We start from the raw sequence: 60,948 nt of genomic DNA on the forward strand, positions 1-60,948 counted from the left end.
TATACATATATACATACATAGATTATACTATACATGTATATATTCTCTCTATGTGTTTATACACATATGCACTATATCCAAAGATTACACATATTCTCTCTATATATGTAAACACATATATAGTCTACAATATCACCATAGATACACTGCATATATAGATAGAGGATTATGTCTCTATCTACACACATACACACACATGCGCACACATACTAGTTAGTAGTAGTAGTAGTTTTATCCTAGGAAGAAAAGTGCTTAGTTTGGAAAATGGAATTAAATCTTGCCCCTGCTATTTAGGACTACTTGGATGATGTGGGCAAGTCATGTCACCTAGCATCTCTAGAGACACCTTCATTTCTCTCTGTTTAATGGAGAACATGGACATTAGATGAGTATTCTTTCTATTCTAAATTACATGATGCCCATTATACAGATGAATAAACCGAGGGTCTGAAAGAGGAAATGATTTATTCAGGTCAAATGGCTAGTTAGTAGCATGGCTGGAAACAATGTTGCCTCTAATGTAAGATTATGAGCAAAAGATTATAATACAAGATCAACAAGAGAAATAAGCTAACTATATTTATTAAACATGTGAATAGAAGTTACTTAATTGTTCAAAGAAAGGTTAATTAAAATGATGGTAATATTCCCATGATCCAATCTCACCTCCCAAGATATAACAATTGTGGTTGGGTGTGTCCCACACAGGGTAGATCTAGGGCCAGAGAAGACTTTTCAAGAATCTTCTAGAGACTAACTCTACTAACCATACCCATCTACCATTCTTCAGTAGTAACTCTGAAAAAGCCTATTCCTGTGGCAATGTTATATCTTCAGACTAGAAGAGACCTTCTGGGTCTAACTTCCTATACCGTGCAGATCATCTTGATGACCAGAATTGTTAAATTCATACAGAAATGGGGCTACTATATCTTTTATGAGGAACTCTTATGGCTAGAAAATAGCACGTTGAAATAGTTAATCTCTGTTCTATTGAATTTTTATTTATTTTGCTAAATATTTCCAAATCATATTTTAATCCAATTCCTGTTGGGACATCCTCAGGAATGTTGAAGCGGATGGCTATGAGTTTGACACCCTCTGTCATAAATGTCTCCTAAGATCATAGATACAGAATTGAAAGGAACCTTAGAGGATCAATAGTTGATTTGCTAGAACAGGGGCCCAAAGAGAGGAAATGTCATACAGACATTAAATGAAGGACCAACATCCTGCAATTCCAAATTCTAGCAGTGTTAGTTGACAGGTAGGTGGCATAATGGATAGAGTGTTGAACTTGAATTCAGGAAAACCAAAATTTGAATCCCACCTCAGATAGTGACTATTACCTATGTGCTTCTAGACCCTTACTCATCTGTAAAATGAGTGTTATAAAATAACATCTACCTGCAGGATAGTTGTGAAGATCAGACTATAAAATCTAAACAAGCTTGGGTTTTTTGTAAACTTTAGTGTTATATCAATTCTGATGATAATAATAGTGATAGTGAGGGTTACATTTCAACTGTAGCTCTTACCAAGGCAGAAACTAAGGTGCTGAGAAGCTTAGATGCCTTCTGCACACACTTCTATTCACTTATACACAGGTGAAGATAAATCAAACCAAGGGGAGGAAAATAAAAGATGAAAACTGACCTTCAGCAAATTTGTCATTAATATGGATTTAGAGTTAGGAGAGATCTTAGAAAGACATTTGGTCTAATCTCTCACTTAACAGATCAGGAAACCAAGGCAAAGAGAGACAACATGGCTGTTCCAGGTGACAAAAATATGAAATAGCAGGATCATTACTTGAGCCCAGTACCTGTTATGGTATTTTTTTCTACTACACTTACTGATTTCATGTCTCTAGACTCATATTCCTTGGGGTCTTCCTTTTTTCCTCAGTATCTTTGTTCTTGTCCTAATTTTGTGCACTAAGGACCTTCAACTAGATTTTCCCCACCTAGCTACACTTATTTCAGACTTCTTTGACTTTTTCCTTATGCCTCCCTCCACAACTGGCTTTTCAACTCTTATGTGTTGTCTTCCCATTAGACTGTAAACTCCTTGAGGGCAGGGACTACCTATCTTTTTAATATTTGTATCCCTAGCACAGTGCCTGTCTCAGAATCAGTGCTTAATAAATGTTTATTGACTACTGACTTACTATCCCATCCCCCATCAAGTAGGAAAGATCTGAGATCATTTGCACTTCAGTTGAAACTCATTCATAGTAATGTGTTTTTCCTCTGTTTATACATTTCATGTCCACATAGCAGACAATCTTAAACAAATTCATAAACTAATTTCAAACAAAGCATATTCCCTGGAAATATTGCATGCATGCATGCATGCGTGTGTGTGTGTGTGTGTGTGTGTGTGTGTGTGTGTGAGAGAGAGAGAGAGAGAGAGAGAGAGAGAGAGAGAGAGAGAGAGAGAGAGAGAACAGATTCTCTGGCCCTCTCAGGGCTATTCTTACTAGTCTTAGGAGAACTCCCACAGGGCAAGCCCTCACAAGGGGGTCAGAAGAAATATGAGGAGGGCAGAACTGAAGCAGTTCAAAGGAAATAGGACATACATAAGTTTAGCATACTCACCCCAGGTGTTCACATGGACTATTTGTGCCCAATCTATGGTAGAGCATTCTGAGCTCATATTAGCCTGATCAGTCACAGTCAAGAACACTGTAATTTGTTTCAAACATAGTGATGTCATTTTGGTCTTCTTTGATAATGAAGGACAAGAACCAACCAACCAAACAAGCCGTAAGAATGATTCTCTAAACTCCGAAGGTCCCTATCCCTAACTAGGCCTGACCTTTGAAAACTCCTTGACAAACCTATATGTCTGTGATAGGACAGTCTCCTGTCTCCTTTCTTTTGGTTCAGGACTTTGTAAGATCTCAAAGGGCAGCTAAAGTCTTCCATACTTCCTGATCAAGAAATGGGGTGTCTAGCACTTAAGCAGTTGCAGTACTAACAGTGGAATGGGAGGCACAGCTAGATGACTGGAGATTCACTAGAGAAGAAAATGGCAAACCACTCAATTATCTTTACCAAGAAAACCCCATGGACACTATGATCCACAGGATCATGAAGAGTCAGACACAATTGAACAACAAAACATGTTAGCATGTAAATACATACACTTATATATGAGTGTATGGGGTGTTCAGGAAGGACTGTCACCTTTAGTGTGAGGGCTTCCTGAGTACATTTCAAGGCTGCTCATCTGCTTTTGGTATCCTCCTCTTATCAGCAGCTCCAGGAGTAGTTAGCATGTGCAGCAGTCACAACCCTATAAAACCTATTCAGCAGATGGGCTAAACTAGGTTTAGAGTAACTAACAGTCCTCTAACCTGTCAGTGAGTAAGGGGAGTGTCCATCTAAGCATGTGAATGCTTCCCCGGCAGAATGGAGGGATGAGAACTATCTGTTCTAATGGCCATGAAGGCAGCTAAAACAGGTTCTCTGGACACTTAGAATTTGGTTAATCAATAAAGAATGCAAAGTCATGTCCAGCATCCAAGGTCATAAGAAAACTCATCTTGACTTTTGTCTTGCAACTGGACATCAATGACTGGAAGAGAGAGTGAGACTAATAACTTTTTACAACTCTGCCTCATTTAAATTCAATTTAATCACCCCAATATTTCATTGATCCTTTGAAAATGAAGGATAGGGGCAGCTAGATGGCACAGTGATTAGAGTACCAGCCCTGGAGTAAGGAGGACCTGAGTTCAAATCTAGACTCAGACATTTAATAATTACCTAGCTGTGTGACCTTGGGCAGGTCACTTAACTCCATTGCCTTGCAAAAAAAGGGAAAAAAAGAAAATGAAGGATAACAACAACATACACAAACATATGTATATATTATGTATATATAGGGGACAGAGAATCTACACACACATATACCTGTGTGTGTGTGTATACTATGTTTAGTATATATACTCTATAGATACTATATACTATGAATACTAAAGAAATAAATATTATACATATATATATATATATGTATGTATCCTTTGTAATAGCTAGCCTTAGAGTTTTCCTGGGTCACTAAGAGGTTAAGCAAAATGTCAGAAGTAAGTCTTGATATTATATCTTCTTGATTCAGAAGAATAATAAATCTTTTAAACTAAGATCTAGCTAGTATCAATGATGTCCATTGTATGTTACTTGAGTTTTCATTTATGTAGCATGAACATTATTCTTTTCAGTATTGTTTTCTTCTCTCCTCATCACTTCATATAAGACTTCCACATTTAATTAGACTCTGCATATTCATCACTCCTTATGGTGCAGTAATAGTCCATTATGTTCCTACACTACAATTTATACAGCCATTCTCCAATTGTTCATTGTTTTGTTTACTTCCAGCTTTTTGCAATTATAAATAGAGTTTCTATGAATATCTCTTAGCAGATGAGTCTTTTCCTGCTGTCAGTCTCCCTGGGATGTAAACTGAGGAGTGGGTTCAACTGAATCAAAAGATATGAACAATTTTGTAACATTTATTGTGTAATTCTACATTGTTTCCCCAAACTATCAAACTGCTTCAGTTTCTCCAGCTGTGAGTTGCATGGCCATTATCCTAAAGTCTTTCCAACGCTAAATTTTTCTTTCTATTACTACCATCTACTACTATGTTGAAATAATGGAAAGAAAGAGCATTGACTCAAAGGACATAGGCTCAAATCCAGCTTACTCCCTTTGTGATCTTAAATAAGGCACTTAATTTCTCTAGGCCTCAGTTTCTTCATCTTTAAAATGAAGAAATTTGATTAGTATGATCTCTAAAGCTCTGTCTAATTCTAGGTCTGTAGTCCCATGACTTTGATGGTAATGACAGTACTTTCAACTTGTCATAGATAATCTAATACTTCATTTAGTCTGTTTGCATTTTTAAAATTGTTTCTATAATTATGGAGTGAGAAAGGGTTTATTTCTAGTCAAAGAAATTTCATGAAACTGGAAGCAAGTGTAAAAATATTAGGGATTGGGAAAGAAGGCTTACTCTTAGGGCAGCTAGGTGGTACAATGGATAGAGCACCGGTCTTGGAGTCAGGAGGCCTTGAGTTCAAATCTAATCTCAGACACTTAATTACCTAACTGTGTGACCTTGGCCAAGTCACTTAACCCCATTGCCTTGAAAAAAGCAGGAAAAAAGGCTTAATCTTAACCTAAGACCAGACTAAGCTTCAAAATCAATCTGACTGACCTCAAATGTTATATTTTTGCCTAGGTACACTGCAGAGAAAGTAAAGGTGTTAAAAATGAAGAATTGCTCCAGAGGGCTATGATTATGGGGACAGTGCCAAGGAAGCAAGTGTAGCATGTTTGTAGAAGTATCTGAAAGAGAAACCCTATTCTTCCAGTTCAGAGCAGCCACAAAGTGTCTCATCTGCTATGAGAACACTTATTTGGTTGCTAATCTGGAAAGTCAAGGATACTCTAAAGGTACAATTCTAAAGGTACCTGACTTCTCAGGTCTATTCTTCCTTGTGGTATTGAGATGTAAGAATGATTCTTTGAACTCTTAGTGTTAGGCATAGGGTGACTTCCTCTAACCAGGTCTGACCCTGTGACAACTTCAGTCTCCTAGGCAATTCTATTGTCTGTCCTGTCCAGATCTTCTTTCCTTGTAAGATCCCAAAAAGGCAACCAGAGTCTTCTCCCCTTTCCAGACAACCAAGAAGTGTAATATTAGGCCCTGAAGCAGTTGCAGTAGTAATGATGGCAATAGCAAACAACTCGAGAGAAAAGAAGTAGAAATCACCAGAAAGAAAAAAGCCCACTTAGTGTTCATTGGGCTGTTCTCAGTAAGTGTGAAGTAGTTAATAAGCTAAAATTGCTCATGTTGCAAATGTCCCAACATGGAGTAAATATTAGCTTCTTAACTGATTATCATCCTTCTATGACTCTTTATTACATAGCATTCCTTTTCTGTATGGGAATAAAATTTCCAATTTTATACATGATTCAAATTCATATTCTATATGATCCATTTTACTTCTTCCTCCCTTCTTGCAAGGTCCCTTCTGCAACTTAGAACATGTGTTTTCTGGTATATGAGTTTGTGAATATTTATGCCTGTTTGTATATGGGGGAGGAACTGAAAATGATTACCTTGTTTAATTTTTCCTTATTATCTTATTTGCTATCCCATTCTAGTTAGCCATTTTGATAGTTGAGGAATAATTTCTGCATTGTCTATTGGTTAAGGATTGCCTGAATGAGACACATGCTACCTTCCTGTTGAATACAAATAATAATAATAAAGCTCAATTATAACTCAGATCTTCCTAACTCCAGGTGAAGGACTCTGTTCAGTATGCCATCTAGCTAAGTCATTAGCTAGGTCATTAAGTCACCTATTACTGTTTCAGGAGCCAATCTAAATGACCACATCCTAAACTGACATCTAGGTTCTTTTACCTGGAGACCATCAGCTAGAAAAACTCCCCCAAGGGAGAGGTTCTTGATTTGGGACCCTAAACTTATTTTTTAATATATATTTATTACCTGGATTTTAATATAATTTGTTCCTTTTGCAATTTGATGGATTTTAAATTATGCATTTGAAAAAATTATTCTGAGAAGTCCATAGACTTCACCAGTCTAAGGAAGTTGTCCATGACAAATACAAAACGCATTCAGAGCCCGTGCCCTAAGGCAATCCCTTCCATGTGGGGATAAGTTCTAATTGATTTCCTTGAGAACAGAGACTGAATTCATCTCCCCTTTGTCTGAATACCCCATGTTTAGGAGGTATTTAATAGTAGCAGGCATTTTATAGATGTTTATTGACTAAATGGGTAATTCTTTCGATACTCTAATTTCAACCCACTGTTTCTAGCTCTAATTGCAGGGAACAAGCAAAGCAAACTCTCCCATTCCATATATCCCTTCAAATATTTGAATGTAACTATCATGCCCTAATTAGGTCTTTTCTCCTCTAGGTTAAACACTTCCAGTTCCTGATTCAATCAAACTTTAGATGACAGTTTGAAGTTCCTTTACCACCATGGTCACCCTCTTTAAGACACTTTCCAGATAGTCAAGTTTCTTGCTAAAAATTCAATAGCCAAAGGAAAATGTATCACTTCCAATGTGGTCTGACTAGGTTAGAATACAGATGGACAAGCCCCTCTTTCAATGGTCTAAATATTATGCTTCTCTTAATGTAGACTCAGTTTATATTAATACCTTTACTGGCTGCCATGTCATACTGTTGACTTATATTCATGTTGAAGTCCATTGAAAGCTGTAGGTCTTTTAAATAATGAACAGATATTTGGCTACATAATTTCTAATATTTTAATTGTGCCAGCATTTTTTTATTTTATTTATTTTTTGGCAAGGCAATGGGGTTAAGTGGCTTTGCCCAAGGCCACACAGCTAGGTAATTATTAAATGTCTGAGGCCATATTTGAACTCAGGTACTCCTGACTCCAGGGCCAGTGTTCTATCCTATGCCACCTAGCCACCCTCCAGCATTTTTTTTAATCCAGGCATTGGGTTTTGTATTTATCCTTCTTAAACTTTGTCTCAGTGGATAAGTTCTATGTATCATTCTAGTCTTTGGTAGTCTTTATTTTGCTATCTGCCATGTTGACTAGTTGGTTCAATTTTCTGCCATCTATAAAATTTGATAAGCATTCCAAATTACTGATACAATTATTGAACAGAATAGAAGCCTGGAGTGTACTTCAAGAGATCTTATTAAAGATTAATATTCGGGGTGGCTAGGTGGCGCAATGGATAAAGCACCAGCCCTGGAGTCAGGAGTACCTGGGTTCAAATCCTGTCTCAGACAATAATTACCTACCTGTGTGGCCTTGGGCAAGCCACTTAACCCCATTTGCCTTGCAAAAACCTAAAAAAAAAAGATTAATATTCATCCATCCATCACTAATCTCTGGATTCAGTCATTCAACCAGTTCCACATATACCAAACCCTTCAAATAGTTCCAATCTTGCCATTGTGTTCACAAGAATATCTTGATACATTTTAAAATATCTACTGAAATCAAGATATTTTACCATGTCTACACCATATTTCAGGTTTGCTGAATGATGCTGGTGAAAAAGAACAAAAGTGAAAGGAAAGGAAGAAAGAAGAAGAAGAAGAAGAAGAAGAAGAAGAAGAAGAAGAAGAAGAAGAAAAGGAAGGAAGGTAGGAGGAACAGAAAGAAGGAAGGAAGGAGGGGGGGGGAGGGGAGGAGGAGGAGGGGAGGAGAAGAAAAGGAAGGAAGGAAGGGAGGAGGTAAGGAAGAACAGAAGGAAGGAAGGAAGAACAGAAAGGAGGAAGGAGGAGAAAAAGAAAGAAAGAAAGAGAGAAAGAAAGAAAGAAAGAAAGAAAGAAAGAAAGAAAGAAAGAAAGAAAGAAAGAAGGAAGGAAGGAAGGAAGGAAGGAAGGAAGGAAGGAAGGAAGGAAGGAAGGAAGGAAGGAAGGAAGGAAGGAAAGAAGGAAAGAAGGAAAGAAGGAAAGAAAGAAAGAAAGAAAGAAAGAAAGAAAGAAAGAAAGAAAGAAAGAAAGAAAGAAAGGAAAGAAAGAAGAGTTTTATCTGATATGAATCCATGCTGGGGCAAGGATGATCACTTTCTTATCTAAGAACTTACAAACAAATCCTTTTCCTAGAACAGGGGCTCTTAACCTATGTTGTGTCTTGGATGTCTTAGTTAATCTGGTGAAGTCTATGGACCCTTTCTTAAAATAATATTTTGAAATATATAAAAAACTTATAAAATTATATTGAAATATAGTTGTCAAATTCATTTTTAAGATCACGGACTAGAATTTTACATAGATCAGTCAAGTATACCTGATTCAACTTCTTTTCCATTTTTGAAACTCAATACTCTTATTTTCCATGATTTTTCAAAGACCCTCTAGATGATGCTAATAATTTGTGTCAACCTTGCCTTTCAGCCCTTTGGAATTCAGTACAACTGCACCTAGTCACTTGACATTACTGAAGCACTTAAAACCCTTTTGTTTGTCAGTCACTAGACTGCTTACAAAAGACTTACTTATGACACCATAATGGCTCTGAGTGGCCATTTAAATATTGAATCTGACCCTGATGGAGAAGCAGTAAATATAAGAAAAATCCTCATGAGAGTAGTGACAGGGAATTGCTGAAGACACCACTATTTTTCTTTTTTGAAAAAAAAGTGAATCTTAGCTAGTTGTGCAAAAAAACCCTAAACTTCTTAGTTAATGGGAAAACATGTTGCATGAACTCAAAATTATGAAATCAAACTTTCCCAAGATCAAAAGAGGATTTAAAGAAATTAACTCCTTCCCTCCTCCTTCCCCCTATTCAAAATCAGATTGTAACTGCCAGACTAAGACTTGACAAATCAAAACCTAATCCCAGAGGTATTTCTATCCCATTTCCATAGTAAGCTAGCCCTCAAACAACATATCTAAGTGCTTCATAACAATTTCTGGAGCAGCTCTATAGCTTGTCTATATAAGGAAGTAATATGTTTGCAAAACCAAACAGAAATAGGAAGAGATATGATGCTAGAACAAAGAAAAGGCACTATGTGCCCTTTTCATGTAGAAGTAGTGCAGTAGAATGAGAAAATACCAGTTTTGAGTGACAAGACCTTCAAATCCCAGCTTTATGATGTGTGTGTGTGTGTGTGTGTGTGTGTGTGTGTGTGTGTGTGTGGTGTCCTTGAACAAATCTCTTATAGTCTCTGGGCCTCAGTTTCCTCTTCTGTTAGATGAAGGATTTAGAGTATATTTTTATATATACTGAAGTATAAAACCAGCATTTGTTTGTATTTGAAGCTAAGCCCTTCACCCTTGTTTGCTACTTCTTGCTTTGGGAAGGGAGCTGTTATGTTCTAGTAACTGTACATAAATGTAAACAGGAGTATGCTGGTAAATATTTAACAACCAACTTTTGTTAGGAACAGAAGGATAAAAAATACACATGACACAATTTTACTTTATAATATTTTCTCCATCACTTTCTTAAATCTAGAAAATCAACAAAGCAAGAAAGTAAGCCTCGATTTCTGTTGTATAAATGTTCACAATAAAAATGTAACTATTGGTGCTGACAACTAATAAAAGAAGGTAATAAATATAGAGAATTGGTAGTCAAAGAAGGATGTTTTGGTTTGGAAAGTAATAGAAGTAGTGAAGGAAGGCACAGAAAACTAGGCTAACATGCTCTTTCCAGTAGCACTGTCATTTGATTTGATATGGAAACTGGATATAAACTTGATATAGAACTGGAAAAGGCCTGCTATGCCAGATACTAGCAAGACAAAGTAAGAAAAAGACAGTTTCTACCATCAAGGAGCTTCCAGTCTAACAGGCCCACAGACTAGTAACAAATTAAATTATCAATTAAAAAACTCCAGTAAATAATGGTCAATGTAAACAACTATGTACAAACAAACTATGTATGGTATAAGCAGGAGATAATTAACAGAGGTACTAGAATTAAGGGGAATTCAGGAAAGTCTTCCAATTCTAGGACTTGAAGGAAACCAGGGAAATTAGGGGATGAAGAAGAAGAGCAATTCGTGCAGCGAAAAAACATGGAGCTGAGAGAGTCTTGTTCAAAAAATGAAATCAGGTCAAGGAATGGTGGTTGGTGAAAAGGTGACCAAGGAGTGAAATGAAGCAAGCCTGGGGTCAATTTGATATAGAAGGCCAATTGAGGCCTCCCCAAGATCTACAGTAGCAGGGGGGGGGGGAATTAGAATATTGACTTGTAAATAAAGTTATTTGGATTTTTATAATTTGGGGGAGTCCCTACATCTTCCCAGATGACTGGGACAGTCTATTTCCTCTTTATTATATTGCTCAGTCCGTGTTCCAAGACTTCCTGGTCAGGACAAGTGACTCATTAATTTTTCCTTGGTTTCCCCAAGACTTTATGCATACATATGCAGCTTTATTGAACTAGACTATTCCAAGGGTTCTCCATGAAGTCAGCTCTAATAAATGCATTCCAGGCAGCAAAGACCAAAGTAAGTTCCTGAAAAACAATGCATTGCTACTCTTATGAGGTGGATTTCTGACTTCTTTGTATGCCTCCACTATCATTCTTACTCTTACCTATGGAAACATTCTATTTCCAAATGCAGCCCTAGTTCTAGCACTAAATAACCAATCTCTAATGGCTTGGTTCCTTTCTCTGCAAAGCACACTTCCATGTGTGATCCTTGAGCCCAGTCTAAATCAAGTCCAAAGATTTAACTATCTAGTATTGCCTTTTCATAATCTGCTGTAATTGTTATTGATTTGCATGTTTGGAAAGGGCTCTGAGATGATAAAGGCCTTCCGTCTGTTTTGCTGCTCATCATTTACAGAGCAGTCCCCAACCTGCTCTGTTGGCTTTTTAATCTGTCTCTCTTCGGCACTTCTACAGATGGACCTGGTATTAGTGTCTTCCCACCTCCCACCCTGCAGAAGTCCACAGACTTGTAACAAATTGAATTATCAATAAAAAAAACTCCAGTAAATAATGGTCAATTAAGCAAAATCAATTATTCAAAAGCAGATTTAATATGGAGAACTATTTGGACTTTTACCCAGAAGAAAAGTGTCAAAAGGGGGGAAAAATAGAACGAAACCATGGAACTCATTTATTTATGGTACTGTGTTTCTTCAAAAATACTGTTTTCCCCTTACAGGGTGAATTCTCAGCTTTTAAGTTTTCCCTAGGGGTTCAAATATGAGAAGAGTATAAGGAACTTGAGGTTCATCTAGAGCAGGAACCCTTGAGTCAGAAGACCTGATTTCATATCTCAGACATTTACTAGTTGTGTGACCTACAACTCAACTGACATTTGCTCAGTTTCCTCAACTATAAATGGAGATAATAATAGCACATACTATATGTGAGGATAAAATTAGATAAGATCTATAAGTCACTTAAGCATAGTGCCTAGTGGAATAAGAATTTAATAAATGATTTCTTTCTTCCATTCTTCATAGATACCTTTGTTTAGCAAGTCCCATGGATTCCTTGCCTGAATAATGTTGCAAAATGAATAAAAAACACAAAGGATTGCAAAGGAAGGCAATTATTTATTAATATAATTCATAAAATGTTTTTAAACAATTTCAAGGACCCTAGAATTATAGACCATCCCCTTCACTTCATAGACCAGGAGACTGAGACCCAGAGGGTCTTAAGCCAAGGTCACTAGCATGAAGTAAACCAAAGTTTCACACTAAAAGAATTAAGGCAAATAACTGTGATAATCAAATTTTTTTACAAAAGTTTTCTTTTTTTTACAAATACATATTGGTTTTCATATCAAAGACATTATTATGCTCCTGTCTTTTCCATTTCTCTTCCCCCTTCTGTGAGGTCAAAGTCAGGATAGGTCCAGATTCCCCCTCAAACAAGAGAATGGCAGCTTAATTGCCTCCCTTAAAGGTAAACTAGAACAAGTTCATGCTCAGATTATATTAAAATTTCTAGTATAAGATTCTTAAGGGATCAGGTCACAGCTATGCCATGAAAAGCAAAGGGTGGAAGAACCTGAAAAGCAGAGATGGCAATAAAATTCCCCTTTCTATGGTTAAACCAATAAATATTGACATTTTAAAAGATAACCATTTCCAACACATACAAATACAACCCATCCTGTAGGGGCATGATGGAGCCAGTTCCTACTAGGAAGGCCAAATGGTAAATTTTCAGTGTGAAAAACACAATGAGGGTATATGGTTTATGATTAAAATTTAATAAGACAGATTAAACTTAAAAATCTGTCGTACATAATCCTCTCCCCAACCCCCAGAGCTGGTTGCTAAGTATTTACCAATACTTCTTTACTGGTTTCTTGGGGGGTTTTTTTGGGGGGTGTAAGATTATTTTAGGTAGAGTTTGTGATATTTGAACAGCCATGAAAGGATGTAGGAGCCAACTCAGGTGGTTAAAAATAATATTAAATGATTACCAGTGCAAATTCACTTTTATACAATCTGGGTTTCAAAGTCCAGGAAGTAAGAAGGAGTTAGAACAAAGTAACAAGAAGGGTTCCCAGGGAAACCATTTTCTGATTAGGAAATGGTAGTTATGGAGACTAGAGAATGCAGACATGTATATAGACTTCAAGCAATCAAAATTTCTTTTTTTCCCTAGTTTACAGCAAGTTGCATGAAGAAGAAAGTAATTTTCTTAGTGAAAAGAAAATTCAGGAGAGTAATGAAAAGGGAGATACTTGGTATTAAATGTAAAGAGCCTGAGTAAGCAAATTAATGACTTCTCTTCAGTAAACTGTAAATGGTTGGTTAAAAACTAAAGTGAGTCACCAGCAAGGGCTTTTTTGATCCCAAATTAATCTGAAGTCAGTACCAAATAGCTTGACTATGCACTTTTGTATAGTCAATAAATATCTGAGATTATTTTTTGAAAGAATATTAAAATTCCATTAGACCATGATTTTTTAAAAGATTCAAATTTAACTAGGAAGACATAAAATTATCCTTAGGAATTGTTTTCCTTTAAATCTTGCTCTAAATTCAATTCAGTCAAATACAAGTATAATGTAGATTTGGAATTTTATCTTCTCCCCAATTGTCTGCTTTCAAAGGATCTAAGAAAATTACAACTTTCAAATCCTATTTTTTTAAATAGGAAAGATTTCAGGCAGCTATTTCCCTTTACAGATCCCTTTCCTTTAAAATACTGCTATGTGACTGAAAGCTATAATGGCAAATTACATTTGCTAGCCTCATTGCCTTGTGTTGAAGAGGAGAGAGAGAGAGAAATAGAAGAGAGGAAAAAAAGAACAATAGATAGTTTTTTTTTTTAATGTGCCTCCTTAAAAGTCTTACTCCTTTATATGATTTCTCTCTCATCACACCCAATTTGGATCAAGGTACAACATGGAAACAAAGTAAAGACTGACAGAGTGCTCTCTGTGGGGGGGGGGGGGAAGGGAAGCAAGATGGGGGGAAAATGTAAAACTCAAATAATATCTTTAATAAAAATAAATTTAAATTAAAAAAGTCTTACTCCTTTTACTATAGGATCTCTATCCTGCCCTACACTAAAAGGAAAAGGATCCAAAACTTGCTTCTTTGTCTTTTTTCCTTTTATTTATTGAAATTATTATATTATGATCATTCTAATATTAAAAAAACTAAGTTGCAAATTTTTTAAGCCATTGCATGGATACCTTATGAGATAGAAGACAAAGATCTCTCTCACATGTTATTGTAGATATATATTTTTGAAAATCAGGTTTCTGGGTTGTATAGCCAAAAACAACCCCTAGACAAAAAAATAGAAAAGGTACATAAACATCCATTCCTTGAGATGAATTTATTTTCTTATTCATTGAAATAGCTTTGCTCTTTAAAAGAAAGGGGGGAAATGAATGTTTTATAATTTAGAAGAAGAGATGAGAAAGGTCATTTTACTTTTTTCCTTACACAAGTTGGGAACTGTGGGTAAGGAACAGTTTATGAATCGTAAAACTTCAATCATATACTCGTTAGTTTTACTGAAATTCCTTTTCCTCTTTCTTTTTTAATACTTTATTACAAAGAATAGCTTATTGGTGGGGAAGGAAATATTTAGAAATAAAGATGATACTAAAACAAAATGTAGTAATAAAAGTTAGTTTTTTTAAAGAAATGACTTTGATCTTACATCTGTTTCTCTAAAAGTACACTATAATTGTATATTATGAAATGTCTATACTACTTTGATATATCTTGTTACTATATTAACATGACTATTTCTATTTGTTCCATGAGAATGCATAAGTAGTTTGGGAGAAGAAGGCTTCTTAGCAAAGCATTTTTTAAAATTATGATAGTTTGCTTTTTTGTGGAGCTGATTTTCATAATTAACACATATTAGAGTCAAATTCATCTATGTATTTTATGCTCACTGGAGTATACAGAATTTAACTTCTCAATGGGATGTTTGTGCAATAGCATTTCCACAATAGCCTCTGCACATTCTGGATAATGGAAATATTATGTTAATTGAATGTTCTGAACCACAGCATATATTAGATCTACATTTTGTAGAGTATACACAAAGCTACATTTGTTTGATGGGAATCAGCATGGCATAATGGAGTGTTGGACCTGTAGTCAGAAAGAACTGAGTTCATCTAATTTGAGGTCCTTGTGGTCTTTCAGCCCATTTCAAATGCATTTTATTTGCCATTAGTCTCTAAATTTCAATGTCTTGTGTCAAAATCCTGATTGCACTCACATAGTTAAAACTCTGAAGTTCGTTGGCTCACAACAAACTGGATTATATCACAACCTTCAGTATAGTCAATCATAATGAGAAGCATCTACTTTATACCAGGCACTGGAGATTACTAAAACAGATACAGTCCCTGTTCTCAAAGAGTTTATAGTCTATTGGGAAGACAACATGTCTCAAAGAGCATAAACAATGACTTGGAAGTAATTTAGGGAGATGGACTGATAGGAATAGGAATTGGACTGATCACAAAAGGCTTCATGTAGAGGAGAGACTTGAACTGAGCTTTGAAGGAAATAAGTGTTTCAAAGGAGTGGAGGTGACAGGAGAGTGAATTCTAGACATAGGTTACGGCAAAAGCTCAGAAACTGGAGATGGTGCCTCTTGTGTGAGGAACAGCAAGGCCAGTTTAAATGGGTTGTTAGATGTAGAAAGAAAGATAAGCAGTAATAAGGTTCAAAAAATAGATTGGGGTTAGGATGTAATGGGTTCTAAAAATACAAATGAAGGTCCTAATTTGATTCTAGAGGCAATAGGGAGTCATTGAACTTTATTGAGTAGAGGAATGACTTAGTCAGGCCTGCCTGCATATAAAAAAATCATTAAACTCCAGGTCTGGTGGGCATCCTTTAGCTATAACCCCAGACTTATACCTTTACCCCTGAACCCCCACTCCAATACTACATCATGATGATGAAGGAAAGATCCAAGACTGAACACTGCAGAAAGTACAAATGTACCACAACTTCTAACCCCCATCACTTTCTTCTCTTATAAGTTCTAATCACCACCCAGTCACCTCCTCAGCAGTTCTTAGATAGGCTGGTTTGATTCTAGATAAGCCAGCTTTTTTCCCATTATCCAGCTCTTCTAAATATCCTGGCAGAAGCACCAGGGTAATCAATCATCATTTGTTTTAACTGTTCATGACATACCCAAGACAATATAAGATATTGCTCTTATTTTCTTCCATTCACATGCTCCATGGTGTCCTTATCTTCCCATGAGACATTCCCCAAAAGAGTGGAGATCATTAGGCCTCCATAAACTACAGTGGGGAACTGAATAGTACCTTGCAGAAAAAAATCCCCCATTTCATAGTATCCTGGGAAGATCCTGATCCATTGTTGGTGTTTGTTTTGGTTTGGTTGGTTGAATCACAGGGTCTGCATAAGAAAAGGATCATAGGGGTTCAAAATTAAGAGTTCATAAACTTTAAAAAAAATCAATAACTATTTCAAAATCATTTATAATCCTAGGTATTTTGTGTATTTTAAATAAAATTTTAAAATATCATTCTAAGGAATCAGTATGTTTCTCCAAAATACCAAAAGGACCCATGACATAAAGCAGGTTAAGAACCCCTGATTTAGTGAGTTGTTATTAGACATCTACAACTTTTTTTCCCTATTTCTCTTATTTCCTGCTTTTCTCTTAGAGGGTTTGGGATGAACTAATGGACACTCTAAATATTCCCTTACTCCTTTATGCTCTTAGTGCTCTTTGAAGAAGAACCTGTCCGATCTTGAATCTTCCTCTCATCCAAAGATGAAATTGTAAATGATTTCCTGTTATTAAGATGGAATCATAGAAGGAGAAAGTTTCAGACTTACCTCTCCAAGACTAATCTGGAGAAGAAACATTTTCTTTATCTCCAAATCATGATATGGGGTAGATGAGGAAGGACTGAAATGAAGCATTACCAACAATCAATCAGCAAGAATTTATTAAATTCCCAACAAATGACAAACATTGTGTTAAGTTCTAGGGATGAAGAGACACAAAACAGTCTCTATCCTCAAGTAAAAAATTTTATCAGGTATATACAAACACACATGCAAATGTAAAATAAATACAGGATCATTGGGATGGGGACAGCCCTGATAATAGAAAAGACTCTGGAAAAGTTAATGAAGAAAAAGGTAGTTTTGAATTGAGTTTTGAAGGAAATTACTAATTCTTGGAAGTCAATGTTGAGAAGAGCATGCTTTCCTAGTGTAAACACATGAAGAAAAGGAATAGAATATTATGCATAATGAGCAAGAAGGCCAGTTTAGTTAGACCATAATGTGTGAAGAATATATCATGAACCCAGAAAAATATGCTATACTCAGAATGTAAAAGTCTTTAAATACTAAGTATTATAGAGCAGCTAGGTGCTCAATGCCAACCTAGAGTCAGGAAGTTTTCATCTTCCTGAGTTCAAATATGGCCTCAGACCCTTGCTGAACTTGGGCAAGTTATTTAACCCTATTTTTCCTGCAGGAAAATGAGATGGAGAAGGAAATGGCAAAAAATTCCTATATCTTTGCTAAGAAAAAATCAAATGAAGTGAAGAGTTGTTTGCAACTGAACAATGATTGATGATACAGCAAAGGAGACTGACAAGGATTAGACAGGTGGGAAGAGAAATCAGAGAGTAGTCATAAAAACTCAGAAATCTAGGAAAAAAGGACAAATGCTTTGAAGAATTCAAAGACTGAACAAAATCATTGGTCATTTCATTGCAAGATCACCTACATTGAGAATCCTACCTTTATCAGATGATTCTCAGCTGCATGAGTTCAGGCCTCTTTTAACTGTCTATACATGTTCCTCCATCTCTGATGTTTGTCCTCATCTGTCTCAAGGCTTCCCTGACTTCCTTCAAGTCTCAGGAAAAATCCCATCTTCTACAAGAAGTCTTTTCTGATTCCCCTTAATTCCAATGCCTGCCCTCTGTTGCTTATCTCCAAATTATCCAAAATACATGGTGTTTGGACATAGTTGTTTGCAGGTTGTCTCAGCCATTAGAAAGAGATCTCTGAGAATATGTATTATTTGCCTTTCTTTGTATACTTAGCACTGTGTCTGATACATAATAGGTGACTAATAAATTCTGATTGACCAACAGCCCTGCAGATCAACCAAGTGACTGACTGACACAGATAGCTATTGGATCTGACAATTATCTAGAAAAGGGTGCTTGACAAACTGTCCTTGAGTTCTTCATTAAATCCCTTCTCAAAATTATTTAATAACAACCCTTCTTTCCAGTCCTAAATGTCTGGGCTCTTTTGTATATGAGCAACAATCTCCACCCCCTGCTTGGAACCTAACATTAAAAATACAGTATGGAGACTTCTCTGAGGAGGCCCCAACAGCTCCGAATTCCTCCTCAGATTGTTGATAATCCTTCAGCTGTTTAGAGCTCTATGATAATGAGGCCAAGGTCATGGGTTTGATCCCTTTTTAAATCAGCTACTTTTGCTCTGCTTCTTAGCCACAGACTATATGTCTCCCTGGCCATCTTCCAAATGCTTTTTATTTGTTCCTAGGAGGGAAAAAGCATGTGGATGTATCAAGACAAACTTATGACTACTACCAGGAAAACTGCTATACTGATGGTGTCTTGAACCTGATTTTCATTTCTGCATGTTGTGATGATTGCTTTGGTACAGTGAGAAGAATAACTGGAAAGAAGACAGAGGAGAGTTAGGGAAACAGGTTAGGAAGCCATTAAAAAAGACTAGTCACAAGATGATGAAGGTCTGAACTAAGGTGGTTATAATAGGAGAGGAGGAAGGTAGTATTATACATATAACAGAAATTTGACCACTGCTTAGCATAATCTGGCACATTTGTTGTTCCATCATTTCAGGCTTGTCCAACTCTTCCTGATTCCATTTGGAGTTTTCTTGACAGAGATATTAGTTTGTTATTTACTTCCCTAGTTCATTTTATAGTTGAGGAAACTGAGGTAAATAAGATTAAGTGACTTGTCTAGGATCATACAGCTAGGATTTGAGACTAGATTTGCGAGTCTTCTTGACTCCTGCTCCAGTCTATTTACTGCACCACTTAACCACCCATTTATCTTAATCTCTGATTTTTTTTGGACAGTGAGGACTAGAGCAGCAAAACATGGACCCAGACTCTTAATTTACCCCACAGACCTAAATTTACCCACACATTCCTTTCTAAACAAGAAATGGAAAAATGTTGTTGCCTCTTGCTCAATCTTAATGGAGGAGAGGTCAAGGTTTCTGTATGAAGGCTTTCACATCTAACTTTCCTTAGAAGGTAAATGACAACAGACCCATAAGTGGTCAGCTAATGGCTCATCTAATAATTGTGGTTTTTGCAAGTGTCCATACCTAATATGTGATTCAAATGAACAGAGCGTTGGTTTGGTACTTTGTTTTTTTGATTAGCATCCCAAACTATGAAGGTCAGGCTCATGGGTTTGATTCTTATGTGAGTCGGATAGTATCATTCCATACTGTGACCATAGACCATATCCCTACCCCTGATCTCATATGCTTCCTCATATGGAGAATGATGGGGTTAGAGTAGATGACCTTTAATATCCCTTCTACCTCTAAATATATGATCTTATGATTGATGTCTATGATTGGATGGAAAAGCACCTACCACACTCACTATCCTGTTGAATGAAGGACAACCTATAATTGTTATCCAATAACACAAATGAGCAACGAGAGATTCCTTGTCCCCAGGTGCCTGCTCATAAAAAGAATATGTGAAATAAACATTCATTTGGAAGACTGACATGTAGCCATTTTGCCTATAGTATAACCTAGAATCCTTTTTTTGAGGATGGGAGGGAAGATGGTAGTTTGAATTCTTTAGTATTAATAAATTTCACAAGCACAGCCAGAGATTAAATCCAGTGCTCTGCTTCAAAGTATGGGTCTCACAGTACACATACATACCTTTTAATTATCTAGCATTATGTATTATTAAATACAGGATTTCTGCTTAGATATCATGAGCTTAATTTAAACTGACAAGAGAAAAGGACATTGTGAATTAAGATAGCACTGATTCCCTTTAATGCCATAAACAGTTCCCTTTTATTAAGACAAAAACCTAACAAAGAAGGGGTTAGGTTCTTTCTGTAGGTGTTTCTGGAGAATCCAACCTTATGGCATTTTCTCTTCTTGACCTCTAACAGACAAATATAAAGCACTTGAGTCATTGATTATGACATGATTTTATTGTACATCACTTTTTTCTTTTTGTCTTCTTGAAAATATTAGTATAGGGTAACATTTCCAATGACCCCTATTCTCACCTCTGAAAATCAAGGAGCTGGACTTAGCAGTTCATTTGTTGTTTAGTCATTCCAGTTATGTCTAATTCATCATGTCCCCCTATGGGGTTTTCTTGGCAAAGAAACTGTACTAGTTTGCTATTTTCTTCTCCTGTTCATATAAAGACAAACAGGGTTAAGTGACTTGCCCAAGGTCATACAGCTAATAAGTGTCTGAGGTCAGACTGACTCCAAGTCTGGTGTTCTATCCACTGTGTTACCTAACTTCCCCTTAGTGACTCAAGGACTAGCTAATTCTCATTCTCTTCTCTGCCCCTTGGTGGTTCCATCACTGACTGCTCCAAGAATTAATTTCAAAGTTCAATTTCAAAGTTCAAACCATAAGAGGAACTTTACACTGTGGAACTTTACACAGATTTTTCCTGGAAGAAAAGCAAGAAAATCAATAGGAAGAGGGGAACACTAGGATGGATGTATAGAATCAATCTATAGGGAAAAGGAAGAAGAAATGAAAGTGCCTCTCATGGGAATGACACAATGGTATCATAAAAGTAGATAATCCATAACACACAAATTGTCTTAGTCACAAGATGAGACCCCTCTGAGAGAGCTGTAACTTGCCATTTGCCTACTGGGGCAATATCTGTAAGATTCCACCAGATAAAGCAACCCACTGCCACCTTCAAATCAACTTTTAAAGTCATGATATGAAGATAAAATGTAAATAACATGGATTGAGGAAAGTGTTTAACATAATTGTTCATAAGTGAGGATTGTTAATAAGTCTGGGATCTGTTAGTTTCCTATTTTTAATTCATTATTCTTTCTTAACTACATATTAAGTTCCTCCTGAGTAACTAGGTAGTTCTAGTGACTGGAGAACAGTAGTTTTTGTATTCTCTAAATTTTAGTTAAATAGGGCAAGGCCCCATTTGCTTAACTCTAGTTATGATTTGTTCTCTAAAGTTTCTTCTGAATGCTATACATCCTATCTCAAAGAAGTATTAGTCATTACACCCACCATCATCAAGACATACTAAATAGGGGCGACTAGGTGGCACAGTGGATAGAGCACCAACCCTGGAGTCAGGAAGATCTGAGTTCAAATACAGCCTCAGACACTTTTTTTAGGTTTTTGCAAGGCAAACGGGGTTAAGTGGCTTGCCCAAGGCCACACAGCTAGGTAATTATTAAGTGTCTGAGACCAGATTTGAACCCAGGTACTCCTAACTCCAGGGCCGGTGCTTTATCCAGTATGCCACCTAGCTGCCCCTAGCCTCAGACACTTAATAATTACCTAGCTGTGTGACCTTGGGCAAGCCACTTAACCCTATTGCCTAGCCAAAAAAAAAAAACTAAAAAAATACTAAATTGCCAAGCCCTTGATTAAAGAAACTCTAATTCATAGGTCAAAATTGTGGAGCTCTATTGCCTTAAGATAAGCTAGTTTAGTGTTTATAGCAGCAATTCTACTAGTCTTTTCCTATACTTTAAAAAGTCTCTGCTTCACTCAGGCTGGATTATCATTCCCCAGTCTCTGAATCAGAGAATGTTAACTCTGAAAGAGTTAGAGATGGTCTTAACTGATCCCCTCATTCTTTACATACATTGAGGCTTGAGGAAATGAAATTACTTGCTTAAGGTCATATAAACTAGAAAATGATTGTGTCAAGACTAGAATTTGGTTTTTTTACTCAGATTCACTGGGAACCCAGGTAGCCCAACCCATTCCTGAATAAGAATCTCTCCTAGAATATCCTGACAAGTGACCATCCATCTTCTGCTTAATGGCATCTTGTGTTGAGGAACATCTCTCCTAGGGAGTATGTTCCCCAGTGAAAGCTTTTGGATAGGCTAAATTGTGAATTAATATGACTTTTTATCAAGTCAAAATCTGCCCCTGGAGAGGGGGGCTTCTAATCATGATTATTTGCTCTTAAATTAGAATTAAAGTCAAGGCTCTTTCCACAAATCATGGTTCCTTCTCTAGCTTGTATACATTCACATAGGCTGTCCTTGTCCCATTCCTTATCTCATCCCCAAATACCTGAAATGCCTTCTTTACTCTTTCTTCATGGCCCAATTCAGGTATGTCTCCTCATAAAAGCTTATTTGATTCCCTCCCATCTGAAATTGCTATCTCCCTCCTCCAATTTTCTTAGACTCCTTTGTTTAGCTGTCTCCTTCCTTCTTGCTTATATTCCATCTTATATATAACAGGTGTTCATGCCCTATTCCCACTATAAGTTTAATAATGATAACTAGCATTTATATAGCTTTAAGATTTGCAAGTTCTCCATAATATTTTCATTTGATCCTTGCAACAACCATGGGAATTGGGTACTATTGTTATCCCCATTTTACAAATGAGGAAACTGAGGCAAACAGAGGTGATGTGACTTGCCCAGGGTCACACAGTTTCATATGTCCTGTCTGCAGCAGAATGTGAATTCTGTACTCTATCCACTACACCACCTAGCTGCTTCTTAAGGGTAGAGACACCATATTGATCTTGTCTTTGTATACATGGAGCCCTGCAACAGTGCTGTGCACACAGTAGGTGCTTAATAAATGTCTGCTGGGTTGAAGGAAATTGGAAATAGCTAGAGTCTATATGTTTAACTTAGCCCCATAGAACATTTTATTTTAAGCCAGTGCATAATTAGAGAGCCTGCCATGGAAATGAGCTGTTTTGTTTATTTATTATGTAAGTATGCCTTTTATTAAAACTACTTTGTGAAAATCTAATTGCCACTACAGTAATATAGCATAACAGTCCCTTACATAAATACATGATTATTATGTACAGTCACTTATCTGTGAACGAGTTCTGCTCCAACTTTCCTTAATTAAGGATACAAAAGGGCTCCTTCATCTTTGCATATTCCCTTGCTAGGACATTGATACTCATTATTTCCTAAGTCCAAACACTGAAGCTGTGTCAAGAATGCATCCATCACCGGACGGGTACTTGGAGTCAGCGGAATTTTCAACCCCGTCAGCAGATTCAGCAATTTGCCTTTTCTGGATATCTGACATGTGTTTTTATTGGTGAAGATCACTTTCAAACACCAAGATCATGAGAATGATTCCTTGGATAGTCTCCTCAGCAGTCTAATGTAATGACAGTAATTAACAGCCTGTGATTAGCAGCCACTCCAGAAAGTGTTTGAATGTTAATTTGCTTCAACTAATATGCAGCCCTTCTGCGTAATGAGATCTAGGGTATAGGTTCATAGGGAAAGCAAATTATTTTCCAGCATTTAATCATACAAATGATTCTTAGTTAATCACTTGAACAGTAAACCTCAATGTTCTAATAAGTGACATTTGTTTTTCTGTCATTCAATTTATTATGGTGTAGGCCAGGGCAAAAATACTATTTTTCTAAAGGGCAGAATGCCTAGTAGTACACATGGTCATCAAAAATCAGGGTTCATAACAAGAAGGGAGAGAGTCAGTGGGCATTTCACTGAGAGTTAAATATAAGAGTTTTTTAAAATTTATTTTGCTTCTTTAACCTTAAATAAACCACTTTTTGTTTCTTTATCTCAGATATCACATCTGTAAAATGGGATGAACAAGACTTCTCAGTTTCACAGAAGCATTTGGATGACTAGTATTTGCTGAGTGATTGAATATTTTCACTTCTGAGGTTCAACACAATTTGTTCTTTTAATAAAAGAGTCACTGCCTAGAGAACAAATCAATTCATTGATTGTGTAAAGAACTCACAATGTGTAATAGATGGAATAAAGCTTCTATTAATAAAAAAAAATCAGGGGCAGAGTCAAGATGACAAAGTAAAAGCAGGAATTCATTTACACTCACCCCCAAATCACTTCAAATACCTTTAAATAATGAGTCTAACCAAATTCAAGAGTGGCAAAACCCACGCAAAAAAAAAAAACACAAGATCACAATTTTCCAACCCAAGACAACATGGAAGGTTCATGGGAAGGGTTAGAAAGGACTTGCATTGCAGTCTGGGCTGCAGCAGAGGGAACAGATTCTAACCATCCAGGACAGACCATGGGGAACCTGAGTCACTTTCAGCTATGATGGTTTTCAGACCTCTCAGCCCAGGAATTACCAAGGACAGTTTGGATGGTAGGCAGGAAAACTCTACCATACCAGAGTGAGAGTGGAACCTAGTCCAGCACAGACCTTAGTGCAGACCCAGCCCCCAGAGGACCAGGAGCAAGCCTGGGGAACAACCCAGCAGGGAGTTGCCTGGCAGCTGCTTCCAGAGAGCTCAGCCCATGGACAGTAATAGAGTGAGGGAAGATTAGAGCTCTCTTTGCTGTCTCTGAGGTAGGACTCTGTTGCTTTGACTACACTCAGATCCAGGTTTCAATCTGGGGCTCCCATCTCAGGAAAATAAACTTTACTGCCAGAGCAGAGGGGAGTGCTTGTGGTAATCCACAGACCAGAGCATAGGCCAGTAGAGCCGTCAGCCTCTCATAAGACCTTGGAGAAATTGAGATCCCTGAGGGCGTGTACCTGAAAACAGCAGAAAAAAAACCCTCAAAACCTCAGGAACAGTACACCCTCCTCCCTGGAAGCAGAGTCCCACCTTAACTAAGACCTAAAATCAAGTCATAGGCTGGGGAAATGAGCAAACAACAGAAGGAAAAAAAAATCTGACCATAGACAAATATGAAGGAACAAAATACAGAAGATAACAAGGGAGGTAGAGGTAGAGGAGAAATTAGGAAGAAAAATTAGTGATGCAGGAAAATCTTGGAAACCAAGTCAGCAGCATAGTGAAGGAATTACAAAAAGAAAATAATATCTTAAAAACTAGTTTGGACAAATGGAAAAAGCAGTCCAAAAGGTCAATGAGGAGAAGAATGGCTTAAAAAGCAGAACTGGTCAGATGGAAAAGGAGATAAGAAAGCTCTCTGAAGAAAATAATTCTTTCAAATGTAGAATGGAACTAAGGAAAGCTGATGACTTTGTTAGAGATCAAGAAACAATAAAACAAAAACAAAACAATCAAAAACTAGAAGAAAATGTGAAATAGTTCATTGGAAAAAACAACTGATCTGGAAAAACAGATCCAGAAGAGATAACTAAAAAATTGTTGTATTACCTGAAAATCATGACCAAAAAAAGACCCTTAGACTTCATTTTTCAAGAAATTCTCCAGGAAAATTGCCCTGATATACTAAAGGGAAGGATAAAATAGAAATTGAAAGAATCCACCAATCAGTTCCTGAGATCCCAAAATGAAAACTGCTAGGAATATTAAAACCAAATTTCAGAATTCCCAAGTCAAAGAGAAAACATTACAAGCAGCCAGAAAAAAACAATTAAAATATCATGAAGTCACAGTCAGGATAAGACAAGATTTAGCAGCTTCTACATTAAGGGATCATAGGGTTTGATATATAATATTCCAAAAGGCCAAAGAGCTTAGATCACAACCAAGAATCAAGTACCCAGCAAAACTAATCAAATTCTTTCAAGGGAAAATATGGCTATCCAATGAAATATGGGTCTTTCAGACTTTCCTGATGAAACAACCAGAGTTGAACAAAAAAAAAAATTTGATTTTCAAAAACAAAACTCAAGTGAAACATGAAAATGCTAAACAGGAAAGGCAAATCATAAGGGACTTCATGATGTTGAACTCCTTATATTCTTACATAGGAAGATGATCCTGATAACTCAATATCAACTTTCTCATTTATTAGTGCAGTTAAAAGGAACAATATATAGACAAGGCATTTGAAAGTATAAGATACTAAAAAGATGGAGCTAAGTGATGAGAGAGGAATATACTGGGAAAAAGGAAAAGGAAAGGTAGAATAGGGAGAGTTATTTCACATAAAATAGGCAAGAAAAACTTTTGCAGTGGAGTGGAAGAGGAGAAAGGTGAGGGGGAGTCGGAAATGATTCAGAGAGGCAACATCATACACACTCTATTGAGTTTAGAAATCTATCTTAGAGGAAAGGGATGGGTGAAAGGGGAGCCCCCCTGGGGGGGGCAGATGATAGAAGGAATGATTGTGGGAGGGTATAGTTAGATGCAAAATATTTTTGAGGAGGGACAGAGTGATAGGAGAAAGAAAAGAATAAATGGGGCTGGGGGGAGTGGGTTGGAGGAAAATACAGAGAGCAATAGTAACTGAGAAAAATTATTAAAACATGTTTCTCTGATAAATACCTCATTTTCTCAAACATAGAGATCTGAAAATAGAAAATAAGACCCATTCCCCAACTTATAAATGATCAAGAGATATAAACAGTTTTCAGATGAGGTTACCAATGAAATCTGTTTCAATCATTTTTTAGAATGTCCTAACTTACTATTGATGGGAGAAATGCAGATTGGAACAATTCTGAGATATCTCTGTTGGATTGACTAAAAGAACAGAAGGAGAAGGTGACAAATGTTGGAAGTGATGTAAGAAATTTGAAAGACTGATACACTGTTGGAGGAGTTGTGAAATTATTCAACAATTCTGTAGGGCAATTACTATGCCCAAAGGGTTATAAAACCATGTCTTTGACCTAGCAGTGCCACTGCACTCTCTCATGCTCATATTTCTACACACACACACACACACACACACACACACAGAGAGAGAGAGAGAGAGAGAGAGAGAGAGAGAGAGAGAGAGAGAGAGATTCATATGGGAAGAAAAGAACCTATATGTATAGGGATATTTATATCAGCTCTTTTCTTGTGGTGGGGAGCTGAAGATTGAGGGGATGCCCATCTGTTGGAGAAAGGCTAAACAAATTGTGGTATATGAAGGAAATAAAATGCTGTTCTGTTATGGGCAATAACAGGATACTCTCAGTAAAAAACTTACATGAGCAGATACAATGGGAAATGTACCATATGCAAAGTAACAGCAATGTTGCAGGATGATCAGTTGTGAATGACCTACCTTTTCTCAGCAATGCTGGGACACAAGAGAACTCTGAAGGACTGTTGAGAAACAATACTATCCATCCCAAAGACAGAGCTGATGATGTCTGAATACAGACTGAAGCACATTTTTTTCCATTTTATTTTTCTTGAGGTTTCCCTTTGGGGGGGGTTATGTTTACTTTTATAGCATGACTATTATAGCAATGTTTTTCATGGCTACTCATTTTTTTAGGGTTTTTTTGCAAGGCAAATGGGATTAAGTGGTTTGTCCAAGGCCACACAGCTAGGTAATTATTAAGTGTCTGAGGCCAGATTTGAACTCAGGGACTCCTGACTCCAGGGCCCATGCTCTATCCACTGTGCCACCTAGCCCTAGTCGCCCCTATGGCTACACATTTTTAACCTATATCAAGTAACTTGCTTTCTCAATGAGGAAGAGTGGAGTGGGAAGAAGGGAGAAAATTAGGAATTCAAAGTTTTGGAAGTGAATGTTGAAATTTGTTTTTGGATGTAACTGGGGTGCTAGGTGGGGAGGGAATAAAAATATTTTTAAATAAACTTTAGCACCACATGCTCCAGTAAATTAAATACCCAGTTCTACACAAACCAAGTAAGATAAGAAAAAATTTTCCCCTTGAGAGTTGACTACTGAAGAAATGGTAATAGTTAGGAAAGGTATACTTTACTATGCCAGTGGGTTCCATCATTGACGGAGCACCTCTCTTATGTATGCTACAAATTGCAAGCCATCCTTGGGTGCTTATCTTTTGCAACTCTTGTCCATGTGTTCACATACATTTAAGTTGCTAGGGGTCTTCTTCGAGTTCTCTTGATGAGGTAAAGTAACCAAAAGAGTATGTACTTCATCCATTAGTTATACCTTGCTCTCACTAAGTGATTGGTTTGCCTCCTTTTCTGGTCATACATCTCTCTGATAATATCCTTTACTATTCTCAGTAGACAAATTTCCCACTTTTGCCACCATATTCCTGTACAACTACTCATTGTTAAAGATGTATGACCTACTGGTTGCCATCCTACACTTCTCCATTACTCTATGGATGACCCATAACTTTAATCCTTTAATAAAACACAATAACAAATTATTCACAATAATACAGCATTCTGGGGAGAATTGCAATGTTGAAAAGATGAGTTTTTGTTTCAAGGAGAACATAGGGATCATTAGAACTTCGATGAAATTTTTTGAAGGCAATCTAACACTCCTCTTCCTGTTCAGTTCTGAGTCAAGCTCATTGTACATTTGCAGTATCTGTTCAAGATGTGTATACATATATAAACACATACATAGGCATGTATATATACTATGTGCACATATATTTTTTTGCTAAAAATAGGTAGATTGGCCCCATGTATATGTATTCTGAACATTTATATTATGCATGTGTATATGTAGAATTGTGTTTGGGGTGCATGCATGTCTATGTATATACATATGTGTAAAGTATATCTATGTATGTATGCATATAGTGTGGGTATATATGTTATACATATAGTATATACACACACAGAGAAAGGCAAAAGGCAGTCTCTGCCCTTGAGAAGTTCACAATTTATTGGGGGAAACAACATATGTGTACATAGCTATATGTGTGTATGAATATGTGAGGGAATGCAAATATATGTATATCTACTATACTAACATACTATAAATATACATACTGGCATACTAATTCTATGAGTTGATAAAGAGAGACATTTAAAAATCTGACTGACTTTATGAGTAAGTGACCACCTATATCATACCTCATCCATATCAAGAAGATCCATCATACCCCTGAACAAAGTAGAAAGTTTCCAATCCCAAGAGCTACTTGAACTGCTTTTGTGACCTTTGACTCTTACTTTCTCTGGGCTTTAGTTTTCTTATCCATAAATTATATTTAAGCTAGAGGATTTTCAAGGACCCTTCTAGTTCTAAACTCTGTAACTGTGCCTCAAATCCTATTATTGAGGATCCCATTTCCTCCCTGTGGTTTTAGCTGAACAGAGGATTTGTCACCAGTTAAACAGCAAAATTCCCTGGGAGAGAACATTGAAATCTTCTCAGCTATTACATGTCAAGTGAAAATGAATTCCAGATTATTTTCTGCAAGCAGACTTTGATAGGAAGGAATATGGAAAGAACATGAAGTCACTGAGAGACTTGGAAAAAGAGAGAACATTGATATCATTGAAAAAATAAAGTATCCAGCAAAGGAGGATGGGATAGATAAGAACAAAATTCATTTATTTAATAGTTCTGCCTACGTGGTTTGCTTTGAGGCTCTGTACTAAACTAAATCTCTGAACATCTGATACAGTGCCTAAAATCCCACCATTCTGCCAAGATTAATTTTTTTCAGAGTCTTATGGGCTTTTTAGCCTCCAGAAGTCTTTATTAAAGACAAATATTTCAAGAAGGTTGACTTCATAAGTTAGCTACCACTCCGCCAAGAAAGAGTTCTCACCTTAGGGTGCACAGACCCACAAAGGATCCTTGCATAAATTTCAGAGGGTTTACAAACTTGGATGGGGAAAAAATTGCATATTTATTTTCACTAATGTCTAACTGAAATGAACTATTTCCTTTAGTTATGAATATTAGCAACAAATAAAATTCCAAGAAGGGATTCTTAAGTTTCACTAAACCAAAGTTTCACTAGACTAAAAATTTAAGAACCCCTAGTCTTTATTGTTATTCAATCATTCACTCATCTCCAACTTTTTGTGACCTTGTGGATTATGATCCATGTGGTCTTTTTTGCCAAGGATACTGGAGTGATTTGCCATTTCCTTCCCTAGTAGATTAAGGCAAATAGAGGACAAATGATTTGCCCAGGGTCATGCAGCTAATAAGTGTATGAGGCTGTATTTGAACTCAGGTCTTCCTGATTCTAGAACTGGCACTCTATCCACTGTACCATCTAGCTACCCTTGGCTTATAAGTATTGAAAGAAACCCATCTTGGAAAGGAGTATAAACTCATCAAGAAACAGTAAAGGGAGTATGGGTATTGAATCTGTGAAAATCCAAGGACGCTAAAGATATATTTCCATGCTTGTCAAACTTTCTGGCGTCAACCCTGATATTTCATAAAATGTAATCCAACTCAATAAATACATAAAATGCTTACTGAAGTACATTAATACTTAGAGAGAACAGGTGATTTCATCAATGGGGTATTGCTAACAGTCCATTCAGGCCTTAGTATCCCCAAGCCATTGTCTTCCATGCCTACAAGAGTCCTCTGTGACTCACATTTAGAAAAGAATCCAAAGAAAATAAAAGCTCATTATGAGCTTAGCTTCTCTCAAACAGGTCATATATTATATGTACACAAATATCAGTAAGTCAATAAACAATTATTAAGTTCCTGCTGTATACTGCTTAGTATGGACTGTGCTAAGGGTTGGGTATACAAAGAAAGACAAAAGACAAGCTCTGCCCTTGAGAAGTTCACAAGGTGGGGGGAGGAGGGGGAGAGGGCAGACATCATGCAAATAAAATGTGTTCAGACAAACTATATATATATATATATATATATATATATATATATATATATATAATAAAAAGGAAATGAGCAACAAAGGTATGGCACCAGAATTAAGGTGGACAGGGAAAGGCTTCCCATAGAAGATGAAACTTTACCTGGGACTTGAAAATTATAACAAATAGAATGCACGAAGTTTAAAGAGAGATCCAGGTAAAATATTCTCGAGAAATTTGAGGGAGGGAAAAATCAATTTTAGATAGGCTTCATAGAGAAGTAAGTACCTACACTGGACTTTGGAGAAAAATTTCAATAGGTGTCAATTTGAATAGAGTCCTTTCTCCACATTGGAAAACCAACCTATTATAGTGGGAAGAACTCCAACCTTGAAATCATAGGATGTGGGTTCTAATCTTGATGCTTGTTCCTCACCAAATTGCAAAGGTCACATTTTCTCTGGGCCCTAATTTCCTCACCTATAAAATGAGGGGATTGTCCTATATGACCTCTATGGTTGGCTGCAGCTAAATGGCATAATGGATAGTCAGTTGGACTTGGTATCAGGAAGACTGAATTTAACTCTCACTTCAGACATTTATGCTGCCTATGTGACCATGGACAAGTCACTTCTCTCACCTTCAGTTTCTTTATCTTTAAATTGAGCTGCTTGGAATCAGTTGCCTTTAAATTTCTTCTCAGCTCTAAATCTATGATTCTAGGATTTAGTTCTAAATTCTATGATCCTATGATCTTTGTATGGAGGAAGATGAAGATTAATAAACAGCACAATCCAGGTGGGATAATGAATAAAGAAAGCACTATTAAATGGAGTTTCATAGATTAAGACTGGTAAAATCAAATCTTAGGGCATTTTAATGGAGATACAACTGCTTATGGTTGATGTTGTAAATCTCTCCAGAGATCTCTAGATGAATAATTCACACAGGGAAAACCAAAGGCATAAAATATATGTTTTCAAGGTTATGACATAACCTTGGGTTAGGTAGGAAATCCAAGAGTTGGACCTAATGCTTTAATTAAGGGTTCCATGTTACCTTGAAAGAAGGTGTCAAGTAGAAAATCCCATGGGTTTTTGCTTGCCCCAAAGACTTAGATAAAAGTAAAAGTGGTATTTTTTTTCTTTACTTCTAAAATAGTAAATGCTTAAGTGGATATGCTAAGTTATATGCTTGACAACTAAGTGATATGCTTGACAAATTTGCAGAAGACACAAAGGTAGGAGGAATAGCTGAATGAAAGAGTCAAGATCCAGAAAGAGTTCTGTGAACTAAAATGAAAAACTGGATCTAATAAAATGAAGTTTAAAAAGGACAAGGGCAGGGGCAGAGCCAAGATAGTGACAAGAAAGGATAGGGTCTTAGGCGCTCTCTGATAAAACTCATAAGCTAAGGACTCTAACTAAACTTTCGAGAGACAGAGCCCACAGAGGGGCCCAGGGAGGCAGTTCTCCTACTCAAGGTAACCTGGAAAAGAGCAGAAAGGCTCTGCTCCCCAGGGTCAGAGGGGTGGCCTGTCAGAGGGGTGGCCCGCCAGAGCGAAAGAACTTCAGCCTCCCGGAGGCAGCCCCAGGGCGCTGGAAGCCGCAGCTCACAGCAGCAGGGGAGTTTCCTGACCTGTGCCCCGGGGAGCACGGGCACAAATTGGGGGAACAGCGGGGGACCTCTGCCAGAGCAAGCAAGTGAAGCCCAGCCCTCAGGGCACACAGCCAGCAGTGTGGCCACTGCATTCCAGATCCAGGAAACAGAAGCAGGCAGAATGGTAAGCAGGAGCCCCCAGGGCATGAGCCCATTGAGCTGAGGGAGGGGAGTGAAAAGAGACTGAAGAGCTCTGTCCTCTGCCTCTGGAACAGGACTCTGGGGCTCTGACCACATTCAGATCCTCATCGCAGTCCAGGCCCCCCCCACCACAGAACAGCAGGGCCCCCCCCCACCTCAGCCCCATGGCAGAAGGGGGGAGCTTGTGGTCATTTACAGATCAGGAGGGAGGACAGAGCCTCACACACTGAGACTCTTGTGGGAGTGTCCCAAAAGCTCAGGAAGCACCCCAAAACTAGGCTTAGGCTGGGAAAATTAACAAGCAGAGAAAAAAGAGGAACACCATTGAGAAATACATTATCTATGAGCCCAAGAAGGATCGAAATACTCAGTCTGAAGATGAGGAAGCACAAGCTCCTGCATCTAAAGACTCCAAGAAAAATAGAAATTGGGCTCAGGCTATGACAGAGCTCAAAAAAGACTTTGAAAATCAAATGAGGGAGTTAGAAGAAAAACTGGGGGGAAAAAAGGAGAGAGATGCAGGAAAAACATGAAAATGAAGTCAGCAGCTTAGTCAAGGAAATCCAAAAAAAATGCTGAAGAAAATAGCATGCTAAAAACCAGCTTAGGTCAAATGGATAAAACAGTTCAAAAAGTTATTGAGGAGAAGAATACTTTAAAAAGCAAAATTGGCCAGATGGAAAAAGAGATAAGAAAACTCTCTGAGGAGAACAAATCCTTCAGACAAAGAATAGAATTCAGGGAGATTGATGAATTTACCAAAAATCGGGAATCAATACTTCAAAACCAAAAAAATGAAAAATTAGAAGAAAATGTGAAATATCTCATTGAAAAAAAACAACTGATATGGAAAACAGACTTAGGAAAGATAATTTAAAAATTATTGGAATACCTGAAAGTCATGATCAGGAAAAGAGCCTTGACATCATTTTCAAAGAATTACTACAGGAAAATTGCCCTGATATTCTAGAAGCAGAGGGCAAAATAGAAATGGAGAGAATCCACCGATCCCCTCAAGAAAGAGATCCCAAAAAATCAAACCCTAGGAATATTATAGCCAAGTTCCAGAGCTCCCAAGTCAAAGAGAAAATATTACAAGCAGCCAGAAGGACACAATTCAAATATTGTGGAGCTGCAGTCAGGATCACACAGGACTTAGCAGCAACTACATTGGAAGCTCGTAGGGCTTGGAAAATAATATACCGGAAGGCAAAAGAGCTTTGAATGCAACCAAGAATTAACTATCCAGCAAAAATGAATGTCCTCTTCCAGGGAAAAAAGATGAACTTTCAATGAACCAGGGGAATTTCAAATGTTCCTCCTGGAATGGCCAGAGCTGAACAGAAGGTTTGATCTTCAGATACAGGACTCAGGTGAAGCATAGAGATTGGAAGAGAGGGGGGAAATATGAGGGACTTAATGATGATGAACTGCATGTATTCCTGCATAGAAAAATGACATTGATAATACTCATATGAACCTTCTCAGTCAATAGAGCAGGTAGAGGGAACTTTTATAGTTTGAAACACAGGAGAAAGCTGAATTTGAAGATAAAATATGGAGTAAAAATGGAGTCAATAGAAAAAAGGGAAATGTAATGGGAGAAAGAAAAAGGAGAGGGGGGGATAGGCCAAGATATTTCATATAATAAGATTTTTCTTTTTACAATGAGCTACTACAATGATATGGAATGGGGGAAGGCAAGGGGGAATGAGGGAATCTTTGCTCTCATCAGAGGTGGCTAGGAGAGGAAACAGCATATATACTCAATGGGCTATAGGCATCTGGAGTAAGGGGGGGATGGGGGAAGGGGGGGTGATGTGAGTGATGGAGGAAAGGATGGACCATGGGGGGAGAGTGGTCAGATATAACACATTTTCTTTTTTACTTCTTGCAAGGGGCTGGGATTGGATGGCCTGTCCGGGACCATAGGGTCAGATGGATGCTGGGTGTAAGGGGTGGTATGGGGGCTCAGGACCTCTTGGCCCCAGGACCAGGGATCTGTCTGCTGTGCCACTCAGCTACACTACAGCAGAGTCAGAATGAAAGGAGAGAGGAAAAATATAGTGCATGGTAGTGGAGAAATACGAAAGGAGGGAGTTGCAATCAGCAATGGCAACAGTGGAAAAATATGGAAGTAACTTTTGCCATGGACTTATCATAAAGAATGTGACCCACTCATGACAGAGTTGTTGGTGTTGGAACAAAGACTCAAGCATATTATTATTATTATTATTATTATTTTTTTTTTATTATTATTATTATTTTGGGGGGGTGCAGGGCAAATGGGGCTAGGTGGCCCACCTGGGGCAGCATAGCAGGGTGATCATTGGGTGTCTGAGGCCAGATTTGGACCCAGGTGCTTCTGGCTCAAGGGCCAATGCTCTGTCTGCCACCTAGCTGCCCCTACTATTATTACTATTTTATTTTACTTTGGATTTTTTTTCTTTTTTTGGTCTTTGCAGGGCAGTGGGGTTCGGGTGGCTTGCATGTCACACGGCTGGGTGATTGTTGGGTGTACAGGGCCGGATGTGGGCTTGGATGCTCATGACTCCAGGGCTGGTGCTCCGTCCACTGTGCCACCTGGCCATACCTACAATTATTACTATTTTCTTATTTTAATTTTTTTCTCTCCCTTTTACTTTATCGCTCAAGTGAGTCTATATTTTTTGGAGGGAGGGGGTATTTTGTTTACTCTTAAACAAGAATATTTTATTAATGTATAAAAAAATTTGTACAAAATGAGAATAAATATTAAATATAAAAAAGGACAAAGGCATAGTTTTAGTTGTTGTCCATCTTTCAGTTGTTTTTAAGTCATGTCTGACTCTTTGTGACTCTTTGAATGACTTTTGCCATTCCCCTTTTCAGCTTAATTTTCAGAAGAGGAAACTGAGATAAATGAGATTAAGTCACTTGCCCAAGTTCATACAGTCAATCTGAGATCACATTTGAATTCATGAAGTTGAGTCTTCTTGATTCCTGGACCAGCATTCTATTCATTGTGCCACCTAGCTTCTTAGACATGCATTCAAAAAATTAAATTTCACAAGAGGGGAAGATATGTCTAAAGAATAAGTCAACCAAAAGAGATTTGGGGAGGTGGGTTTGTGGACTCCAAACTCAATATGAGTCAATTGTGTGATTTGACCGACCAAAAAACCTAATGAAATATTAGGTTACATTAATAGAGGTATAGTGCCCAAGACTGGGGTGGAGATGGAAGGAGTGGGGTGGTGATGATGGTAATATTACCATTGTACTTTGCCTTGCTCAGGCCACATCTGAGGTACCTGATTGAATTCTGAGGGTCAATTTTTAGAAAGGTTCCTGATGAGTTAGAAAGCATCCAGAGAGAGTCAACTGGGATGTTAAAAAGCCTCTAATTCATATAAAATGAGGACTAGCTGAAAGACCTAGAGAAGTTTGGCACAGAGAAGAACCAACATGTGGGAGCATTGTGTCTTCACCTATTTGAAAAGGTGACACATTAGGGACTAGACTAGTTCTGCTTGGTCCCAGAAGAAAGAATTAGGGCAAATGGATGGATGAAGCAAAGAGATACATTTTGATTTAATGAATGGAGAACATTGCTAATTATTAGTTATGGAAAAAATAGAAGAGATTGCCTAGAAAGGTTGTGGATTTCCTCTTCCTTGAGAGGACTCAAGCCAATGTTACATGACCACTGGAGAATTTTGTAGAGGGGATTTTTGTTCAGGTATTATTCAGTCTAAATGGCCCCTGAAATTCCTTCTAACTTAAATTCTATAATTCAATTATCCAGGTACTCAATACATTATGTGTATCATTCAGTTAAATCAACATTAAGTAAACAGCTATTATATGTGAGGCATTATGGTAGGCAGAAAAAATAATGAGATGAAAAACACAAAGACCTGCCCTCATGATCTAGGTTCATGATCTATAAAGAAGAATATACCATCAAAAATGAGATAATATGGTAGACACCATACTACACAGAGTGCTGGGACTAGACTCATCTTCCTGAGTTCAAATCTGGTCTCAGACACTTACTAGCTGTGACCCTGGACAAGTCACTTAATTCTTTTTGCCTTAGTTTCTTTATCTAGAAAATGATCTGCAGAAGGAAATGGAAAACCATTCTAGTATCTTTGACAAAAGAATCTCAAATGAGATCACAACTGAAACAACTCAGCAACAACAATATTCATGACACTATGAAAGGCACTTTTAGGGAAAATCTAAGAAGTTTCTAAAAAAGAATTCAAGGGAGTCCACACCCCCCCCCCCAGGAGTTTATAATCTGATTGAGAAAAGAAGATATCCACACAGGTAATTAAAGAACAATGTATGGCAATATTTTGTTAATAATTGGAATGTCTTATACAGGCACATGTTTGGTGAATTCAAAGAAGGAGGAGGTCAGTGGCAGCTAGAGAGAATATAGTAGAAGCCAGGACTTGAGGTTGACCTTGAATCAAGGAAAAAAAATTGTGATGAGTGCAATGAAAGGAGGGGGGGCACATAGCTAGAAAAAGAAAGGAGAATGACATGTTGGAGAGACAATCCAGTTGAAGACAAGATTAATGTTGCAAGGAACACTCCTGTTTTATTAGAAAGGGAATTGAAATGTTGGGGAAAATGAGCAGGGAACCTTAAGAGACAGAGGGCAGATGTCCTAAAAGGTAAAATCTATAGACATAGAATTTTTGTTCTCCACTGAGATTTCTCAAGAACCATATGTAGTGACACCAAACAATAGGAAGTACTATGTGTTTATTTACACTTAATTTGCAAGTTGTAATCTACATTGAGTATATAATGTCTTCAAGAAATTTCCAAGTTATCATTTAATGAGGTCATTTGTTGTTTTTTTCCTCTTTGACTACATCTTCACATATGTTTAATAGCATTTATCTTAATCTCCTTTGGGGGTCTGGAAGAAGGAATTCATTCCGATCAATGGACCAGATTTGTTCCCACCATCCTCTTGGCTCCACTTCTACTCTCACTGCCCCATACAAGCTGCCTGTTGCCCATCACCCAACTCTGCATTTTGTTTGCTCTCTTCCCACAAACTGACTGGCAAGGTGAATGCTCAGTTTCAATTTAGCAAATTGAAGCCTGCCAATATGGATAGAAATGTCTTTTTTTAGAATTCTTCACCCAGGAAAGCCCAAGTCAAGAAGGTGACAGGGTCTAAAGTCAGCATTCTTGTAGATAGGAAAAATGAAGGGAATGGATTCTAATCTAATTGTAAATGTATTGGATTTTTTCAAAGTGAATTCAGAAAATGCTCATCACTCCATGCATGGAATACCATATAGAACCACAAAGCAGGACTACAAGACTTAGTGACAGCAGTCTATTTTTACATCCCAACGCACAAAGAAAAGGCAATAAAAAAATCTGTTGGCTGAAAGAAATGGAAAGGAATAATTTAAAAGGATTTTTAGGTCAGAAAAATAACATTTGACACATGAGTGAGAGAAATCATCACGTCATGCTCATGGCAGGCAGATGGTACTTTGTCACTTAATGGTCTTACATTGACCCATCAGAAAAGGAGGATTTTCCAAGTGGTTCTGAATTTTTACAGTCAAACATGTGTTGAATTTCTGGTTAATGTTCCCTTCTGTTATTACTTTTCACTGTCCTTTGTCTGTGGGGATGCTGCTCCTTCACTTTTCCTTCTAATTCCAATCTCATTCATCCAGGTTTCCAAATTGCTTCCTCTCCTCTATAGCCACTCCCATCCCAACACCTTTTAAAAGTAATAAATGGGGCACTAAACCCCATTTAAAAAATCAAGTGGCAAAATAAATGATCAGATAAGTATTTGGTATAATTAATAAACTTAGTGATTGTGTTTTCTCTAGATAATCCTAGAGAAACTCTGCTTTAGAATCTGCTTTGGGACGGTCATGAGGATGTGACTCACTGTTCTTTGTAGGATTTTTCTTACAAGCCTGCAGCACCATCCACTTGCAGCATCCCCAACGCGATCATGAGAATCACTAGTGATGTTCTGTAAATGCCAGCCAAAATCTATCTGCAAGAACATCTGCTCAACAGTGCAAAACTGATGTAATTACCAACCATCATCTTTTATCCTCCTGCTGGGGCAACTGCTCCAAAGCATGACTTTTTGCCCTGAGTTAACAAGATCCAGAAACTCACTGTTATGTACAAAACCTGCCGCTGAAAACTCATGTAGCTTCAACACAAATTAGAGCACAGCCTCTCAAGTACAAGGGTAACAAATATCCTGGAGCCATAGGGTCTCCTGGAATCTTTCTCGGAGCCCCATGTGTCTTCTTCCCTCTCTCATCGCTCCAACCCAGCCCTGCCCCCATACCCACAATTTGTTTTGCCTTCAGTACAAACTCTTTGGAAGTCTATGTTGGGGGGGGGGTGGAAATCTGTTTCTATTAGGATATCAATGGCACTGTTTAATGTAAAACTATTAAAAGAAATAATGAAATGTGAAGGATTTTATTATAACCAAAGTTTATAAATAAAGGCTAGCCATTAGGAATTTCCAAGTTCTGTTCTCATCATATGGGATGGATTTGAGTAAGTCACTTAAACTTTGGGGTTTCAACTTATGAATCGATACAGTAGAGTTAATAATTCTAATCTAATAGAAGTGTAGAATGGGGAATGCATAAAGATTTTTTTTAAAATTCTTTAAAAAATGTGTTATTCTAGTTGGGTACAGATATAGATAGATATGTTTAGTCATTTTTTTTAGTCATGTCTCAATTTAGAAGCTGCCATTTCCATCTCCAGCTCATTTTATAGCTGAAGAATTGAGGCAGACATGGTTAAGTGACTTGACCAGGGTCACACAACTAGCAAGTGTCTAAGGTTGCATTTGAACTCAGGAAGAAGAGTCTTCCTTCTAGCTGCCCTCTCTATACAAAGTTTTCTAAGACTTTTGGTGAAGTTTTACATTTGTATAACTTTATAAGTATAAATGCTACAAACATTGAAACATTTTATTAAAGTTATTTTTTGCTTATTTAGTTTGGAAGATTTTGAATGATAGATTTTTCATCTTAATTTTAACAGGATGGGGCAACCTATTATGTATTATAAGTGACACTTTCTGGGTGATATTTTTTTTTAGGTTTTTGCAAGGCAAATGAGGTTAAGTGGCTTGCCCAAGGCCACACAGCTAGGTAATTATTGTCTGAGACCAGATTTGAACCCAGGCACTCCTGACTCCAGGGTCGGTGCTTTATCCACTATGCCACCTAGCCGCCCTCTGGGTGACATTTTCTCAGAACTATAGGTGGTAGAAGAAGTTACCATATTTCCCCATATATAAGCTGCACCTTAATTTGGGGGCCCAAAATTTGAAAAAATAGTATTACATGAAGTTATTGAACTCAAATTTTATTCATCATAAAATTCATACAACTCCTCATTACTGTCAAAGCTCATCTTCATCTGAGTTTGATGATGAATCTGTCTTAGGAGAGGCTTTTAGTGCTTTCCTGCATGTGCTCTGGTCTGGGGTTGACCACAAGGTCAGCCTGGGCAAGTCTGGTGCGTGGACAAATGCTTAGACCATTCCATTTCATGAACCTGAAGCACCAATTTGTGTCCTCCTTTGAAATTAGAAACTTCTTTTTCATCAGCAATTCTTGCCTCATGCTGAACCATCTTTGTGGACACAGGAGTTCCATTAGCTAGCCCTCTGTTCTTCAGTCTATCTCTTCAATTCCCTTTCTAACTCAGGTTATTTGGCTGACTTGCCTCACATGGCCTTCTACTGCCAGGGTGTTTTCAGGAGGGTTTCTTCTTCCCTAGTCAGTCTTGGATTGTTTTCTCAGTTGAAGGAGGACCAAATTGTTGTTCAGCAGCACTATTTCCATTCACTTTTGCAACTGGGTCACTTTGAACTTGAATTCAGCACTGGCTGAAAATCTTTTCTGAGCCATTTCTGGGCAGAATGAAGCAAAATGTAACCTAATATACTAGTAACAAATGTGAAACAATGAGCACAAAGACAAGTGCAAAAAAGTGGGAAATGAAAGTAAAAACATCTACAACCACTGTATAAGACACTTCCAGTTTTCAGACCCCAAATTTTTTGAAAAAGGGTGAATCTTATAACATGGGGAAATACAGTATCTTGCCTATCTACCTCAATCACCTGACCTATCTTCTCTAGATATTTTTGTTGAGGTTACATCAAATCTGTTGCATATATATATATATATAGAGAGAGAGAGAGAGAGAGAGAGAGAGAGAGATAGATCAGAACTCAATCTTTGGATGATCTTAAGATTAAAATTACAAATGAACCCTTTCCACTGAGGAGCAACTGATAAAACTTTACAAAGTTTTAAAACCAACTAGACTGATGTAAAGCACAAGATGGTGGTCATGTTGAACTTTCATAACAATGTTTTTAAACATAATCACAAACATAAATATTTCAAAAATTAAAATAACTAAGCTTTTACATGTTCTTGTTTGTAATATTTGTACTTCTGATGTTATTAAAACTTTTTTTGTTTGTTTTTGCAAGGTAATGGGGTTAAGTGACTTACCCAAGTTCACACAGCTGGGTAATTTATTAAGTGTGTGAGGCCAAATTTGAACTCAGGTCCTCCCGACTCCAGGGCTGGTGGTCTACCCACTGTACCACCTAGCTGCCCCAAATTTATTAAAAACTTAAAGCTGCATTAAGACTTTTGGGATGACTTGGGGGCATTTAGGGGAAGATAGTTGGTACAGTGGAACATCAAGTCTGGATTCAAGAAGACCTAAGTTCAAACCCAGACTTAAATACTCACAGGCTATGTGATCCTATGCAAGTCACTTTACCTCAGTTTGCCTTAGATTCCTCATCCATAAAACAGAATAATAACATTTATCTACAAAGGCATTGTGAGAATCAAATGAGATAATTGCACAATGCTTAGCATAATGATTAAAAGATATTAAGTGTTATATAAATGTCATCTTTATTATTAATTATCTTCATATTTGTGCATTGATATACATTTATATAGATATACATATATATACATCTATGCATTGCATAGATTATACTTGTGTGTACATATTTATATGATGGGTGTGTGTGTGTATTTGCATGTATGTGTGTATATTTGTTAGAATACTTTACTGGTAGTCAAAAGAACTAATTCTAGTCCAAGTTCTTTAATTTGTTATAGGAGTGGGAGTTATTGCAAAGTATGCTAGAGGGGCAGCTAGGTGGCACAGTGGATAAAGCACCGGCACTGAAGTCAGGAGGACCCGAGTTCAAATCCAGCCTCAGACACTTAATAATTACCTAGCTGTGTGGCCTTGGGCAAGCCACTTAACCCCATTTGCCTTGCAAAAATCTAAATAAATAAATAAATAATAAAGTATGCTAGAGATTTTGAGTTCAAATTCTTGCCTCTGATCTCTACTATCTGTGTGACATTGGGCAAGTAGCTTCACCTCCATGGGTCTCCAGCTCCTCTTTTGTAAAATTAGGGACTTGAACCAGATAGCCTTTGAGGTCACTTCCAACTCTAAATCTATGGCCCCTGAACTTAGACAAGTCATAGAATTCAGAAAACTGAATCTAGATACGTTTTCATTTACAAGTCATAGAATTCAGAAAACTGAATCTAGATGTTTTCATTTACAAAATGAAGGAATACACTGTCAGTAGTATCAAACTCAACTAGGAAGGGCAGGGGCATGAAGTAATACTTAAGGCTCCCTGTGGGCCACATATTGACTTAGAAAACCACCTATTAATTTTATCTGTGTTTTATTTTATTTTCGTTTATTTTGTCAAATATTTTCCAATTAAATTTTAATCTGGTCCCTACATTATTTGGGAGTGTCACAGCCTAAGGATGAATTTGATACACTTGAATTAGAAAATCTCTAACACTTGATAGTTCTAGATCTTTTTTTTACTAATTATTATAGGGGAATATTGCCCTTAATGGGAATTCTTGATAGCAATTTCTGTACCCACAGATTCCAGAGAGGGAGTAGCTGTAAGTTGAGGAAAGTTCTAGGATATCAGAATACCAGGAGAGCTGTGTTTCTATGAGATATCCTATTAAATGATGAAGACATGAACCAAGAAGAAAAGAAGAGTTGTACTTAGAAGAGATGAAAGGGAAAAATAAAGGAGTAAAAGGTGCTAAAATGATAGAATATCTAGGCAGTGCTATGGATAGAGAGCCAGGTCTGGAATCTTGAAGACTTTTCTTCCTCAGTTTTAATATGAACTCAGATACTTCCTAGTTGTATGACCCCAGGCAAGACACAACCATGTTTGTCTCAGTTTTTCCATATGTAAAATGAGTTGGAGAAGAAAATGACAAAGCCAAGAAAACCCCAAAATGAGGTCACAAAGTATTGAACACACTTGAAAAAAGGACAGAACAACTACAACATAACAGTGAAGCTTCTTGGGAAACTGAGGGAGAGAGATATTGTACTTCATGGGACAGAAGTGCTAGGGTATTCCTGAACCTAGAAGTTCTAGCAGGATCCTGATTATCAAGGTTTCAGCAATTCCCTGGCCCACCCAGAAAGACTTCTTGCATATTCCATGGAACAGATAATACAGAATGATAAGTTTTTGTCAAAATGGCATGATTTCTAAAGTGACTGTATGTCTCAATAATTAAGCAAGGAGAAATATGTAGAGATTGTTGACAATTAGATTATAAATCCCAGTAGCCTATAGAGGATTACACCTACTTATTGTGAAGGTAGAGAATGCTCTCCTTATCAGTTAAAATGCTTTTGTAAAAGTGTTGATAATTTGTAACTAGAAATAGAGCATGTTGCATAGGCACAGGAACAAGGTGTGATTTCCATACCTGATTACTTTAAAAAAAATTTTTTTACTCTAAACTCAGGGAAAAGTACTAAGACTTTTCAAAGCCAAAATTTTCAGAGTTTTCAGGAATCCGTTCAATTTGCTTTTTAAAAGGTTGGGGTTTTTATTTGGGGGGGTATGCTCCCATTAAAAATCCAACTTCTCTAACATTCATAGTAAGTCTGGGACTTTAGCTAGATCTGGTTCTATAAAGACTAGGGTTGGAGGGATAGAATTTCTTTTGATTCTAACAAGAACACAAAAGACAACAATAATAACAGATACAATTTACATAGTCCTTAAGGCTTTACAAAGAATTCGGAATAAATTCTTATTTGCTCTTCCAAACAATTCTGTGTTGTAGGTGCTTCCGTTACCTCTAGGTAGGCAGTTGGTAGAATACTAGACTTGGAATCAATAAGACATGTGCTCCAATTTGACCTCTTCTACTTATTAGCTATGAATCTAGGTAAGTCCTTTATCCTGTTTGCCTCAATTTCTTCATTACCTCTCAGGATCATTCTAAAGACCAGTGAGATAATTATTGTAAAGGATGTAGCTTTCTGCCTAACACTGTGGAAAGGTAATAAAAGACTCCTAAGCCTTTGTGATCCTCAGATAGAATAGGAAACTAATTCTGAATGTAACAAATGAAAAGTGTTCTTTCTTCATCATAATTTTGAGTTCCTGATAACCAACTCTGTCAGGTGAAAGCCTGACTAAGCACCATGTCCTTTTGTCAGAAAAGGACCGATGACTTTACAAGATAATGTCTGACTTGCGTGTAAATTGTATTTATTTAAGGCAGAGTTGCACAAAGTTGTCAACCTTTCTCTCTCTTCCAGAGTCACTGAAATTTAGTGGCAAGACAAAAGTCTAGAAGATGGTGATGTTTCATGATGCAGATGATAGCATCTTTGATATCTGATTAAGTTCTAAGTGGTCCACAGTGCCTGCTTTAACTGCCTTCTTCATGGCTGTTGGAACAAATTGTTTTTATCAACCCATTCTGCAGAGGGAGGTTTTCACATTCTTGGGGCAGACAATCTCCAAACTCACTGATGGGTTTGAGGCTGTTGATTACCTTCAACCTGATTTGGCCCATCTGCTGAAACAGTTTACTGGAGTATGCTGGGCATGGTACATACAGCTTTTTGTAGCCAAAGGTAAGAGCTGAGTAAAGGTAGACACCAAAAATGAATGAGCACACCTGAAAAGGACTTAGCAAGCCTTCAGACAAAAAAAAAAAAGTATGGTAGAGTTGAAGATAGTTCAAAAAAGAATATAGTGTAATAGTTGAGTAAAGTGAAAAGAATCTTATAGACTCTTTATCTGAAGGGCAGCTTGGACCACTTAATCTCTTAGTATCTCTGTTTCCTCATCTGTCAAAATATTTAGTAGCAGTTAATCTCTCACATTCTTTCCAGCTCCCAGTCTCATGATCCTATGTCTGTAGTGCAAGCAGCAAAACCAATGTTTCTGTTGTCTCTATTACAATGGAGATTTACAAAAAGGAAAATCATTGAATACATTGGGTAGGAAAACTCTACCACTGAACTTTTAGATCAGATGATGCCTAAGAAGGTCATCTAATGCAACCCTCTCTTTTTTACAGATGAGGATCTGAGACTTGGTGATTTGCCCAAGTCATATAGACAGTAAATGTCAGAGCCAGGATGAATTAGATATGTTGTCAGAATAGGCAGGTTCAACTCAATCTTCTGAATGTGTTTGTGTCCCTGGACTTCTTGCATTTTTTATTTCAATAAGCATCTCAGATGAATTACTTATTAAATTTCAACACCGGCATCAAGGAAGTTGTTGACATTCAAAAGTACAAATCACCCTTATTGAAGAACAGTAATGCTTCAAGAACATTGTCAATCAAAAATCAAGGGAGAGTGCCATGTAAATAGATTTAGATGACTATTCATATTCAACATGCAGGCTTAATAGGCAACTGATTGAATTGCCACTCTTTTTAGATATGTAGCTTTATTTTTGCAAATCATAAACTTACCTGCATCCTTATGGTGAGCTCATCATTTCTTTTTGGTATAGCTTCTCAACCTTTGTTTTCAGGTTGCCTATGAATTTTTTCCCAAGGATTATAGATCTAGGAAGAAGTTAGGAAGGACAGCTAGAATGCAAACCATAAAGGAAATATATTACTTCTAAAATAATTCAACAAATATTTATTAAGCTGCTCTGTTTGACTTTCAAAGACCTTACCAAGCTGGCTCCAGTCTACTTTCCAAGTTTCTTGCACATTATTCTCCTTCATCTTCTCCATATTTCAATCTACCTACTACCCTCAGTTCCTATTTCTTTACTTTTGAACAGGCTGTGTTTCCAAACTTAGCATATACTCCCTCAACTTCACAGAATCTCTAGTTTCGTTCAGTGTTAAGTTCAGGTAAACCCTTCTATATGAAACCAAATACCTTTTGTTGTCAGTATCCTTTTCAGAAGAAAATCCTTGGTATATATTTTCCATTTAGTTACATACATAAAGTACTTTTTGTTCCCCCAATAGAAAGTAGACTCCTTGTGGATCTGTTTCAATTTTATCTTTGCAATCCTAACTAATCACTCTCTTGGTTTCTGTAAAGCATTCAAACTAAAAACTGGAACTATTGGATCAGGAAGGGATACTAAAGGCAATTTAATCCAAACTTTCATTTTATAACTGAGGAAACTGAGGAACAGGGAGGTTAAATGATTTAGCCAGATATTACACAATGAGTAAATGTCTGAAACAGCACTTGAGCCCATGGATCCATGTACACAGTGACTTAGTCACACCACACACTCAGTTCCAATATACTTTGCTACCTGTGTCCACCAATCTTTCACAATACTCACCTTTGATTCCAAAAAGCTATTGTATAAACAACAACCATACCTCAGTTGGTGATTTGGGGAACTGTCTATCCCAAGCATGTGAAGGCTTTCCCAGTAGAATGGGTGGGTGATAACTATTTGTTCCAATGCCCAGGAAGGCAGCTGATATGGACTCCATGAGGCATTTAGAACTTGATCAAATATCAAAGATGCCAAGTTCATCCAATGAATCCCCAACCATTGCCAGTCATCTTGACTTTTCTTTGCTTGTTTAATTTTTATTCATTTTGAGCTTAAATATAAAAAGATGAAAAAAATTTTCATGTACACAACATAAGAAAAGGTTTCAATATAAAATCATAAAATTCCATTTTGCACTGTTTACTTTTTTTAAAAAACTTTAATAGATACTAAACATTGTTTTCAAAGCTACTCTGCTTTTCTGTGTTTCCTTCTAAGTTTTCTTTTTGTTCTCTATTGTGCATATTTTTCCTCCCTCCTTCCCTCTCTATCCTGAAAGTAATATATATAATTATAATTCTTTAGGAATAATTCCAGATTGCTCTCCAAAATGATTGGCTCATTTCATTGTACCACTAACAGTGAATTCATGTCCCAATTTACCTTCTCCAGCATTTGTCACTTGCCCTTTCTATCATTTTAGTCAGTCATATAGGTGTAAGATGTTATTGAACACCTTCACTGATGATGAATATGGCATCAAGGTCAACTACTGTAAATTCTTCAACTTGAAAAGGCTACAAGCCAAGATCAAAGTGGAAGGAATGTTAGTGCATGATTTTCTGGTTGCAGATGATTGCACCTTCAATGCAGCTTCAGAAGCTGAGATGCAACAAAGTATGGATCAATTCTCTGCTGCTTGTGCTAATTTTGGTCTAACAATTAACACCAAGGAAACACAGGTGCTCCATCAACCAGCACCACACCACCCATATGTGGAACCATTGATTATGGTAAAAGGAGAAGTTTTGAGTACTGTGGACAAGTTCACTTACCTTGGCACTTACCTCCAGGGAGGTACACATTGAAAATGAGGGTGACACACACATTGCCAGATCTAGTTCAGTACTGGGAGACTCCAAAAGAAAGTGAGACTGAAGAGGTATTGAAGTTTGATTGAAGGTCTATAGGTCTTCTGTGTCCATCTCACTACTACATGCCTGTGAAACCCTGGACAGTCTACCAACGCCATGTCAGGAAACTGAATTTTTCCATTTAAATTGTCTTAGGAAGATTCTGAAGATCACCTGACAGGAGAATATTCCAGACACTGATGTCCTTTCTTGAGTTAAACTGCCTAGCATTCCAACATTTCTACAGAGAATACAACTCCCAATGGGCTGGACACATTGTTAGAATGTCAGATGTGCCAAAAAGACTACTTTATGGAGAACTCACACAGGGCAAGTGCTCACAGTGGGGTCAGAAAAAGTGATACCTAGACACCCTGAAGGTGTCTCTTACGAACTTTAGAATTGATTGTATAGCATAGGAGACACTGGCAAAGAACCACCCAGCATGGCATGCCCTCATCAGTGAGAGTGCTGCCCTCTATGTGGAAGGCAGAATTGAAGCAACACAAAGGAAATGTGACAAAAGTAAGTTTAACGTAAGCACCCCAGGTGTTCATATGGAATATTTGTGCCTGACCTATAGTAGAGAATTCCAAGTTCATATTGGTCTGATCAGCCACAGTTAGACACACTGTAATTTGTCTCAAACTCAGCGATGTCATTTTGGTCTTCTTCAACAATGAAGGACCTTGAATCAACCAACCAACCAAAATGATACCTCAGAATTGTTCTAATTTATATTTCTCTGATCAATAGTGATTTAAAGCATTTCTTTATATGACTAGTTATCATTTTGTTTCCTTCGCTGGAAAACTGCCTGTTCATAATATCCTTTGACCTCATCCTGACTTGTGTCCTGTCACTGGACTTTGATGACTCTGGAAGAGAGAGTAAGACTGATGATTTTGAACACCTGTGTCTCACTTAAATCCAATTCATACATATGTCAAGACATCATTCCTTGATGCCATTTGTCTTCAAAAGCAAAGAAAAAAACAATGATTTTGCCACTATTACCTCAGGAAAATCATCCTAACCAAGAGTACACTGGTAAATGGGGGGGAAATGCATATATCACTTCTTTTAAGTTTAATCTGCCTTAATATATTCTTCATGACTTTATTAAGTTTCAACATTCAAGAAAACAATAAATCACACCCTGATTTATAGCATCTAGCAATTTCAGAGGTGTAAATGCTCACATTGGAAACCTAATAATTGACCCTGGCTGGTTAGAGCTGGCTCCAGCACACCTCTATTCCTAATCCATTTAACTTACCAGTATTAGTAAAATATCTTGATGCTTTCTTTTAGCCTAAGGGATAATTCACAACTAGAGGACACTATAAACCTCCTTGATCTGATGAACAGTCACTGCCTTTTCAAAATCCTTCATTCAAAGAAGATGGCAGGGGATAGATATAGAGAACTAATATAAGCCATCCTCTGAAATTACTGTTAAAGTAGGAAGACAGACATGGAGTAGATGGCAGAAAAAAAAGATGGGGAGAAGGATGACATAGCTTATATGGACCTAAAAAGATGAAAGATCACTGAGGGCTAGTGCTTGAAGACTGATCTGGAAATAATCCTAAAGAAAGAGTAGTCATGTTTTTTTACTTTTTTGTCTTTATACCCCCAGCAGCCACCAAAGTACTTTAATAATTTATTGCAGACTTGCATTACTATATTTGCAATTCTCTTATGGACTCTGAGTTTTCCAAATCATAGTTTTCTTATATATCAAAATCAGAATTTAAAAGTCTAACAAAAGCCTGTTAAATATTAAATACATGAATAGGGAGAGAAGAGAATTGTTCATTATACTTCATTGGCCTATATACATTCAAATAGGAGTAAATAATTTCTATTTGCTTGAAGACTCTTAAGCTTGCTATTTATGACTGCCCTTTTTTTCTGTCACTTCTGGTAAAGCTATTCTAAATGTCATTCTTAGTGAGGGGATGGGCAATCTTCTCTTCTATTGTTGCCATAGATGTTTGGAGAAAAGAATGAGGTTAGGCTTTGTTGAAAGGATAATATGATAAAGCATGCTTCTAGAAGAGATAAACAATGGGCCCTGCTTAGCATTTGAGGTAATTTATCTTATTCTCTTATTCATGGGGAGTCACTGCTGTGCTCTTGGAGTGTGCCAGGATTCATTATACATAATAGGCTGGTTAACATCTTGTAGACCTCCTGGAAGACTTGCTGAAGAGCTTTCAGGACTAACACATGTGTAAGAAAACTTTCTGGAAGGGAATTTTTCATACTTCTTAGAATAATGGAAAATCTTGCCTGGAACATTTTAGGAGAGACAGAAGTATAAATCCTTTATCTCTTGGTCCTCTTTGCAAATTTTCATTACTATAAACAAAGAGTAAGCAATCAATCCTTTAAAAGGCATTTTTTCTCCAGCAGATTTTCTGTTCTGAGACATATATATTCTTTCTTCATACTATTTCCCCCTCATTTTCATCCTTTGTTCCTTTTTAACAATTTTCATAAGATTCTTTGTTCTCATTGGTATAGTCTTATATTGTAAAATGGTACCAATTCAGAACTCTTTGGTAGGTATGTCTAAACTACTTATATAAATTCTGAGTCAGGGTCATCTAGTTATTATTGTTCAGTTGTTCAGGCTTGTCTGACTTTTTATGATCCCATTTGAGGCTTTCTTTTCAAAGATATTGCAGTGGTTCACCATTTCTTTCTCCAGCTCATTTTACAGATAAGGAAATGGAAATAAGCATTGTTCATTGACTTGCCCAGGGTCACTGGGCAGAAAAAAATCAGATCTGAACACATAGAGATGTCTTCCTGCTTCCAAGCCCAGTGCTTCATCCACTGTGCCACTGAGTTGCTTCATTAGCTAGTATACTTGCCAGTTATTACATGTAATAAATTGGTAATTTGCAAATGGAGAGAAATTATGCAAAGTGACAGGGGAGGAAAAGTATTGGATTTAGAGTTAGAAGACCAGAATTCAAATTCCAGGCTTGCTACTTACTACCTTAAACTATAACCTCTAAGATCATTTCTAGTTTTAAGTTAATGATTCTGAATCAGTAAAGATATCACCACAAGATATTAGTACTTGTTCCAAAAAATTGTTTCTCTCCCTCTCAATCAACAATCCATCATTATTAAGTGCCTAACATATTATATATTTCTTTTTCTGTTTTACAGCACCAATACAGTATTAGCACATAACAATCAATCATTCCTTGTTTAATTGAACCTCATATCCTTGACCCCTTGGCTGATTATGCCAAGGTCTTGAGTTCAATACCATAAAGCTGTAGGTATGATCTTTTGGGCAGCTTGTTAGTTTAGTGGATAGTGAACTGGGCCTGGAATCAGAAAAACCTAAGTTCAAATATGACCTCAGACATTCTCTAGCTGTGTGACCTTGGACAAGTCACTTACCTTCTGTTTGCTTTAATCCACTGGAGAAAAAGTTTTATGTCCATGGACAAGAAACTTTGTGAATAGTAAAATCCACAGTCATCAAAAGTCAAACATAACTAAACAAAAACAACAAAATCTTTATGCTTCTCCTGTCTTGCTTTAACACCTATTTTTAAAGATACCACACTCTCCACCCAACCTTTACCTGGATTAGTGCTAGTGACCATACCCTTAAGATAGTCCTTGGGGATCTTTGGTTAAACTACCCATAAAGGACTTCTCCAGCCTTTAATTGCACCTTTTTTCATATACTGCCAAATAGTTTTTCTCTTGAACATCCTGTATTGTAACCAGACTCTGCTAAACATAATATACATTTCTCAGTGGGTGAAGATAGCATTATACATTCTATTTATTCTGCTGCTCCAAAAAATGAAAGATTTCTGTCATATTTCCATAGTCCTCCAGTAAGCCACTTTTAAACTCTTGCTGTTTCTTCTTTAAGTTCATTGACTGTCATATAGAATTCTACATTAAAAAATAATAATAGGGGAGGCTAAGTGGCACAGTGAATAGAGCACCGGCCTTGGAGTCAGGAGTACCTGGGTTCAAATCTGACCTCAGACATCTAATAAATACCTAGCCGTGTGGCCTTGGTCAAGCCACTTAACCCCATTGCCTTGAAAAAAATCTAAAAATAAATAATAATAATAATAATAATAATAATAATAATAATAAATGGTTCTTTGTATATCTCAATATATGAATTTTTTGACACAATGCAGAAAAAAACTAAAATTACCCCAAAGAGTTATTACTACATGGTATCAACCATTGACCATTGACTCACATATGGCTTCTCTTGTGAAAGCACCACACTTGGCTCTTTCAAGGTCATGCATAAAGCTGAAGGAATACCCTCAACAAGAACATATTATTCAGGGAATTTTGAGCCTGCAGTTCTCATTATTTGCTTCACATAAATATAGTTACATCAATATCATTGTTTATATTCAAAGCTTGGGCACCTGGGAAATATTTTATTTTCTTGTTTCTTCTTTTAGTGTTCCTCCTCAATTTTTCTCTTCTTGCTTTTCTCTGTCTACCTTCTTTCCTCCCTCTAGCTCTAGAATATACTCTTGTCCCACCATGAGTGATCCCTCATCTTCCCTTCCCCATTTTACAATTGAGGAAATTGAAAAAAGCAAAAAGACTTGCCTAAAGTTCCTCATGTGGAAGAACCAGAACTTCATCTCAGGTCTTTTGACTCCATATGAAAACTTGACTATGCCACATCACCATTTCTCAGGAGATTGACAAGATCTTAAATAGTTTGTGAATGGAAGTTATGTAATACGTGTTCCATTTGGTAAGGAAACACTTCCTCTATTTCATTACACTGTATCCTTGACACAGTTCCTTGCCAAAAAAAACTTAAAGTTCTATTCATTTTGCGCTCTCTTCTCCTTAAAATCACACACTTCCATTATGGATTTTCTTAAGACAATGGAGCATTCCCTCTTTGATTATCTCAAATTTCTCCTGACTATATCCTGCTTATCTATAGCTATCTGCACTTGATCACCTCTATTAGATTATGAGTTTCTTGAGGGCAGGGACTATTTGAGGTTTTTCTTTATTTTTATTTTGTCTTTTTTGCATAGCCCCACACAGTGCCTAACCCTACAGAGATGCTTTACAAAAATTTGTTGACTTGTTGATTGTCACCATATTACAATTTGGTCAGTTCCTTCTGGTATTCTATATCAGTGTGGTATCATTGGTTTTTACAACACTGATTCATTTTAGAAGACGATCAATGACAGGAGATGTCTTTATTCATGGGTAAATTGAATTTAAGTACGGAAAAGTTGCACCAAGTCATCACTTCACTCTCTTCTAGAGTCATTGAATTTCAGGGACAAGACAATAGTCAAAAAGACTGTTGATCACTAAGAATGCAGTGTCTGACCAAGCCCTAAACACTCCACAGTGCCTGCTTTAGCCTCCTTCATGGACAATGGAAAGTTCTCATCTGCTAATTCTGTAGCTGCTGGCTACTTGTGTTTAGTTCTACCTATGAGGAATCATTATTCAGACTCGGGAAAGCAAGGGTGGAAATAAAACAAAAATTTATTAAAAGAAGTTACAACACATAGGAAGGGATGTGGGGGGGAGAGAGAGAGACAGACAGAGAGAGACAGAGAGACAGAGAGAGACAGAGAGAGACAGAGAGACAGAGAGAGACAGAGAGACAGAGAGAGACAGAGACAGAGAGAAACAGAGAGAGAGAGAGAGAGAGAGAGAGAGAGAGAGAGAGAGAGGAGAGAGAGAGAGAGAGAGAAGAACAGCCAAGTAGTGTTGGCTAGGCCAGCAGGTCAGAGAAGACTGACTAGCCCTGAGTGAAGTCCAGCCCAGGTTTTTATGTCTTGCCTCTCATCCCTTCCCCTTATTGGACTTGGGATTAGGTAGAAAGTGAAGCCTAAGGAGATCAGGATACAAATTTTACATTAAACAATGAATCAATGGTAGTTAATTTACATCAAGAATGAGGATCTCCACCCAATTTGACAAGATTAGCAGTCTTTAAGAGTACAAATTTTGTTTTTGTTAATCATAATTCTCTATATCTTTTCCATGGTAGTCAATTTACATCTCCAGAGTAGGTGGTAATGGATTTACATCTCCACCCAATTTTTACATTCACAATTCTCTTCAACTTTCCTCTGAATCAATTCTGCTAATGGAACTTTTTACTTACTTGGGGCACACTTCCCCCTAAATCAACAACAGGTTTGAGGCTATTGATTGCCCTCAACCTGGGTAAGCCTGTCTGCAAAGAAGGTTTATTGGAGTATGGCCAGAGCACACTTTGAATCAAAGACTAGAATTGGGTGACAGGTGTACACCAAAAGTGGATGAGCAGCTCTGAAAAGTGTTCAGCAGCCCTTACACCAGAGGTGCTAGTACTCCCTGAACATACAATACACCCCATACTAAAAGGATTCAAGCACAAAAATAAAACACCAAATCACCATGGATTCAGCTAATGGTCACATGAAGAAAAAAGGTTATGTATGCCACTGTTTCATTACCTATATTTGTTAACTTGAACTTCAGGCATATTTTTTTAATCACTCAGAGCATTGGGCTTCTAATATATGTTAGAGTATAATATTGACTCCATTTTTTTCAGTTTATTTAGATAATAAAACTTAGGACAAGACCCTGAGCTATAAGTTACAAATACATTTGGTCTTAATGCTGTCCTGTGCACTGGTTAATGTGACCTTGAATGAACCCATAGAAACAATGTATCTTAATTTTTAAAGTCATTAACACTAGAAAAAAAATTTCCTGAAATGCAATCCAGGGCTCAATGCTAAGTGGTAGAATCCACTGACTCTTGACAAATGCATTGTATGAATGTCTCTCTCTTTTCCCCCTCAAGGTTTGTTCACTTGGATTCTAAAACCACTGAAGTCTATTTTCCAATGACATAATATCTATAAAGTGTTTAGTAAAATTTTTGTACATATAACATACATAATAAGCACTATGTAAATGTTAGCCATCATGACTAATATTATATTAACCAAGTTCTATATAGTTGGTAAGTCATAGTGTCATATTCATATATGTCTTAGGGAACAACTTCTCCCCTCCTTAATGTTCCCTTTCTTAGAAGAATTGTTTCCATCACTGATACAGGGTTGAAATTGCTGGGTAATTCTTATAAAAATCTCTGAAATGCTACCTGAGTATTAAAACTAGCTAGGTGGCACAGTAGAGAGGAAACTGACCTGGAATTGAGTTCAAAATCAACCTCAGACACTTACTGGTTGTGGGACTTCTGACAAGTCACTTTACTTGCCTCAATTGTTAAATAGGGATAACAAAAGCACCTACCTCCCAAGATTGTTTTAAAAACCAAAAGAGATAATATTTGTACAATGATTAGTACAATGTCTGGGACACAGTAACTGCTATATAAATTCTACTATTATTATTACTATTACTATTATTATTATTAATATACTTTCAACTTAATTTTTGCTACATCAAATAAATCAAATTTTCCTGATTGAGATTAGTACAAAGTGGTTATATTTACTTCAGGTGTGGAAAATTGAAAGGAATAGTTCTAGAGCACTCAGTATACTCAACCATGCATTTTATTTTTCAAAAAGATATTCATTAATAGAATTAAGCACATATTTGTTAATTTTTTCTTTTTATGTGATTTTTCTTTACGTTTTCCAGTTACATGTAAATAGTTTTCAAAATTCATTTTAGAAATATTTTCTCCCTCCTTTCTTTTCCTCCCACCCTCCCTTGTCAGCAAGTAATCTAATATAGTTTATACATACATAACTCTATATTAGTCATGTTGTGAAAGAAGAATCAGAATAAAATGAAAAAAATGAGAGAAAGAAATGTAAAACATAGAACAAGTTTTAAAAATTGAATTATACTTTGATCTGCATTCAAATTCCATAGTTATTTTTTGGTATGTGGATGGTATTTTCCCTCATAAGTCATACATTTATTAATTCTATTGATAATTATCATTGAGAGACATCATGGTATAGTGAATAGAGAATGATCTTTGGAATGAAGAGACCCAGTCTTATGACCCTGGGAAAGTCATTTGTCCTCTCCATTCTTTAGTCATCTAGTGCAGAGATCATCAACATTGATTGAAAACAGCTTCTTCGTGAGAATTCCCTATGACAGTGGAACTTCTATAAGTTCCGTTTAAATTGTAATAAAAATTGCTTTTAATGCTTACAAATGACCTTACTTACAATATGACATTTGATATATTTATAAACCATTAAAAAGTCTCAAATCAAGGTTAAGAGAAACAAAACTCTGTTGGGTACTAATCAAGTACCTTATTATGAGCTGAACTGTTATAACCATTGATTTTCTAAATTGTAATTATCTTTCAGGACTGCTAAATGACACAGTGGATAAAGTGACGGACCTTCAGTCAGGAAGACCTAAGTTCAAATCTTTCTCAGATAATTAATAGTTGTGTGATCCTCAGCACATGACTTAATTCTAAAAAAATCCCCCTAAATTCAGAATTAGACCTGACCACAAACAACAATTCATCTTTCTGCCAGTTATGGGAGGTAGGGAAGATTCTGATCCATCCTGTCCTGTTTGTGTTCAGCCAACAGCTAGAATATAGTTAATTACCTCCTTTCACTCACTGTAAGCACTAAATATTCCGAATGGCTCTTAACTTCTTTGTCCCTATGCTGTTTACTAAATTTTTCTCACTTCTTCAAGTACGCATTTTAATTGATATTTTGTTTAATTTTTCCAATTACATATTATGAAATTCTTTCAATATTAATCCACATGCATATGCATATTTTCTTAGTTACATAAATTTCCCCCATCCTCCCCCATCCTCCCCTCAGTGGCAAACAGTTGGTGAATATTGGACATACATATTTGTGTTTAAAGTGCTTACAGATTAGTCATTTTTGGCATGAAGAATTAGTATTGAGGGAAAAGAAAAAATCCACGAGATAGGAAAGAAATATATAAGGGAAATTTTTAAAAAGTGAATGTAATGTTCATTCAAATTCTGAAGGGTTTTTTGAGTTTGTTTTGTTTTTCTTCCTCTGGATGGAGATAGTATTGTCCATAGCTGGTCTCCTAGGGTTGCCCTAGCTTTCTGAATTGCTGAGAGGAGCTGTATCCATCAAGACTGATCAACTCACAATGTTGTTGTTAATGTATACATTGTTCTCTTAGTTCTGCTCTCTTCACTCAGTATCAGATACTGTAATTCTTTTCATACTTCTCTAGAGTCTGATCATTCATATCTTCTTATAGATCAATAATATTCCATAACTTTCATATACTATAACTTACTGAGCCATTCCCCAATTGATGGGCATCCTCTCAATTTCCAATCCTTTGCCACTACAAAAAGAGCTGCTATGAAAATTTCGGAGCAAGTGGAATTTTTCCCATTTTTTATAATTTCTTCAGAATATAGGTCTAGTATTGGAACTGCTGGGGTCAAAGGGTATGATAAGTTTTATTTCTCTTTGGGCATCAAGTACACATTTTAAAGGGATGTATGAAATGTAATTGTCTACATACTCAGTTGTTTCTGACTCTCTGAGTCTTCCCCAACCTTGTTGAGAGTCCTGCAGTCTATCTTTTTTGTTTTTTTAAAGAACTAGATCTCCCTAGCTAACCTGGGATGGAAGTGCCTGTGCAACAGACTCAGTTCCATTCTGATCTGCATGCGAGCTTTGACCAACTGTTTTTCTGAATAGGAAAAGTTTGCTGCTCTTAGGCAATTTAGTGGCCCCCTTGTTCTTGTGGAGATCACCATGTCAATGTTGAACTTAGTGCAGATACCTGATTGACATAACCCTCTGTAGCTGAGAACTTTTAAGCTCAAGCACTAAACTCAGTCTTGATGGTAACAAGAACAGGAATAGGTCACCATGCCTGACTTTTTTTTAAAAATTAAAAATAAATTAACACCTCTGTTTTTATATCACTTTTAATCATTAATCAGCAGACATCATTTAAAGCTTCTACTATATTCCATACATGGTCCTAAATACTTGGTTTCAAAAACTTTACTTTCCATTAGGAGAGGAAAAATATGTATATAATAATCTATACACAAAAGCAACATAAATACTAAATGGTTAGGGAAGGGGAGAATTAGACAATCATCAGTAAATGTTTAATGTGGAAGGTGGTAATTGAACAGAGTCTTGAAGGAAATGATGAATTTGCTGAGGTGGAAGGCTAGAATGTGATGTAGTCATGGTTGGGGGGGAGTTAATATAAAAGAATGGAAGGGAACCTAGAGCAACTTGTATGAAGAACAAAGAAGTGTTTGACTGATTTATAGAGTGGAAGGGGTGAAATGACAAATGAGGATGCACAGAGTGGAGAAAAGTTGGGAAGAACTTTAAGAGCTAAGCATACTGGTTTTTATTTTATTTTATCCTTGGAAGGTAATAGGGAGCCATTGACATTTACGAGGGGAGGAGGACAATATAGTCAAATCCTCCTGAAAGGAAAATTGCTTTGGCAGAAGTAGAAAAGATGGATTAGAGGAAGGAGATATGCATATGAGGCAGGGAGACCAATTAGGAGTCATGGCAATAATCTAGGGGAGAGTTGAAAACTGTCAATTCTTTGAGGAACCCCAACTCTTATTCTTTATGATGTTTTGATTTTTTAAAGCATTTATTCAAATTAGAGTTGTCTTCATTAAAAACTTCAGATTATTTGCCTTCAATCTCCTCTATTTTAAACAAGATCATTTAAAAATATGATGTACTTCTCTAAAATCTACTCCTCTAAAATCTACTCCTTGCTTCTCTGTTGGTACTAAGGTAGGCAGGTGATTCAGTGGAGAGAGATTTAGACCTGAAATCAGAAAAATCTGAATTCAAACCTAGTCTCAGATATTAATTAATTTTGTGACAAGTCACTTAGTCTATATGTGCCTCAGTTTTCCCACCTGTAAAATAGGGATAATAGGACCTACCTTGCAGAACTTTTTTGAGGATCAAATGATATATTTTTTTAGAAATTTGGCATAGTGCCTGGTGCATAGTAAGCCTCCTCATTTGTGAAGTAAGCAAGACATTTAAAGGTTTTTTAAGATTTTTGCAAGGCAAATGGGGTTAAGTGGCTTGCCCAAGGCACTTTGTAATTAATAAGTGATTGAGGCCGAATTTGAACTCGGGTACTCTTGACTCCAGGGTCGGTACTCTATCCTCTAAGCCACTTAGCCACCCCTACATTTGAAGTTTTCTTGACCAAGATTTCCCTATCTGAATAGGAGGTGAACTTAACATTATTTATTTCCCCAGAGCTGTTGTGAAAATAAGCAGGATGATATTTCTAAAATCCTTTACCCCAGATTTGAGCTCTAATTCCAGAAATGCAAGGCACTTTAATATCATCTCAGAAATTTAGTTTGTCAAATCTCACATTTAAAGGCCCAGAATAGTTGAGTTAACACCAGAAATCTATGGATATGTGGGCAGTTGATATACAATGTAATGATAATGTGCAATAGTTTAGCCCAGAAATCAATCTCTGGTTGTCCAAAATCTTCTAAGTCTTCACATCCCCAAAGCAAATGTCCTCTGGATCAAGGGATAAAGAAAGTTTAATAACTCTTCATAGACTTTTTTTGACAGAGGTGCTCCCTCTGCTATTTTTACATGATGCTTGCAACATAAGTTCAAAGAGATTTTTCCTAAATATTTTCCTTCTTTGTCTTGTAGAGGTCACAAATCTATCACCTATGTAATGTTCATAGGCCTGTATAGAGTATAAGTTAGGTACACCAGCACACCCTAGGTATATTGGGCTCCATTGGACCTGAGGGGCAACTAAGTGATACAGTGAATAGAGCATTGGCCCTGAAGTCAGGAGGACCTGAGTTCAAATCCAGTCTCAGACACTTGACATTTACTAGCTGCATGACCTTGGCAAAGTTACTTAACCCTGACTACCTCATATCCAGGGACATCTCCAATTGTCCTAATTTATATCCAGTCACTGGAACCAGATGGCTCTGGAGAAGAAAGTGAAACTGGTGACTTAATACAACATCCCCTCACCCAAATCCAATTCTCCTCCCTGATATTATGGTCTTCTTGCAGAATGAAGGACAAACAACAATAGTATACTTATCCTAAACCTAAATTGGAGCTGCTTGTTAGCAGAAACTATTTTTTCTATTTTTTTTTTAGGTTTTTGCAAGGCAAATGGGGTTAAGTGGCTTGCCCAAGGCCACACAGCTAGGGAATTATTAAGTGTCTGAGACCAGATTTGAACCCAGTTACTCCTGACTCCAAGGCTGGTGCTTTATCTACTGCACCACCTAGCCGCCCCTATTTCTATTATTTTTTAAAACTTTCACTAGTACAGCAATGTGGACATGATAGAGCATACAGTATATGATGGCTAATTTATTTTTTATTTTTTTTATTTTTTTTATTTTTTCTTTTTTTCTTTTTTTTCTTTTCTTTTTTGATGGCTAATTTCTTTAGCAGTTCTCTTAAAAGCCAAGAGAACTAACCAAATAGGAGAAAACATGAATTTAACTCCCAGCTCTACTATTCAAAGCTTTCTAACTCACAGCTCTCTAAGTACAGGATGAATGAATGGATGGAGGGATAGGATGGGATGGATAGATGACCAGGCTAGTAGATTTGTAGATAGTCCTTAAGTATTTATCACTTTGTAAGCACTGTGCTTAGAGCTAAGGCTACAAATAGAGGAAAGTAAGGTAGTCCTTACCCTCAAGGAATTTACATTTTAACATAGGGAGAGGGGAATCACATAAAAAGACAAAACAGAACAACAAAGGAGCTGTACTTGTGCTGCCAAATGTTGTGACTAAAATGAGATTAGGAGTCCTGGTTGAGGAAAAAAAAATAGAGACAAAAACCTCTCCTATCATAGTCTGACTTCTTAGGGGCAAAATTCAAGGTTGTATTGGGCAAGTGAAGAAAATAATGTCCAGAGGGCAGGCAACTCATCATTGAGGTAAGAAGAGTCTAAAGTTCTGCTTGCTACAAAGTCAAGTATATTTTTTGCTCTCTAAATATTAAACAATAAACATGAAACTAATACTAAGTCAAACACAATTTTCAAAAATCTCAAATCACACTCACAATAAGTTCACAACACCTGGTGTTCTCCCAGTAGACAGTAGCTTTGCTATTGGATGTTCCACTGAGAATGATTAAAATTGCTAACATCACCTTCAATACTTGTTTTCTGGGAAGGTAAGCTCTGCTTTTTCCCTATGAGCCCCCCATGAGTAGCTACATTTGACCTCTTTAAAGAAACAGATCTCAGACTCAGAAGTAATATAGGAACTTATTTGCAAAAGACCAAAAATGGAACAAATGAGTAAAAGCCTAAATAATATATGTACATTAGGCTTGAAAGCTTTACTTCTCAAATGAACATAATATTTAATGTCAAATATGCAAGTTTTCTTGCTTTGGGTAAAGTTTAAGCCTCTGCTTGTCTTGATTCTCCTGTTTCCTATCTTGAGAGTGGTCAGGTCAATTTCTAATTCATCTATATTTTGGATGCAGGAGTGATTAAATGCGGTGGATTCCATGCTATACACTGTTATTGATGATGATGATGATGATGATCCTTAGGGTGATGTCTTGACTTGCTTATAATTTGGATTTAAGTGAGCCAGAACTTAGCAAAGTCAGGAGAATTATACTTTGGATACTCATTCAACATCTGCAATTAGAAATTATT

General features: G+C 36.9%; 2 long non-coding RNA genes across 2 annotated transcripts; both read right to left on the bottom strand.

Annotated features, from left to right (window-relative positions):
- Positions 1-8,843: 8,843 nt before the first annotated feature.
- On the bottom strand, positions 8,844-18,162 carry LOC141507725 (uncharacterized). Its single transcript, XR_012474259.1, has 3 exons — positions 17,761-18,162; positions 16,840-16,912; positions 8,844-16,392 (listed from the first exon to the last, which is right to left on the bottom strand). It is a non-coding gene; the product is annotated as an uncharacterized LOC141507725 (long non-coding RNA).
- Positions 18,163-44,974: 26,812 nt separating this feature from the next.
- On the bottom strand, positions 44,975-47,961 carry LOC141507728 (uncharacterized). The gene is made up of 3 exons (XR_012474260.1): positions 47,158-47,961; positions 46,203-46,433; positions 44,975-45,437 (listed from the first exon to the last, which is right to left on the bottom strand). It is a non-coding gene; the product is annotated as an uncharacterized LOC141507728 (long non-coding RNA).
- Between the last annotated feature and the right edge of the window lie 12,987 nt (positions 47,962-60,948).

The sequence above is a fragment of the Macrotis lagotis genome, chromosome 1 (assembly GCF_037893015.1).
Source record: "Macrotis lagotis isolate mMagLag1 chromosome 1, bilby.v1.9.chrom.fasta, whole genome shotgun sequence".
Lineage (NCBI taxonomy): Eukaryota > Metazoa > Chordata > Mammalia > Peramelemorphia > Peramelidae > Macrotis > Macrotis lagotis.